The following is a 58,126-nucleotide window of genomic DNA, read 5'->3' as shown; positions in this document are numbered from 1 at the left end:
TCGTGACATGAACTTTGGGGTTCCACAGGGGTCCGTCTTAGGCCCCCTGCTTTTCTCCCTTTATATAGCACCCCTTGGGCACATATTGCAGTGTTTTGGGATTACCTTTCACTGCTATGCTGATGATACTCAGTTATACATGCCGATAATTGCTATTAATCTCATTCACATAAAATCCTTAGAAGATTGCCTTGCATCAGTGAGAAGGTGGATGTCTAGAAACTTCCTATTTTTAAACTCTGATAAGACTAAAACTGGTGGTTCTTGGTCCAGTGAGACATCAGCATCAATTTGACCAGTTAAGGCTTAGCCTAGGCTCATGTGCCATACATCACACTAACAAAGTGAGGAACCTTGGGGTAATTTTTGCTCCTACATTGTCCTTTGACCTCCACATTAGAAATTTACGAGGACTACTTTCTTCCACCTGCGAAATATAGCAAAGATTTGTCCCATCTTGTCTATTCATGCGTTTGTCTCTTCTAGATTGGACTACTGCAATGTTCTATTTTCTGGTTTACCGCAGTCCAGCATTGGGGGTCTCCAATCGGTTCAAAATGCAGCTGCCAGACTTTGACACGAAGCACAAAGTTTGACCACATTACACCCATTTTAGCATCTCTTCAATGGCTTCCTGTCCCAGTGAGATCAGATGTTGAGGTTCTGCTACTAGTAGATAAATTGTTCATGGACTTGCACATCCCTGCTTAGTTGATAATTAAACCCTACGTACCAGCCCGGGCTTTGCATTATCAGGGTGCAGGACTACTTTGTGTCCCCAGGGTGAATAAGAAGTCTGTGGGTCACAGAGTTTTCTCTTATCGTGCCCGTTCTGTGGAATGATCTCCCTGTGTCAATAAAACAGTCAGATTCTGTAGAGAAAGACTTTCAAGTCCAGACTTAAGACGCACTTATTTTCCCTTTTGTATGGCTAGCATAGTGGCATAGTATGTTTCTATGCTTTTAACTCTTTTAATTCATTTTATTAGTAAACAGTGCGGGCCGTGGCCTCAACTTTAGCTAAATTCTGGGTCTTTTCATGAAGCTTAGGGCTTGTGGCCGGCAATCACCTTAATATTTCCTGTTTTTCTTGTTGTTTAAGGCTGGCAAATTACACTGTATTTCTTGTCTTTCTGATGCCTGATTCTGTTTTTTCTCTCTGTTTAATGTGCAGCTCCATCCAGAGATGGGTGTGGTGTTTGTGCTGGAGACCCTCCTGTCCTGTGCACCAACAGCATTTCCTGTATATTCATTTTGTGAATTGTTCTGTAATTTGTCTGTATCATCGCCCATGCAGAGGGTCACCCCTTTCAGTCTGGTCTGCTTGAGGTTTCTTCCTCAGAGGGAGTTTTTCCTTACCACTGCTGCTCTGGGGTTAGTAAGGTTAGACCTTACTTGTGTGAAGCGCTTGAGGCAACTCTGTTGTGATGTGGCGCTATATAAATGAAAATAAATTGAAATTATATCTGCTTCTATCTGTACTGAAAAAGGTCCTTGTTTTGTTGGTTTCTTTGTATTGGTTGGTTGGTTGCTGTTTTTTTTTTTTTGTCTTTTTTTTTTGGAGTCTTCATTACATCTCCAACTGATAATTCAGGAATCTGATGTGTGCAATCTTTACATTTTTTATTTAAAGTGATTTGTTAATTCAGGTTTTAAAACCTGTGCAGCACACACCCGACTGTGATTTTTGTCCATTTATTTGCTCTCTGTCCGATTCGTCCTCACCTTGTTGTCCTGACTCTTGATGGGTCTCAACACGACACCATGTTTGATCCGCTCCATCATCTCATTCACTGCCTTCACCTTCACGTCGTCCACAGCTTCAGCAGCTGCACACTACACAGGGTGCTTTCCAACCCACCTCCTCCAAACTGGCCATGAAAATCCAAGAAGCTTTTAATTTCTGTTCATGTGAAGACGTCTGCAGTGAAACTCACCTGGAGGTTCTTCTGTCTTCACAGAGGCTTTGGGGGTTTTGGATGACTTCCTCATGATGGCAATAAGAGCTGAGAGAGGAAGAGAAATGTCAGCCTGGTTCTTGAACTAAACTGTTTAAAGACTGAAAATGTCCACCTGTTTATGGGAGCGAGTGCTGGTGCAGCAAGATGCAGGCCCCCTGTCCTGCAGCAAATTTTCACAAACTTTCCTGTATATTCATTTTGCCTATTTGTCTATTGTTGTGTCTGTAGCATGGCCCAAGCAGAGGGTCACCCCTTTGAGTCTGGTCTGCTTGAGGCTTCTTCCTCAAATCATCAGAGGGAGTTTTTTTCTGACCACTGTTGCCTGTGTTCTTGCTCTGGGGGTTAGTAAGGTTAGACCTTACTTGTGTGAAGCACCTTGAGGCAACTTTGCTGTGATTTGGCTCTGTATATAAAAACTGAAATGAAATGAAAAGATTCCGCAGGAACCACGTGAGGAACGTGCTTTAAGTCGTGACTGGTGATCACTGTCACAAACAAGTCCATCTTTATCCACCAAAGTAAGCCATCAACCTCAACGTGGAAGCACCTGCCCTCAGCATGGTTGCAACGCTGCAGCTGAAGTTCCTTCATACAACGCTGGAGGCATAGCCTTCCAATACAGACCCGGGTATAGTCCAGCCAAGCTCAAAATATAAATGAGATCAGGACCTAGAGGCCATGCACTGGTGCCACGCATCCATCACCACCTTAGGCTCTGGATGGCAACCACTCAGGCAGACAACCAGTCCATCCCATCTCTCAGCACTAACCTTCTATTGCATCAGTCAGTTAAAAGGTGTCAGATAATTAATAAATTGATTATTTGTGCTGCTGGAGTGCCATGTGCTGCTCACCTGATGGGGTTACAGCGTGAAGGGGGAGGGGGGGGGAGGCGGAGGGGGGGGGGGAGGTGGAGGAAGAGGGGGAGGGGGTGGAGTCGGCTGTGGAGGAGGAGCTGGAGGTGGGGCCACTCCTGGCGCAGGGGGAGGGGTTCCTGTACTCGTCGCCATGGTGATCGGTTTCTGGGTATCCAGGAGTTCCAAGACTGCGGAGTGGGGGGGGAATAAACAGTCATTACATTAAAGTTACATTTCAATGATGCATACAGCCAGTAAAGAAATCAAATATCTCAGAACTGAATTGTGTCGTTTAAATATACATATCATCGTTATTTATAAAAAAAATAAAATATTTGGGAGAAATCCATATAAAGGAGCACAGCTGCAGGGTAGGAAGACGTGTTGATCTATGAAGTAATTTACTGTAATTTTGAATCTGGCAGCCTGTTACTGAAATACAGTGAGGCCTTAATTCATGGGAGTCAAAAATCAAAAGAAGAATTTTTGTTCATTTTCCTCAAGAAAAAAAAAGAAAAACAAAAAGTTCATCTCTGGCAAATTGAAATCGGGTTGCCTCAGAAGTTCCAGAGATATCAACAGCAGGTTGGTGTTCTTGTTTGTGATAGTAACGCTTTAGGTTCTGACAAACATTTCACTGGGGCCTATAAAGCAAATAAATAAATAAAAAAAAGAAAGTTATTCTTTAGAGATAAACACAAGAGTGGACATCATCAAGCACCTTTCTGTGATATTTTCAACCGCCATCTTGGGAAAGGGATTGTCAAGAGTTTGTGACCCACCTCTGTACTGACAGCCACACCACGATCCACAACTCAAACCAATAACCCTCAGATCAATTAATAATAAAACCCGCCTTGATAAATAGACAAAAGTCCAAACTACAGGTTTCATATAAATGTTCCATTTCAATTAATTTAGCTACAGCAGCATGGTGGATGAGTGGTTAGCACTGCTGCCTCACAGCAAAAAGGTCATGGGATCGATTCCCACCTGTGGAGTTTGTGTGGGTTTCCTCCGGGTGCGCCGATTTCTTCCCATGTTTGAAGACATGCAGGTTTGGTGAATTGGAAACTATAATTGTCCAGGTCTCCCTTGCAAAAGAGATCTTGATCTCAATGGGACTAACCTGGTTAAATTAAGCTTTCATCCAAAGCAACAAGTTATAGTTCAAAGGAGGCACTTTGTACATATGTGGTTGCAAAGTGTCACATACATGTTATTATTAGTTCCATTTTTGTCCACACAATGTAGTCCACACAAACTGCAGTACATGTTAGACTTTTTATGATTAATGCATTTTAGATTTCATTTAATTAATGACATTATTTTGTGCCAAACGTGATGATCTCACACAAAGTTTTTTTTTAAATTTTACATAAAGTTCTATTCCATCACCACTAAACGATACATAGAATAATTAGCAGGAAGAACATCACCAAACATTTCTGCTGCTTTTGCAGCGTAACAATGAGCATGCTGATGTTGTTACACTGTGTGACATCATTCAGTTCCTCTACCAAAATGGCAGGCCGACCTGCTCCTTACTGGCTGCTTCAGTGAAACATCATGTCTCCATTTTTTTTTCTCCATTTTTGTGCTTTTCATTTCTAATTTTCTGGTTGCTACACGGGCCTTCCATTTCCATCTCCACTTTATTTTCACTTTCACCTGAACGTAACCTTTGTAACTTGATGTAAGGTTGTGTTGTTTTTGTAATCTCATGCTTTAATGATGAGGCGCTCTCAAGAGTGCCATCCTAGTTTTCCTCCACATATGTTTGTGATCTTCTTCACCTCTGTTCTCCAGCTCTCCGTTCTTCTTTTCTGCATGCGCGAGGCGTCCCTCCACCTCCTTCTTCTCCTCCTCCAGCAGCTCCAGCTCCTTCTGCAGAGCCTCCAGCTGCTTCCTGGCACAGCTCTGCTGCAGCTGCTCCTCCAGGTTCTGCACCTGCACAATCGCACGGCACAAATTAACCTCCACCCTCCTCTGCACAGTGAAGACTAATGGCTTTATTAATGTCCAGTGGCGGCTCCAAAGGTGGTGGGGGTGGGGGTTGGGGGGGGTTGCAGAGTTGCTGACCAGAGGTGTGTTAAAATATGTGAAAGGTCACATAAACAAGGCTGATTAATGAAAGCTGCTACATGCAAAAGTTAGACGATTTCCTGTCTTTAAAATAGACTGTGTGTCTTTTTTAAAAAACTTGAAAAAGGCAGTAGATTTTGTGTTGTGGACCCCCCCCCCACTCAGACTACACTCCAACACACAATCCCCCCTTCACCTGAAGCTAAATCTGTGTCTGATGTCCAGTTATTTTTGAACCAATGTGGACATTTTTGCTTTTTAAAGTCTGGAACCTGATCCTGATCTCAGGGTTTTCCTCAGTACCACACTGATGCTGGCTGTTTGTTTTCCAATCTAATCATGTGTCATCCCTCCTGCCATGTGATATTGAATTTTCCTGGATCCAGACCAGCAAATCGCTGGCATTGAACCTGCTTTTTGTTTTTCCTGGCTAAGCACCAATTTTTGTTTTTGCTGCAGATACCCTGGTAACAGATCATCACAGCTGTCAGCCGTGGTGGAGGAAAAGGATCTGCCTCCTTCAGGTGCACCTTCTGCTGATGCTGCAGACGCTCCCCCTCCAAGGTCTTGGTGATGGCAGCGATGTCTTCCAGGGCTTTGAGCAGCTGGACGCTGGGCTCGGTGCTCTGCAGCAGCAGCATGCTCTGCCTGTTGGCCTCTTTCTGTTTCACCAGCATCTGCAGGAGAAACGTGCACAAAACAGCCCAGTTGATACACCTCAGTCTGTTGGAAACCTGCAGGCTTTTCAATTTTCAGGTCACTAAACCCCAATGCAGGACATTTGATTCATCGGGCACAAGCTTATTAACCGTCACGTCGATTACCAGCACAGAGCAGCATCGTCCTGCAGAATTCATTCATTCATCACAGTGGAGGAATTCAGTTTTTAGGCAGCTGTGAGAGTCTTTTCAAAACTGAGCAGAAACTCTGAAATACAGATTATGAATGTGTTTGGAAACATGTAAAATCAATAAATTAGGGCTCCATCAGATGAATAAAAATGTATTTGAAAAAGAAAGGAGATCATAAAGGCAGAGAACTGCAAAGAATTTCATCAAGACGTAGTGTCAAGGATCAAAGATTAAGAATAACATACAGGGCCCTATCTTCACCCATGAGGAAAGCGGCGTACAGCACAATCATACGCTGTATTTATACTGTACTAGCCCTCCATGAGGCTCTTCACCCATTGTTGAAGAGCTGTGCGGCTGTGGTGAACATACAACATACTGTACATACCATCTCAAAGTTACCAAACAAGCTAAAGCTAACAGGCTACACTTGGTTTGGGTGTTTTTATTAACGCATATGTTTTCAGACTGGGTGACTGGTTTCATGACGGGTAGCTTTAATGCTAGTTTGAAAAATTATGACCGGCTTGTTGCCTTGGTAACTGTGTATTAGCAGTGGAGCTAGCATTACCAAGTTGCTAGTGCCTGCTAACTGTGCTACCATTCCCTGCAAATTAAATTACACAAAAATCAAGAGCCATTTTGTTTTTTTTGTTTGTTTGTTTTTGTTTTTTTATTTTTCTGCTAGGCTGTAAACATGCATTTTTTTAAGGTTGGAAATTTTAACATGGGCTTCTCGAGGAAGTTAGCTGTTTTTTTGGTCAACATCAAGCTATTCAAGGAACTACATGATTTGCTTCATTTCATATAACTGGAGGTTGGTGCTACTGTTCCTTCAATATCAAACCTAGTTGAATCCATTTGTGTGCACATGGGTGTGTCCATCGACAAATGGGGCATGGTTAAGTGCAAAGCTAGCGTGTTCCTGTTGTCTGTCTTGGATTGTGAGCATGCGGCACTCAGACACACCTTACATAAGTTGGTCGGTCACACGTGCACTGTGCACACAGACGACCACAGATTGTAGCTCCTCAAAGAACTTAATGACATCATCAAATGCCAAGCCCCGCCCACTTCATTAAACCACAATTATAAAGTTCACAATCTTCACGTTATTCGCACTACATTGTCTCTTTTGTTGTTCTTCACCTCGTGTGCATAAGTCTCAGCTTTGACTCTCAGGTTCTGCTCCAAGTCCAGCTGTTCCTTCATCCCTTCGTACTCTTGTGCCGCCATCATGGAGACTGCAGCAAGAACATTCCAGAACACATCAGATTAATAGGCATTTCACACTGAATGAATGATGTGCTCTGATGAGCTGCTCACAGAAAATATTTTTAAGATCGAACCAAAAACAAAAACTATTAAATTACACGTTGCATCCCTATATTTGACATATTCAGTTAAAACAATCAGTAAGAAACATAAAATGTATGATATTGTATGCTAACTCTGTCAAGAGCAGGTGAGCATGGAGGAAACGAGTGAGGGGAGCCACCAAGACACCTACATCAACTCAAAAGCAGTGACAAGTTGCACTGGCTGTGACTGTATACATCTTATGTTCTTGTATCTTGTTTGTCTTTCCGAGTGCACGCAACTCACCTCTGTTAAACCTCTTGATGGTTTTGTTTTGCTGCTCGACTGTTTGGTGAAGCTCTTTCATCTCAGCCCGATCCCTCTCTGACTGCACACAGCGACAGAAATATTCAATAAATCAACATCAAACTCGAAAAACCTTTCAAACAAAAGCCACTTTTTAATCACTGTTTCCATCAATTATTGAGAAATGAAAGCGGTGTGTGGAAAAAATGTGTGAGAAGACGAGTGAGAGAAGTCATCAAGACACAGTTCTAAATGTGTGATCAGTTTCTGTGGCTGTGATTGGAGAAACTGTGCAGAGTGAAAATTCTGAGTGTTGCATCACTGGTTATAAAAAACAGAGGAGGAATTTAATTTAAGAAAACAGATCAAATTGAGCAGGGAATATTCAGTGCCCTCTGGCAAGTATTAGCTGAAATTTCACATTTTCTGTTCCTCTCCATCATAAAAGCTGTAAAAATGAAGATGTAACACATACAAGTGACACTAAGTACAATATGTCCAATCACAGCCACAGAAGCCTATAACTCCTTCAGAACTGTCCAGGTGTCTTGGTGGCTCCCTCACCAGCCTTCTTGTGCAGTCACTCAGTTTTTTAAGGAGTCCGCTCCACACAGGTTTATCACACAGTACCACACTATTTGTAGTTTTTAATGATGGATGGAACTAAAGTCAAAGACACATTCAGCATCATAAAAAACTGTCTGTAAAGGTGATGATTTACCATAAATTTATCAAAGTAAATCATCTACATTTTATCTCTGTTTTTTTTTCAATTCATTATGTGAAATTATTTTGTGGTTGTTCATTCACTTGATATATTTTATTAATGTTCTGATAAAATAAAATTTGTTAATTTGCATTTATTTCTAATCATATTTTATATTCTGTCCATAAGTTCAGCAGTGACAAGAACTCAGAAACAGGACTGAAGCTGCAAACTTTAAAACAAAATACAATAACATAAAGACTTTTTTAATAAAATTACATGCATACACACAGTGATTTGAGATTTGGGCTGTGATCTAGTCACCTGTGCCGTCAGCTCTTCTATCCGTCTCTGCTGATCATGAATCTGACAGACAAAATCTTTCTTCTCCTCCAACACAACTGTTGACCGTCTCCCTCAGTTCTGAGCAAACACAGACATCTGCAGGCTCATCTTCAAATCAAATCAACTTTTCTCTCAAACACACAACAAATTTCAATCTGTTGAAAAACAAAATGCTAAATCATTAAAATGATCAGCATGCGACTTAAATGTCTGAGTGAACGTCACCAAAGAGGTTATGTTTTCACTTGAGTGGATGTTTTATTTGCAGGATTTTATGCAAAAATGAATGAACTGATTATTAAATTTGGTGCATGATTACATTTACCCAGAATTAGAACGCATAACATTTTGGTGTTCAGTACTGCAGCAGAAAAGTCACATTTTTATTGCTTTCATTCAAGGATTTTGAAAAATGTGGGGGAAATACCGAGCTTGGGCTGCAATAGATTCCAATATATTTTGGTCCAATACATAAAAAACAGCAGAACAAAGAACTTTTTTTTAATGATGTAAGATGCTGGTGAAGGACGCAGTCCGATATCCATGTTCACTTTGACATTGTTGCTGTTTGTGCACGTGGTACCTTTAACCTGTTGCTGGTACTGCGTGAAGGTGTCGGCGCTCCCATCAGTGGCGTTGGCATCTGCCTCCAGGGTGACGCAGTCTGAAATGCTGGGAAGCAGCTCGTCCAAACCGGGTCGAGACGGACAGGCTCAGCTATTTCAGCTTCCTGTTCTCGCTGTTCAGCTGAAGAGCAAGGTCACAATGGTCAAGGGGAGCAGAATCAACCTGCAGACTTAATCCGAGCAACGAGCCCAGGGGTAGAAAAAAACCCACTGGTCCGAGGACACGGACCAGCAAACTTTTGAACTATGTTTAGTTGATATTTTCACCTGGTAGACCAATGTCTAGTTAAAAATCTTGTCAGTCTGTCAGGATTTAAGTTCTTTCGGCTTTATTTATTTGCTTTGATTCCTTTGTTCAGTTACTTTGTGTTTTGTTTAATCTCTTGCTGGAGTTTTTCCTGTTTGGGTCTGTCTGTCTCTGTCTCTTTTGTCTGTCTCTGCTGGCTCTTGGTGGTGGGTGTTTCCCTCTCTCTGGCCACACCCTCTTTCTGGAGCATTCCACGCACACCTGCTTTCAATCTGCAACTCATCACCTGGGTGTATATTAGCTCCTCTTTTTGCCTTGCTCCCTCATCAGACTGATGCGCCTAGTGCCTTCTCTCCAGCTCTGTTTTTGTATTCTTGACCTGCTTGCCTCACGTGTGTTACAATTACCTGCCTGTATCCTCGACCACGCTTTTGCCTGATGTTTTTGGTTTTGTTGCTCTTGTTGGACTGCCTCACTGTGTACTGGATCCCGTTTACTGCTTCAGTAAACTGCTTTTACTTACAGAGCTTGTTGTCAGAGTCCTGCATTTGCGTCCAGCCTAACCTGTCAACCAGACCTGATACAGTCTAGTGATTAAAAGTTTTTGACAAGACCAACAATTTTTTTTTCAATCTTGCGCCTTAAATAACTGAGCCGCTGTTCTCAGGTTACAATGACCCACACTGTGCCACTCAGTCACACCGCTGACTTCAGGAAGGAAGCTCAGTCAACTAAGGAGAATCGTGTAAAAGTATGTGGTGTCCACATGCTACTTCCAGCTTAAATGGAACATCTTTAATTTAACAGGTGCAGCACAGAGGAAGAGCAGCAGAGCAGAGCAGGTCCACAGACAGAATCAGTGAGTTACCATAGCAACACTGCATGCCCATATATGGCACACATAAAAAGGTAACTTACAACTGTTGTTTTTTTGCTACAAAATCTGAATGTGACGTGAAACTTTAACATGATTTTCTTCAAAATCATAAAATTTTGATCAAGCCAGTCTGAGAAGCAATAGATATAATTGTTGCCCAAAAACATCAGAGATATTCTAGACCTTACACAGCTGTTTGGGCTTCATAAGAAAAGACCTCATGGACTGGCTCATGGACTATATGTGTCTTTCTGTGAAAACAGCATGTCTCAAACAGTGATGGATGGATTTAGGAGATGTTCCTCGGGTCAGTGAAGATGTCACTTTTGATGGTTATTGGAGCTGCATCAGAATTTTCCCATTACCTCTTCCTTTAATGTTCTTGGTTTATGATGTCACAAAGACATGATGGGCAGATAAAGCATTAAAGTGCGCCCTCTGTCTGTCTGCGGCAATGACAGCTGCCATTCAAGTTGTTCTTCTGTAATAAGAATATTATAGTAGCTATAACACCTTATAACATTTCCTTTAATTGCCATATTTGCCATCAACCATTTGTTTCATGCATCTGGAGGACCACGTTGGAAAATAAACTTCTTGTGGCTCTTTGTCATCCTCTTCAATTTTTTGTAAAATAAAATTCAGTGTGACCTTATATCCTTCCAGAACCAAGACTGAAAAGATCCCAACATGATGAAATGTTAATGTAAGTACAGTTTCTGCTGTGGTGGCAGAATCGCTCAGTGGTAACAGTGTTAAATCAGCTCTGTGCAGAGTCATCCTGACTCAACTTGGGTCACGGCCCAGCTGGACCCTGAGCTAATCTTGGTTATTGACATTGTGTCGGCAGCTGACCTTTGCGGCCAGGGCTTCTGCATTCTCACGGCACAACTTCTCGACCTCCAGCTGAGTCTGCAGAACGCTCACCTCCTCGATCACCATCTGAGACACTGCGGGACACAAAGCGACACGGTTAGCGCTGCAAGACACAGCAACTGCCTTCAAATAAAACACGTGTGTGTGTGTGTGTGTGTGTGTGTGTGTGTGTGTGTGTGTGTGTGTGTGTGTGTGTGGTGTGTGTTGTGTGTGTGTGTGTGTGTGTGTGTGTGTGTGTTTTACCTCACTTAATGATCAAAGGAGATGCCCAAAGTCAAGGGTGGATCAGGGACTTGGACTACAGTTTACTATTTTTTATCTTGTATTAACATGAATTTATGGATCAAGGTGACATCATAATAAAATAATTTTAAAAAAGCAAAGTTTAACCATGCTGATTATAAAAATAAATAAAGCATTGTTACACCACAGATCATTTTTACCACACATGTTCATATGTAATATGGATATTGAAAATCTGTATATTTTATGCATAAAAACCCCAAAATAGAACCCAGACCTTTAGTGAAATATATATACTTTTATATTGCATCATATAAAATTAAATATAACATACCCCTGTTAATATAGCTTATATACAATTTTCATGTACTGATGAAAATGTTGGATTTTTGGAACATAAACTATATTATTATTATTATTATTATTTATATTCTGTAGTAGGCCTGGAAGCAGAAGTGAAACCACAAAATCTAAAAGACCTCGATATTGTTTTGATGAGCCATGTGATAAATAAAGCCATTTTCTGAAAATAGCAAAAAGGTTCATTCTAGTATGAAAGCATGTTACATTTTAGACAACATGCAAAGAATAATTCAAGATGTTTGTTTTGTTTGTTTGGGGTTTTTCTTTACAGAAATAAGCACTTCAGTGAGTGCTATTTTAGTTTATTATAGCTTATAAAAAGTTACTAGTTAATCGGACATGAAAATGTAATTTCCCAAAATGAGATTAACCCAATTTTTTTAAATATAAAATTACTACCAGCAGCATATCATACATTGATGGTGTTACACATGTTGTTAATTTTGTAATTCAAAACCAGATACAACCTGTTGCTTTTCGTTTGCTTCGAATTTTAGTTTGATTCCAAAATGAGATACATATCAGTTCTGTTTCCCTACAAAAAAAAGTTTTATCCATCTCAGCTGGATACAAAGCACTTTGGAAAGAAATGCAAATAAATAAATAAATAAAATATCATGTTTGGCCATTAAAATCACCAAACATTAAGCAGGATTTAAATTTGTTATCTACTATGGGTTAAAAAATGCTAAAGTACATTTCTATATCTAAATTGTATGTCCTATATAGACCCACAGGCCCATTGGTGCCTGTGCTTATCTTCGAATTCCATAGCATCAAGCAGATGAGAGTTTATGACTCCCCCTGAAAGGGGGACGCCAGTCCAACACAGGTTACTTCTCCAGCTGAGATCAGTACCCCTTTACAGCTGGGTGGACTGAGACAAATGTAGATTAAGGGTCTTGTTCAAGGACAAAAACGGGCATATATATATAGATATCTATATAGATATATAGATATAGATAGATCAGTAAGATCATCTTCCCACTTTAATTACTTTCAGAATTCATAAGCCAAGAATGACAAAGAACAAGAGCAAAGGAAAAAGAATTCTGCAAAAATAAAGAAAAAAATTGTGAATTTGATTCAAATTAACACATTTTTTCCAAAACGGTTGATCTTTCCACTACATTTCATCATAAACCTGAAACTTTTTGTCTATCCAAAGACAATCACACAAACAAAACACAATGAACTATTATTATGATTATCATTATTTATTTATTTATTTATTGTCAAGGTTAACAGCCTTTATGTTTCTCTTTATGTCTCTCAGTCAGGTCTTTCTGAGAGTGAGAATGTCTCATGTTCACAGTTCAGTCACAGTGACACAGTTGGACTGGGCTGCTTCAGCTGATCATATTAGAGCCAGCAGGAAGCTTCTGCCACAGTCTCTGGTCCTTCAACCTCCTTCCACAGGTCTCAAATATGATTATAGTGAGCACAGCTAAGGACTGATGGTGAAACAGGCTCCTGACAGGCTGTCGCTCTGATGGACATGCTGATCCAAGTGCATGAGAGAAACAGATGAGGGAAGCCAACAAAATGGTAACTGGACTGCATTTATATAGTGCTTTTCCATCTGCATCAGACGCTCGAAGCTCTTTACAGTAATGCCTCGCATTCACACAAACACACTCTCACACTGATGTCAGGGTCACTCACTACACACCGGGAGCAACTTGGGGATTAAGGGCCTTGCCCAAGGGCCCTTAGTGGTTTTCCAGTCTGGCTGGGTTTTGAACTGAGGATCCTCTGGTCTGAAGCCCAACGCTTAACCACTAGACCATCACCTCCCCAAGACACACATAGAAAGCTAAAGTGATTGTGACTTTAGCAAATATGCCCTTGAGCTTCACTAGCATCCTAATCTGTCCAAAGACAGATGGACAGATCCAAATTAATACCCATCACAAGTTTACACGTAATCTGTATTAGACTGATTTATTATCAGTGAACTGTCTCATTGTCACATGACAGTGAGAGACTCATTAACTCAGATTGGATCTGAGTTTAAGGATCGGATCAGGATGAGCGTTACTGAAGAAAATAACCCCGATTCAAATGAAAAGCTTCACTCAGTGACCTTTGAGGAAAGATAAACATAAAGATAAAGATAAACTTTATTGATCTCACAGAGGAGAAATTCACATGTTACGTCAGCTCTTAAAAAACACACAAAGTGGGTGCAAGTAGAGGAAAATGTTCATCGAACAGCGTGTGCAAGGATAAGCAATAATAATACTTGTAACAGTACAAGACATAAGAAATAGAATATAGAAGATAGAAGGTAGAAATAGAATATGTATGTATATATACACACACATGTGCATATGTATATATAGTGTATATACACATACATACACACCCACGTACATACTTTTATATATATATATATATATATATATATATATATATACACATATATACACCCACACATACATACACCCATACACGCATACACACATGCACACACATACCTGTACACATACACATATACATATGCATATATATAACATGATTGGGATTGAAAAAGAGATAGGAGCATCTTCTTTACAATATGTGAAATGGACTTTAGGTGTGATAAGGTGACATTAGTGCTGGGATTTGTAAACGAGTTGTTATTGCACATGATATGTGGACATATTAATATTGCACGTGATTTGTGGACATATTATTGCATTCCATGATGGATTTCAACTTGGCTAACATCCTCCTCTCAGCCACCTCCTCCAGAGAGTCCAGAGGACAGCCCAGGACAGAGCTGGACTTCCTGACCAGCTTGTTCAGTCTCTTTCTCTCCCGCTCTGTGCTGCCCGGGGCCCAACAGACGACAGCATAGAGGAGAGCAGAGGCTACAACACAGTCATAGAAGGTCTTAAGCAGAGGCCTGCTCACTCCAAAGGATCTCAGTCTCCTCAGGAGGTGGAGGCGACTCTGGCCTTTTTTGTACAGGGCGTTGGTGTTGTGAGTCCAGTCCAGTTTGCTGTTGAGGTGAACACCCAGGCATTTGAAACTGTCCACAGTCTTTATGTCTTCCCCCTGGATGTTCACCGGTGGGTGAGATGGTGGTTTCCTCCTGAAGTCGATCACCATCTCCTTCGTCTTACAAGTGGTTGCGCTCACACCAGTCCATGAAGTCTGTGATGACCGACCGGTACGCCAGCTTGTTCCCCTCAGACACGCAACCCACAATGGCGGAGTCATCAGAGAACTTCTGGAGGTGGCAGCTGTCTGTGTTGTAGGTGAAGTCCGAGGTGTAAAGGGTGAAAAGGAAAGGCAAGAGGACGGTGCCTTGGGGGGCCCTGGTGCTGCACCTTACCACCTCAGACTGACAGCCGCGCAGCCGCATGTACTGAGGGCAGTCAGCGAGGTAGTCGATGGTCCAGGCGGCGAGATGTCCATCCACACCTGCATCCTCCAGCTTCCCCCGCAGCAGTGCCGGTCTGATGGTGTTGAAAGCACTGGAGAAATCAAAGAACATGACTCTCACAGCACTCCCGCCGGTCTCCAGGTGGGTGAGCACTCGCTGCAGTAGGGAGATGACAGCGTCATCTACCCCGATGTTGGGCCTGTAGGCAAACTGCAGCAGGTCCAGGGTGTCGCTCACCATGGTGCGGAGATGAGACAGGACGAGCCATTCCATGGTCTTCATGAGGTGGGAGGTCAGGGCAACTGGTCTGTAGTGGGCCAGTTCCTTGGCGTGCGGTGTTTTGGGAACTGGGACCACACAGGAGGTATTCCACAGGGTGGGGACCACCCTCAGGCTGAGGTTCATGTTGAAGATGTGGCTGAGGACCTCACAGAGCTCATCTGCATAGGTCCTCAGCAGCCTCAGGGAGATCGCATTAAGTCCTGCTGCTTTCCTCTGCTTCAGCCGCAGGAGCTGGCCTCTCACCTCGGTTGGAGTTACAGTGAGGGGGGGAGGGAGGGGGAGCTGAGGTGTGGGCTGAGGTGGGCTGATGCTGAATACAGTTGCAGGGGAGGAGGAACAAGGTCCATGGTGCAGTGGAGGTGACCAGGGGGTGGAAGGTGGGGGTCAGAGGGACTGGAGGGCTGGCTGCTGGAGACATGTGGAGAGCCGGGAGCAGGAAGGGGGGCAGGCGTGGAAGAGCCAAAACGGTTAAAGTAACTGTTTAGCTCTTCTGCAAACCAAGAATCCCCATCTGCAGTCCTGCTGGCACCCTGCCCAAATCCAGAGGCGGTCTTGAGGCATCTCCACATGTCTCTGATGTTGTTCCGGGCCAGCTGCTCCTCCATCCAGAAAGTGAGGATGACAGACGGACACCGTCTTGGTCTATTTTTAATCTTTCTTTCAATGTTTAATGCAGACTTTAGAAGAGACAGAGACTCCTTTAAACCTTCAGCTCATCATCATGCTTACAGTCAATTTGAACACTGTTTCAAAACGTACATCAAAGCTGATCAGCCTCTGATCAGCCTGGTTCTCTCCCTCAGCCCCAACCAGTCCCAGCAGAAAGACTGCCCCTCCCTGAGCCTGGTTCTGCTGGAGGTTTCTTCCTGTTAAAAGGGAGTTTTTCCTTCCCACTGTAGCCAAGTGCTTGCTCACAGGGGGTCGTTTTGAACCGTTGGGGTTTTACATAATTATTGTATGGCCTTGCCTTACAATATAAAGCGCCTTGGGGCAACTGTTTTGTTGTGATTTGGCGCTATATAAAAAATTGATTGATTGATTGATTGATTGATGCCAGCTGCAGCCCCAATGGTCACTGCAGGACAGGAGACGGACCTGTTTCTGTTCTGGGTCACGTTGTCTGTCTGTGTTCTTGGAAACGACACTTCATCTGCTTTGTCTGAGTCCATCTAACTGTAAATGTGTACAGATATGTTTCCTCACCAGAAACCTCTCACTTCTGTGGTCGTCATTTAAATAGCACACGCCAAATGTCTTAAATGATTGACAGGTGAGACAATGTGATGACTAAATGCAAGACTCAGCACAACCTTTTCTGCACAATGTGGAGTCACACATGTGGCAAATGCCCTTGTGCTACTCACTTTAGACCACGTGCAATAGATTGTAAAGATCCACCCGTCGGTGTTAGGACAATGAATTCTCTGACTGCAGATCACACATAAAGCGTCATATTCACAAAGAATTCAATAAGAAAGTCTGTCCCACAGTTCAATAATTCTTTGCAACATTCATGCACTATTGTTTAAAGGTTTCAGCACATTTGACAGTCATTTAAATGCACAGTAAACTGGATGTCTGATCAGCACCACGGACAGTTCACTTTACCAAGCTCTTAACAGAATGTGCCTGTTTTTACTTAGCTGTTTTAAGAAATGTGTTGAAATAAAAATTAAGATATTCATAGACGTTATTGTAGAATTGGGTATTAACTCCTTTCAGGAGCTGCAGACCTGATCCTGCTCACTGTTTCAAACCTCTTATGCCTGAATACACGGCACACGTCATGTGCACATTACATCAGACATGCATGTCATACTCAACAAAAATATAAACGCAACACTTTTGGTTTTGCTCCCATTTTGTATGAGATGAACTCAAAGATCTAAAACTTTTTCCACATACACAATATCACCATTTCCCTCAATATTGTTCACAAACCAGTCGAAATCTGTGATAGTGAGCACTTCTCCTTTGCTGAGATAATCCATCCCACGTCACAGGTGTGCCATACCAAGATGCTGATTAGACACCATGATTAGTGCACAGGTATGCCTTAGACTGCCCACAATAAAAGGCCACTCTGAAAGGTGCAGTTTTATCACACAGCACAATGTCACAGATGTCGCAAGATTTGAGGGAGCGTGCAATTGGCATGCTGACAGCAGGAATGTCAACCAGAGCTGTTGCTCGTGTATTGAATGTTCATTTCTCTAACCATAAGCCGTCTCCAAAGGCGTTCAGAGAATTTGGCAGTACATCCAACCAGCCTCACAACCGCAGACCACGTGTAACCACACCAGCCCAGGACCTCCACATCCAGCATGTTCACCTCCAAGATCGTCTGAGACCAGCCACTCGGACAGCTGCTGAAACAATCGGTTTGCATAACCAAAGAATTTCTGCACAAACTGTCAGAAACCGTCTCAGGGAAGCTCATCTGCATGCTCGTGGTCCTCATCGGGGTCTCGACCTGACTCCAGTTCATCGTCGTAACCGACTTGAGTGGGCAAATGCTCACATTTGCTGGCGTTTGGCACGTTGGAGAGGTGTTCTCTTCACGGATGATGCAAAGAGATGTGTTGCACTGCATGAGGCATATGGTGGTCACACCAGATACTGACTGGTATCCCCCCCCCCCAATAAAACAAAACTGCACCTTTCAGAGTGACCTTTTATTGTGGGCAGTCTAAGGCACACCTGTGCACTAATCATGGTGTCTAATCAGCATATTGGTATGGCACACCTGTGACGTGGGATGGATTATCTCAGCAAAGGAGAAGTGCTCACTATCACAGATTTCGACTGGTTTGTGAACAATATTTGAGGGAAATGGTGATATTGTGTATGTGGAAAACGTTTTAGATCTTTGAGTTCATCTCATACAAAATGGGAGCATATGTAGCAATTGTGCATATGTGTATTTACGTCACTGTTTATGTTGCATCACTGCTCAATCTTTTGACATTACTTGTAGAATGACTTTTATTCCATAGTCTGTATCATTTGTGACTCTTTCTGGACGTGATTATTACATTGCATGTTCAGTTTGGGCTTGTGTGTGTGTGTGTGTGTGTGTGTGTGTGTGTGTGTGTGTGTGTGTGTGTGTGTGTGTGTGTGTGTGTGTGTGTGTGTGTGTGTGTGTGTGTGTGTGTGTGTGTGTGTGGATGCAGTTTTTTGTTTGTTTTTTACTGGCTCATTTAGCTGACACAGTCATAATCATGAAAGCACACCTCATCTCAAATGTTTTATAATATATCAACTTAAAAATAAATAAATATGTCAATACATATAGGCTCATCATCACGTTTTGCTTTAGATTACTTTTATAATCTAGATCTTGTGAGTCACAAAGGTCTGTGTGTGTTTAGTTAAGCCATGGTCAAAAAAATGAAGAGCACAAAGTGATTTCTTGTAACCGGACAGCAGTCATATGACTTTTTCAATCACTGAAATTAAATGGTTTCTTTTAAAAAAAAATTGGTATTGATGTTTTTGATGGCTGTGGCATCTTTCCCACTCATAGAAACTTCAGTAAAATGTGTTAATGATTTAATGTTGCCAATATGATGTTAAAATGTCATGCTGGTCACATCACACATGAAAAGGTGAGCACTGGGTCTGTTCATTCATGTAGCGCCGTACATGCAACGTAACGCCCACGCCTTGGACACTTCGCACACACTGGCAGTGGGCGAGGATTGATTTGTTAACACACTGAAATGAAAATCAACACTCAATGAAAAACTCAATGAAAACTTCAAACACTTGCAGTGTTTGAAGTTTTCATTGCACTGATCCACAATATTTTAACCAGACTTCACAGGCTGAATCCACCTTGATCACATTCAGTCGTGATCCTGGTCCTCTGGTTTGTCTCCCCAACTCCCTCCTGCCACGAGCATGACGAGAAACTGGATAATGGAATCACTGTCTGTGGCGCACGAGCAGTTCGCACTGTGCCACAGCTGTACATCACTTGCCCTCTCTCCAGACAGCAGAAAGCCACGCCCCTTCCCCAAAGACCAACTGAGGGGGTGTGTCTCAGAAAAAAGCAGGAGCTTTAACCATGGACGTCTGTGACATCTTCACATTTCCAGTCCCTGCTGTGACCACAGCATTATGGATTAAACTCGCTCCCATTGTGAACACGTTGGTGATGATCCATCATCACGGGAACAGCATCATCTCACATGTCAGGTCACGGTTTCATCAAACCCGCTCGACTCCCTCATCGCCTTTTCAGATTCAAATGAGCCTGAAATCAAGTACCTGCCTGCAAGCCAAGACTAAAATGCTGCCATTAAATATAGAGGAGTAGGTAGGCGGGCCTTTTGAAGGGCCACAATAGAATGAGCAAGGTCGTCGTGGTTACACCCCCCCCCCCCCCATACATTTCCACCATTTCTGATGTTGAATAATTCACCACAGAGTGATTTTAATAATTCACCAGAATAATGTGACAGAAATGATGGCTGTCCTCCCCAAGGAGATACAGTCTGAATGAATGAATGAATCGGTGACAGTTTTGCTGACTAAAGATTTTCAGTCCCGTTTTGCTGTTGCAGGTTTTGGAGATCTGAGGTGGTTATGTCACAACTGATCTTCCGCTTTGTTCTTTTATTCTTCATCTTCTTTCTCATTTGACAGGTGAGGTCACCACATCCACCAAACCAAGAAACCGCTTTGAGCCCTGGATGGCAACCAGCCAACTGACAACCGGTCCATCGCCACGTCTCCAAAGTAGCCTTCTATCTTCTGCAGTCAGGTGAAGCGTGGGCGTATCCTTGACTTTATCCATGTGCTGGAATTATGTCCAAAGAGATCCACCACATGGCTAAAATGTCAGGTGATGTTCTCTGAGCCAATCCCAGTAACTGTTCGTTTGTCACAAAGTCATTCCAGTGGTTCCTGATGATCCTCTGAAGATCTTCTGGTGCCAATGACATTCTGTGAATTGCAATGCACGTTTCATAACTAACTGTATAAAACACTGAACCAGACTCTAATCCGCTGCAAGGTTTGACCCCGAGGATTGGACACGACAGTAACTGTATATAGAATTTCACATTCGATATTTGTTGTCTTACCCTGTGTGACAGTAGCAACAGAATCTGGCGCTGGAGCTTCGCTCCTAGCAGCTAATGATGGACCTTCAGCTTCTCTCCGGATCACACGCCTCTAAATATCAAAACCTGGTATCAGCTGGCCACTAGCTGACACAGTGGTTGCCATAGAAACAAGGACAGCCTTTCCATTCAGAGAAAGGTGTCAGTGATGTCACATGATAGATGTAAAGGATGATGAGGGGCAGCAGCGTTCAGCAATCAGCCTTTATTTATGCAAGACGTTTCACATATTTTATTACAACTTTTGGTCAGTGGCTCGGAGGTGGTGGTGGTGGGTTAAATCCCCATCAGCCCCCTTCTAGATCCACCACTGATATTTTGCCTCCTTCAGCAAATCTGCACATTGCTATGAATTACATTGAAATTAATCCTGTAAACGTGCAGCCAAATAGATTTTTGTTACATTAGTGTATTTGCAAACATGAACAATAATGAATATCTGCAACTGAAATAAAGGTCACACCCACCAAATAACACTGATTTTTTTTTTCTCACATTTTAATTTCATTCTTTCTGATTTTTGCAGATATCACAGTCACATTTTCTGGGCCTGATAAGTTCTGAGTATTTTAAAATGCAGTATTTGCTTTTAAAATACTTTTAAAATGCTGTTTAAATGTTTATTTTTCCTGTCTTGCACAACTTACTCAAAAGCATCCACTAAACCAACAGCAGAGTGGAGTCAAATTAAAAGAAGGCTTTCTTTATGATTTCCTCAGCCTTTACTGGAGATTTGTTTGAGTCACATCTTAAACAGATTATTGATTATTAAAGTGGCTGTTGCCACTTTTTAATCAGATTCGTCTGAACTCATCAACCTGCTTTTTGTTCAACAATGCCAATGTGGTGTCTTCACTTTGTTTAAATCGTATTGTCTGTCATCAGTTGCGGTGATGTTGCTCAGACTTGCTGCAGGGATGCAATTAACCAGAAAGGTCCACGAAGATTCCTGGTCTACCTGGGAAGAGATACTGTATCTACACGTTTACAGAAAATGGACAATTTCTTTGTCTTTTTTCCATTTATCTGAGTAAAAGCTCGAAAACTGAAGAAACTGTCTGGATGAGTGTTAGAAAGTCTTGAAGACCAACAAGAAGTTCAGTTTCTTTTGAGTAAACTTTGAGATATTAAACCACAAATTGGGCAAAATAAGTTTTTTTTTTCTGATGATATAGTTCATGAGCCAGTAGACAATTTTGACCTACTCGGAATCACTTAAGAGGACTAAACAACAGTTGAAATTCAGTGTACCATGACCTACACAAAAGTATGGTGGCCATTCCATGGTGGTAGCTGTTGCCAGGTGGGAGTTGAAACCTAAACATGCTCCAATTATTTTGAAAACTATACCACATGCTTTGTCTGATCATAAAGATTCCAAAAAGGTTTGGACTATCTATGACGGAATGTTCTGGAGTTATGGAGTAAAACAGTCAAAAAAAAAATGTTGAGAAAGGTCAATTTCAGGTTGTACAGGTTACAAGTTAAAACTGCTCCAATATAGAAAAAAGTGATGAAAATTATTGTTTGAGTTAACAGGATTCATAAATGGAATAGGTTTGACCATGATGAATGATTGATCTCCAAAGAAGAGGTCAAACAAGGTCGATGTCCATTGGATTCTATGACATGTGACATATGTTACGCCATAACCTGATAACTAAGCATGACAGATGATGAAAACTATTCCTTTTTAAAACCATATTAGTTCAACCAATAATTTGCATCACTTTTTACCAACAATACAGCAAGTTTAACTTTTGAACCTTGTAGAAGCTGAAATTGACCTTAGTCACCCTGGATGGCCACCATACAATGTATAGGCCATGATACACAACGAGGCTGGATTGTAAGTGTTTATTCCCCTTAAATAGAACCAAAAACCTGCTTGGCACATGGACTAGATACCCAGGCCTCCATAAAATCCGAGAATCATCCCTGATACAAGTGCTCATATGAGCATCAGTTCACCTCAAACACTCTGAATACTTTTATTTTGGAACCATAGTTCTGTTAGAGTTAGAGGAAGCGGGCAAACTCACCTCTCTTGATGTGTTTGAGTTGCCTCTCGGCCTCGTCTCGCTCCTCCGTCAGTCTGGTGCACTGTAGGTGCAGACAGCAGGGTCACCGTTAGCATTAGCTCATATTCCATTGTAATACAGGACACTGATACCAGACCAGTATCAGTTACACTCTAATACGACATAAAGGCACAACCACTGACTGCGTCGCTGCTGCAAACACAAAAGCAAGAGACAAAATGCTAATAAAGGACCCCGGATGAACAGCAAAGGCTTCAATACTTGACGCTCATGAATTTAACATTAACATTGTTCATATCATCTGATTAATAATTAATTTGTGCCTACTAGTCTTTCCCTCAAATTAATAATTTGTAATCAGGGTCTTCAAATGCTTCATGGGATTAGTTTGTATAACTTGTATTAAAAGAGCCTTTTCACCATAAAAAACAAAAATGTTTTTACATGTTCACATTTTAGTAATTTGATAGTTGATATTGGAACAAAAGTGGTTACAGTTTAAAAAACTGTTAGATGTATATTGACATTTGTTTTCAAATAAACTGTGTGAGCATAAAACTGGAATTGCAACATGTAATTTATTCTGTCTTAAGTGAAATAAGTAAAAAAAAAAAAAAAAGTTAAAATAAAAGAAAACTCAAGGCAACAATCTGCATGGATATTTCTGAGTAGAATGGAGGTGAAATAAAAAAAGTTACAATAACTTAATTGAAATGATTTGGCTACCAAATAGCACCAAAACCTTTTAATTAAGTTGGTCCAACTTAATTAACTTTCTAGAAGACAAAGCAAATCAAGTGTACTAAACTAAGAAATAAAAAGCTCTGCTAAATCCGTTAGTTTTTTTTTTAAGTGAACAAGATTCTCTTTCTGCATGTATATAGATGTACACAAGTTCCATTCAGATCCACTGGGTGGCAGTGTCAATGTGTGATGTAATGCAGTCATAATAATAATGATAATAATAATAAATCATAATAAAGCACTTTCCAATCATATACAGTGAGGAAAATAAGTATTTGAACACCCTGCAATTTTGCAAGTTCTCCCACTTAGAAATCATGGAGGGGTCTGAAATTTTCATCTTAGGTGCATATCCACTGTGAGACACATAATCTAAAATAAAAAAATAAATAAAAAAATCCAGCAATCACAATGTATGATTTTTTTAATAATTTATTTGTATGTTACTGCTGCAAATAAGTATTTGAACACCTGTCAAAATCAATGTTAATATTTGGTACAGTAGCCTTTGTTTGCATTTACAGAGGTCAAACGTTTCCTGTAGTTTTTCACCAAGTTTGCAGCAGGGATTTTGGTCCACTCCTCCATACAGATCTTCTCTAGATCTTTAAGGTTTGGAGTTTCAGCTCCCTCCAAAGATTTTCTATTGTGTTCAGGTTTGGAGACTGGCCAGGTTACTCCAGGACCTTGAAATGCTTCTTACAGAGCCCCTCCTTAGTTGCCCTGGCTGTGTGTTTGGGGTCATTGTCATGCTGGAAGACCCAGCCATGACCCAGCCAGGAGGTTGTTTGCCAAAATCTCGCAATACATGACCCCATCCATCCTCCCTTCAATGCGGTGCAGTCGTCCTGTCCCCTTTGCAGAAGAGCACCCCCAGAGTATGATGTTTCCACCCCCATGCTTCACAGTTGGGATGGTTTTCTTGGGGTTGTTCTCATCCTCTAAACATGGTAAGTGGAGTTGATTCCAAAAAGCTCTATTTTGGTCTCATCTGACCACATGACCTTCTCCCATGCCTCCTCTGGATCATCCAGATGGTCACTGGTAAACTTCAAACAGGCCTGGACATGTGCTTACCCCACAATGTGATATCTTGCAAGGAATCCCAGACTGAGGGAGATTGACAGTCATCTTGTGTTTCTTCAACTTTCTAATAAATAATCATAACAGTTGTCTTCTACCAAGCTGCTTGCCTGTTGTCCTGTCGTCCATCCCAGCCTTGTGCAGGTCTACAGTTTTGTCCCTGGTGTCCTTAGACAGCTCTTTGGTCTTGGCTATGGTGGACAGGTTGGAGTGTGATTGATTGAGTGTGTGAACAGGTGTCTTTTATACAGGTAACAAGTTCAAACAGGTGCAAAAAAATACAGGTAGAGAGTGCAGAATAAGAGGGCTTCTTAAAGAAAAATTAAGAGGTCTGCGTGAGCCAGAATTCTTGCTGGATGGTTGGTGTTCAAATACTTATTTGCAGCAGTAACATACAAATAAATTATTAAAAAATCGTACATTGTGATTTCCGGATTTTTTTTTTTTTTTTTTTTTTTTTTTAGATTATGTCTCTCACAGTGGACATGATTTCTAAGTGGGAGAACTTGCAAAATCGCAGGGTGTTCAAATACTTATTTTCCTCACTGTATACAAAGTGCTTCCCAAATCAAAATGCAATAGAAGAACATACACATAAAACATAGTAATTTGAAATTTGCAGAAAATAAGAAAAAAAACATAAAACATAAAATTAAACCAGGCCCTGCAACAGACTGGCCTTGTGTCCAGGGTGAACCCCGCCTCACACCCTATGGCTGCTGGGATAGGCTCCAGCCCCCCGTGACCCTTAATTGGAGTAAGAGGTTGAAGATGAGTGAGTGATGAAATTAAAACAAAACAAAAAAAAGAAATTCAGAATTTTTTTTCAAAAAATGTTGAAATTCACCAACCAACACTAACTGTAAAGACCTGAGACCAGAAAACTATCCTAGCCTGTAAAGTGAACTCCAATTTAGCCTACATTTAAATAAATAACTAGTAAGCAAATATGCATATATATTTGTAAAAAAAAAAAAATTACCTGAAATAAAATCCTTTTTTTTCTACTATAATATAATTTTCTCTATGTCTCTAATCATCTGCTCCAGGCCACGGAGGAGGTGATTAGAGACCCTGCAAGGCTTATGACAAATGTGGGTGTGGAATCCATTAGCTTAGCAGGGAAATTAGTGCAGAAAATCCACTATGGTGATAGTGCAGTTTATCTGCCAACAACAACAAGTTGAGACTGTGGCCTGCTTCCATAGACATGTCCATAAAAATCATAGGGGGATATGCTTTGCAAACTTAATACCCATTACTACATTGGATGATGCCGAAATTGAAGATGACCCAATGGTTGTTCCAGCAATATCAAAGATTTTGTGTCTGCTACCTACAACTCGTGTGGAATGTGTCAAACCTAAACCTACTTCAAGGCATCTTATATATGCTACTCTGGAACCACCCCTACGCTCAACAGTTCAACTGTCAACCCCACTAACATATTAACTCATTAACATAACATCACTATCCTCAAAATCATTGTTGATTAATGATCTAATTATTGATCATCACTTAGATATGATTGGGTTGTGTGAAACCTGAGTTAAAACTACAGCTGTCCTCCCATTAAATGAAGCCTGCCCACCAGCGTATACATTTAGTCACGTCCCTCAAGATGTGAAGCAAGGCGGGGGTGTTCCTCTTATTTATAAATCTAGGTTTAGCTTATTAGCTGCTGGGGGCAGTGTTGTATAAAGTACCAGAAAATCACACTTAAGTAAAAGTACAGATACCCATTAAAAAAATGACTTTGGTAGAAGTTCAAGTCACTGATTGAAATGCTACTCAAGTAAAAGTCTTAAAGTATCTAGTATTTATTGTACTTAAGTATGACAAGTAATGTACAACTAAATGTACTCAAGTATTGAAAGTAAAAGTACAAGTAAATGTTAATAATCAAAAGTTTATCTAGGCTTGTAAATGACTGGTAGTATTAGTCAAAGTACTGAAAATTGTGCACATCACACAAAACACTTCAGAAACAAGGTTCCAAAACCTAAACGAGAGTAGGCTACTCACTAGGTGTTCACAGGAAACAGTTATTTATTTCTATATGTATTTATTTTCATTGGTACATGGTTTTATCTTTTCTGTTGTGTTTTGTTTCAATAGGTTCTTTTTGTCTCTTTCTCTAAAATTGTATTGTAACATTATTAGTCTATTATTATTGACTATTATTGTCTATTATGTAGACTATTATTGTTGTTGCTATATGAATAAAAATACATTTAAAAAATTACAATTTGACTCTTTTACGACAACAAACGCTGAGCCATTAATTATACAGAAAACAAATCAACACAAACGTGCTGATGCGAACAGCTTAACGCTAACTTTAACATTGAAAACGCCATAGACATGCTAACGCATTAGCATCGGTCTTGTTTTTTAAGTTATAAAATACATCTATCAACTGTTTCAGAAGACCATAACAGGTTAGTTTAACATAAAAATATTAAATATTACTCACAGACATATGCTCTTCAGGGTTTTAGCGGGGAAAAATTAGGATAAAGTGAAATAAAGCAATCAATCCACGAATCGTAGATCGAAACACTGCTTCGACCTGCAAATCACTGCTTCGATTGGTTCAAGGTTCAAAGCAAAGCCGCACTGCGGAAAAGTTAATTACAGACCCGCTGCAGGTCTGTAATCAATGTAGAGAAATGATCATTTTCCTGACAAACACCCCCCAAGTGCGCAACTGCAAAAAAGCCTACTGGACATGCCTCATGACAAATCGGCTTTACTTTGTTGCAGTCACTAGTAATCAGTGGTGTCTCTGGGTGAAAACACGACTTTTTTCATGTGTGTGTGTGTTTTATAATGAGTAACGGCATGGCGAATAGAAAATGTATCGAATAGAAGTATGCAATTACGGTCGGAAATGTAGTGAAGTAAAAGTGGAAGTAAGCTGAATTTAAAAAACTCAAGTAAAGTACAAAGTCTCCAAAAACGTACTTAAGTAAGTAGTGAAGTATTTTTACTTCGTTACTATACAACATTGGTTGAGGGTCACAAATATAACTCATTTGAGCATTTGATTCTCTGCTCTGCTCAGGATATTACGCATTGCCAAGGTCAGAAGAATAAAAATCAGCCATATTACTTTGTCACTGTATATAGGCCTCCTGGCCCATATTCTGAATTCTTAGATGAATTTGGTGCATTCATCTCAAACTTGTCAACTAGTGCAGATAACATTCTGATTATTGGTGACTTTAATGTTCATAGAAATAAGACTTCTGGTCCCCTCTGCAAATCATTTGTTGAAATTGTGGATGCATTAGGATTTTGGCAATGCATTAGGGACTCGACGCACATTAGTGGAAATACCCTGGATCTGGTTCTCGCACGTGGTCTTGCTGTCACAAATATTGACATCATGCCTCTTACAGCAGTGGTCTCTTATCACTCACTTATTAAGTTTACAGTTTCACTGCTGTGTTAGTGGAACAACAACCTTATATATCACTACGGCGATGCATCAACTCCTCAACTAAGACTGAACTCGAAGCTAGACTGCCTGATATCTTAGCTTCACATTTGGCAAATACCCAATCAGTAGACAGATTTGTGGATAGTTTAAACTCAGTGCTCAAAACTGCACTCAACATGACTGCGCCACCTGTGTTAAAACCGCGCTCCCCCAAAACAAAGTCACCTTGGTTCAATGATTACCTGCGTGACCTCAAGCATAAGGCTAGAGCTCTAGAACAGAAATGGCATAGTTCAAAATTAGAAGTATTCCACCTTGCGTGGCATGATGCTATCTTAGACTATAAGCATGCATTACTGGCTACAAAGCGGACCTATTACTCTTATTTGATCAACAAAAACAAGCATAACTCAAAGTTCTTGTTCAACACGGTGGCAGCACTTGGACAACCACCTGTAGTTCGCTCTCATTTTACAGCACAAGATTTCCTGGATTACTTTGAGAAGAAAATAGAAGACATTAGGTTAAACATATCCCAGCATGCCTCAACCCAGCCACTACACCCTGCTATTGAGGTGGGCACCATTACTGAGGTATTACCTAGATTTACAGAATTTGAGAGTATCTCTCTAGGCGTGCTGACAAAACTTGTAACGTCTACAAAAAGCACCACCTGTTTATTTGATCCTATATCAACAAAACTGTTTAAGAATCTGTAGCCCACTCTTGGGCTGACTGTGCTGGAAATTATTCATCTTTCTTTAACTTCTGGATCCTAAATGTTTCATATCTGCAGTGATTAAACCATAACTTAAGAAATCTAATCTTGACCCTACTGTATTGAAAAACTATCGGCCAATATCAAATCTATCATTTTGCTCTAAAATTCTGGAAAAAGTGGTTTCACAACAGCTCGTGGACTATCTTACTGAGAATAATCTCTTTGAGCCACTGCAGTCTGCTTTTAGAAAATATAATTCCGCAGAGACAGCTATCACTAAAGTGGTGAATAATCTTCTGCTTGCAATGGATTCGGACACCACTACGGTGCTGGTGCTGTTAGATCTCAGTGCTACATTTGATACCGTAGATCATCGTATTCTACTTGAAAGGCTGGAAAATCATCTTGAGACTACTGGGAGTGCCCTTGCATGGTTGATGTCATATTTGACCAGTCATTCTCACTGTGTTTTGAACAGTAACACTACCTCTAACCTCAGTGACATGAACTTTGGGGTTCCACAGGGGTCCGTCTTAGGCCCCCTGCTTTTCTCCCTTTATATAGCACCCCTTGGGCACATATTGCAGTGTTTTGGGATTACCTTTCACTGCTATGCTGATGATACTCAGTTATACATGCCGATAATTGCTATTAATCTCATTCACATAAAATCCTTAGAAGATTGCCTTGCATCAGTGAGAAGGTGGATGTCTAGAAACTTCCTATTTTTAAACTCTGATAAGACTAAAAGACTGGTGGTTCTTGGTCCAGTGAGACATCAGCATCAATTTGACCAGTTAAGGCTTAGCCTAGGCTCATGTGCCATACATCACACTAACAAAGTGAGGAACCTTGGGGTAATTTTTGCTCCTACATTGTCCTTTGACCTCCACATTAGAAATATTACGAGGACTACTTTCTTCCACCTGCGAAATATAGCAAAGATTTGTCCCATCTTGTCTATTCATGCGTTTGTCTCTTCTAGATTGGACTACTGCAATGTTCTATTTTCTGGTTTACCGCAGTCCAGCATTGGGGGTCTCCAATCGGTTCAAAATGCAGCTGCCAGACTTTTGACACGAAGCACAAAGTTTGACCACATTACACCCATTTTAGCATCTCTTCAATGGCTTCCTGTCCCAGTGAGATCAGATGTTGAGGTTCTGCTACTAGTAGAGAAAATTGTTCATGGACTTGCACATCCCTGCTTAGTTGACGTAATTAAACCCTACGTACCAGCCCGGGCTTTGCATTATCAGGGTGCAGGACTACTTTGTGTCCCCAGGGTGAATAAGAAGTCTGTGGGTCACAGAGTTTTCTCTTATCGTGCCCGTTCTGTGGAATGATCTCCCTGTGTCAATAAAACAGTCAGATTCTGTAGAGAAAGACTTTCAAGTCCAGACTTAAGACGCACTTATTTTCCCTTTTGTATGGCTAGCATAGTGGCATAGTATGTTTCTATGCTTTTAACTCTTTTAATTCATTTTATTAGTAAACAGTGCGGGCCGTGGCCTCAACTTTAGCTAAATTCTGGGTCTTTTCATGAAGCTTAGGGCTTGTGGCCGGCAATCACCTTAATATTTCCTGTTTTTCTTGTTGTTTAAGGCTGGCAAATTACACTGTATTTCTTGTCTTTCTGATGCCTGATTCTGTTTTTTCTCTCTGTTTAATGTGCAGCTCCATCCAGAGATGGGTGTGGTGTTTGTGCTGGAGACCCTCCTGTCCTGTGCACCAACAGCATTTCCTGTATATTCATTTTGTGAATTGTTCTGTAATTTGTGTCTGTATCATCGCCCATGCAGAGGGTCACCCCTTTCAGTCTGGTCTGCTTGAGGTTTCTTCCTCAGAGGGAGTTTTTCCTTACCACTGCTGCTCTGGGGGTTAGTAAGGTTAGACCTTACTTGTGTGAAGCGCCTTGAGGCAACTCTGTTGTGATGTGGCGCTATATAAATGAAAATAAATTGAAATTATATCTGCTTCTATCTGTACTGAAAAAGGTCCTTGTTTTGTTGGTTTCTTTGTATTGGTTGGTTGGTTGCTGTTTTTTTTTTTTTTGTCTTTTTTTTTTTGGAGTCTTCCGGGTTTTTCAGTGCAAGGATCAGGTATAAAGTGACATGTCAATTGTAAAAGAAATATTCATTTTGTTTAACAGCGTAAGAATGGAATATGTTGGACAATTCAGATGGTGATCTTGTCTGAACACTCCGTCCTGATCTGAGGCGTCTCTATGTCAGCATGTCGAGACGCCACGGCATGTAATAGATACATCAACCTTAATAACTTCCTGGTACGTGCAGCTATTCCACTTGAACATCATAAAGAACAGTCAACAACTCAATCCAACTGTTGTGTGGGCCGCTGAAGAGGAAGTACTGCTGGCCCACCACCACCAGAGGGCGCCCTGCCTGGAGTGCGGGCTCCAGGCACCAGAGGGCGCTACCGCATCATGGGAGTAATCTGGGTGACAGCTGTCACCCATCTCCAAACACAGCTGTTTCTACTCAGCACCGAGGTATATCAGGAGGACGGCGTCGCCACCTCAGTGCCGAGATATCGCCTTAAGACTGAGGTAACATTCTCTGCCTTCATATTCTGAATAACCAGCTAAGATTTGTAAACCGTTTCAGGACTGCTGACTACTAACAGCTAAATTGCTTGAATAAGTACTCACCTTCCTGCTGTATATTGTCAAGAGGTGGAGGCGGCTTCTCCCCTCTCCGTGGCTGGGTGCTGTCGCATCCACATCTGTGTGTTGTTGCTCTCTCCTGCCAGCAGTACCGGATCCGACGAGCGGAGGCAGTGGCCACCTGGGAATTCGGGACTTGGCGGTTCCAGTATTTCCGGGGGTCGGTGGCAGAGGAGATCTGGGTGGTTCCGGTTCGACTGAGACGGACGTCTCCTACCTTCGAGCCTGCCCACACGACACCAGTGGAATTCGGTGTAAACCCAAAGTGTCAATTGTTGTATTGGTTGTGCATTTTCACAACAGTAAAAATTGTTATTTACTTTCTCCATTGTCCGTTCATTGCGCCCCCTGTTGTGGGTCCGTGTTCCTACACTTTCACAACAGGATATCTCGGCCAGCGTCATGGACCCCGAGGGGCGTCAACCGGCTGTTGAACGGCCAATGGAAGACCAAGGCGCGGCGGAGGCTCCGGGAGGGGTACTCGGTGAGTTGCAGCGGATCCTCACCGCCTTCACCTCTCGGATCGATTTAATGACCGAGCAGTACGTTCTCCTAAACCGCAGGGTGGAGGCTCTCGCCGCACAAGTGGAGGCGCGCCCTTCGGGCGCCGCTGCGGCTCTCCCTCCCGAGGACCCTGCGCGCGAAAGTGACGTTCCACTGGTCGTTCAACGGTCCCTTCCTCCGTCCCCAGAAGCATACATAAGCCCTCCAGAGCCGTACGGAGGCTGTGTGGAGACGTGCGCGGACTTTCTGATGCAGTGTTCGCTCGTCTTCGCACAGCGTCCCGTGATGTACGCGACTGATGCTAGCAAAGTAGCTTATGTAATAAATCTGCTTCGCGGGGAGGCACGCGCTTGGGCTACAGCGCTCTGGGAGCAGCACTCGCGGCTCCTTCATACCTACGATGGGTTTGTACGGGAGCTCAGAACAGTGTTCGACCATCCCAACAGAGGAGAGTCCGCTTCAACCGCACTACTGTCAATAAGACAGGGGCGTCGGAGCGCAGCTGCCTATGCAGTCGCCTTCCGCATCGCGGCGGCGAGATCCGGCTGGAATAGCACTGCCCTCCGCGCTGCCTTTGTAAACGGACTGTCACTGGTCCTAAAAGAGCACCTGGTGGCTAAGGACGAACCGCGGGATTTAGATGGGCTCATCGATCTAGTCATACGACTCGACAACCGGTTAGAAGAACGCCGCCGGGAACGAGGCGAAGGGCGTGGCCAGGCACGCGTCGTCCCTCTCCCTTCCGGGTCCGGTCGGGCTCCGCCCTCCCCACGCTCCTCTGTTCCTGCGCTCCGTGGGGTCACAGCTCCCCCTACTGACGAAGCTAGGGACACGAGTAGGGCAACATTTAGGGCACCAGATGCACAGAGGAGATGGACCCACGGAGCGTGTCTTGTTTGTGGTTCAATAGAGCACCATGTGAGAGACTGCCCCGAGCGGTCAAACGCCAAACGCCCGCCCCTAGAGACTGGGCCAGGGGTGGGTCAAAACATTCACGTGGGACACACCCACATTGCTACACGACTCCCAGTCACGATCCTGTTTGAGGATTCAACCCTGAAGGCCCCAGCACTGGTGGACACGGGCTCTGAGGGGAATCTGCTTGACAGTAGATGGGCCAGGGAGATAGGGCTCCCTCTGGTGGCTCTTACCTCGCCTGTGCAGGTTCGGGCGCTAGATGGCTCCCTACTCCCACCAATCACGCATAAGACACCCCCAGTAACTCTGGTGGTGTCAGGTAACCACCGGGAGGTGATCGAGTTCTTTGTGACTCAGGCCACCTCCCGTGTGGTTTTGGGTTTTCCCTGGATGCTAAAGCACAATCCCCGGATCGATTGGCCGTCCGGGGTAGTGGTTCAGTGGAGCGAAACCTGCCATCGGGAGTGTCTAGGTTCCTCGGTTCCTCCCGGCTCCCAAGCTAAGGAGGAGGTCCGAGTCCCGCCCAATCTGAAGGCGGTGCCGGCGGAGTACCATGACCTCGCTGACGTGTTCAGCAAGGATCTGGCTCTCACGCTTCCTCCCCACCGCCCGTATGATTGTGCCATTGATTTGGTTCCAGGCAGTGAGTTCCCGTCCAGTAGGCTGTACAACCTCTCACGGCCGGAGCGTGAATCAATGGAGACCTACATCCGGGACTCATTAGCTGCCGGGTTGATCCGGAATTCCACCTCACCGATGGGTGCAGGTTTCTTTTTTGTGGGTAAAAAAGATGGCGGGCTTCGTCCATGCATTGATTACAGGGGGTTGAACGAAATCACGGTTCGCAACCGATACCCGTTGCCCTTGTTGGATTCAGTGTTCACCCCCTTGCATGGAGCCAAAATCTTCACCAAGCTGGATCTTAGGAATGCGTATCATTTGGTTCGGATCCGGAAGGGAGACGAATGGAAGACGGCATTTAACACCCCGTTGGGCCATTTTGAGTACCTGGTCATGCCGTTCGGTCTCACTAACGCTCCCGCGACCTTCCAAGCATTGGTAAACGATGTCCTGCGGGACTTCCTGCACCGGTTCGTCTTCGTGTATCTGGACGATATACTCATCTTTTCCCCGGATCCTGAGACTCATGTCCGGCATGTCCGTCAGGTTCTGCAGCGGTTGTTGGAGAACCGTCTGTTTGTGAAGGGCGAGAAGTGTGAGTTCCACCGTACTTCTTTGTCCTTCCTGGGGTTTATCATCTCCTCCAACTCCGTCGCCCCGGACCCGGCCAAGGTTGCGGCGGTGAGAGATTGGCCCCAACCAACAAGCCGTAGGAAGCTGCAACAGTTCCTCGGTTTTGCTAATTTCTATAGGAGGTTCATTAAGGGCTACAGTCAGGTAGTTAGCCCCCTGACAGCCCTGACCTCTCCAAAAGTTCCCTTCACCTGGTCGGACCGGTGCGAGGCCGCGTTCAAGGAGTTGAAACGGCGCTTCTCGTCTGCACCAGTTCTGGTGCAGCCCGATCCTAGCCGCCAGTTAGTGGTTGAAGTGGATGCCTCGGACTCAGGGATAGGAGCGGTGCTCTCCCAGAGCGGGAAGACCGATAAGGTCCTTCACCCGTGTGCCTATTTTTCTCGCAGGTTGACCCCCGCTGAACGGAATTATGACGTCGGCAATCGGGAACTCCTTGCTGTGAAAGAGGCCCTCGAAGAGTGGAGACATCTGTTGGAGGGAACAGCCGTGCCATTCACGGTTTTCACTGACCATCGGAACCTGGAGTACATCAGAACCGCCAAGCGTCTGAACCCCAGGCAAGCCCGCTGGTCACTGTTCTTTGGCCGTTTTGACTTCCGGATTACCTACCGCCCCGGGACCAAGAATCAGAGATCGGATGCATTGTCCCGGGTGCACGAAGATGAGGTCAAAACGGAACCGTCGGATCCCCCGGATCCCATCATCCCGGAGTCCGCTATCGTGGCCGCCCTCACCTGGGACGTGGAGAAGACCGTCAGGGAGGCCCTGACCCGTGTCCCGGACCCCGGAAACGGACCAAAGAACAGACTGTACGTCCCACCAGAAGCTAGGGCCGCAGTCCTGGACTTCTGTCACGGTTCTAAGCTCTCCTGTCACCCAGGGGTGCGAAGGACCGTGGCAGTCGTCCGGCAACGCTTCTGGTGGGCATCCCTGGAGACCGACGTCCGGGACTACGTCCAGGCCTGTACCACCTGCGCCAGGGGCAAGGCCGATCATAGAAAGACCTCAGGGCAACTACAGCCATTGCCTGTGCCTCATCGCCCCTGGTCCCACATCGGCCTGGATTTCGTCACGGGTCTCCCGCCGTCCCAGGGACACACTGTTATCTTCACGATAGTGGACCGTTTCTCCAAGGCGGCCCACTTCGTGGCCCTCCCGAAGCTCCCTACGGCCCAGGAGACAGCGGACCTCCTGGTCCACCACGTCGTCCGTCTGCATGGCATACCATCAGACATCGTCTCCGATCGCGGTCCCCAGTTCACCTCGCATGTCTGGAGGAGCTTCTGCCGGGAACTGGGGGCCACGGTCAGCCTCTCGTCTGGGTACCATCCCCAGACCAACGGGCAGGCAGAGCGGGCGAATCAAGAACTGGAGCAGACACTTCGCTGTGTGACAGCCGCGCACCCGACGGCCTGGAGTACCCACCTGGCCTGGATCGAGTACGCCCACAACAGTCAAGTGTCATCAGCCACCGGCCTCTCCCCGTTTGAGGTGTGCTTGGGGTATCAGCCCCCCTTGTTTCCGGTGGTTGAGGGAGAGGTCGGTGTGCCCTCGGTCCAGGCCCACCTACGGAAGTGCCGTCGGGTGTGGCGGGCCGCCCGCTCTGCCTTGTTGCAGGCCCGGACGAGGGCGAAGAAACATGCAGACCGGCGACGAGCCCCGGCCCCCAAGTATCGTCCTGGGCAGGAGGTCTGGTTATCCACCAAGGACATTCCCCTACAGGTTGACTCACCTAAACTGCAAGAACGATACATCGGACCGTATAAAATCCTCAAGGTCATCAACCCCGCCGCAGTGAGGCTCCAGCTTCCGGCCTCACTGCGGATCCATCCAGTTTTCCATGTTTCCCGGATCAAGCCTCTCCACACCTCACCCCTCTGCACCCCGGGTCCGGCACCGCCTCCTGCCCGGATCATCGACGGAGCACCGGCTTGGACTGTCCGCCGGCTCCTTGACGTCCGTCGGATGGGCCGGGGTTTTCAGTATCTGGTGGACTGGGAGGGGTACGGCCCCGAGGAGCGCTCCTGGGTGAAGAAGGGCTTCATCCTGGACCCGGCCCTCCTGGCCGACTTCTACCGACGCCATCCGGACAAGCCCGGTCGTGCGCCAGGAGGCGCCCGTTGAGGGGGGGGTCCTGTTGTGTGGGCCGCTGAAGAGGAGGTACTGCTGGCCCACCACCACCAGAGGGCGCCCTGCCTGGAGTGCGGGCTCCAGGCACCAGAGGGCGCTACCGCATCATGGGAGTAATCTGGGTGACAGCTGTCACCCATCTCCAAACACAGCTGTTTCTACTCAGCACCGAGGTATATCAGGAGGACGGCGTCGCCACCTCAGTGCCGAGATATCGCCTTAAGACTGAGGTAACATTCTCTGCCTTCATATTCTGAATAACCAGCTAAGATTTGTAAACCGTTTCAGGACTGCTGACTACTAACAGCTAAATTGCTTGAATAAGTACTCACCTTCCTGCTGTATATTGTCAAGAGGTGGAGGCGGCTTCTCCCCTCTCCGTGGCTGGGTGCTGTCGCATCCACATCTGTGTGTTGTTGCTCTCTCCTGCCAGCAGTACCGGATCCGACGAGCGGAGGCAGTGGCCACCTGGGAATTCGGGACTTGGCGGTTCCAGTATTTCCGGGGGTCGGTGGCAGAGGAGATCTGGGTGGTTCCGGTTCGACTGAGACGGACGTCTCCTACCTTCGAGCCTGCCCACACGACACCAGTGGAATTCGGTGTAAACCCAAAGTGTCAATTGTTGTATTGGTTGTGCATTTTCACAACAGTAAAAATTGTTATTTACTTTCTCCATTGTCCGTTCATTGCGCCCCCTGTTGTGGGTCCGTGTTCCTACACTTTCACAACACCAACACTCATTTCATTCCACATTAATGTGGTTCGGCAACCATTCATCATAAATTTTTACTCATGATTCAACTCAAGTAAATCTGTTAAACAAGCATGCAAAGCTCTCCAAGTATGTAAGAATGAAGTATAAAAGTGAAAAAGTATAAGTATAAAAGTAACAGTGACAAACATGCCTTGACCCATTTATTTTAAGTCTCACTGGGCCTCATGTATCAACGTTGCGCACTTGTGGCGTAAATTTACGGTGTAAATTTGAAGTACACCAAATTTGCCGTGACATGTATCAAGCAGTGCGCACCTGCCCATATCCAGCATACGCCTGACATGACCTTGATAAATGCGGCGGGTGAAAACAATCGTAATTATAATAAACACGCCCATAAATATTCAGACTCCGCTTCAGACACACCCTCATTTTACGACATGGAAGCCAGGAAGACGGCAATGAAAAAGAACTCCACCAATCACGACACGTGCCAATAGAGCATCAAAAGTGGCCGTCGTATTAATTGTTTTGTAGTATAATCGAAAAAGTGTTACAGTGGTCCCTCGTTTATCGCGGGAGTTACGTTCTAAAAATAGCCCGTAATACGCGAAACCGCAACGTAGTCAGCGTTATTTTTTACAATTATTATAGATGTTTTAAAGCTGTAAAACCACTTTATACACTTTCTCAATCAGGCATGAACATTTTCTCACTTTTCTCTCGTGTGTAAACACTCTCAAAGTTCAAACCTTAGTAGAAAAATAAGACCAAACTGTTTTCAGGCCCAAACATTTGTTTGAGAAATAAAAATAGAACGTTTTCCTATAAATAATTATGATGGCTTTTAGAACTAACGAATTTAATTTTAACGATCAACGTACAGGCTTGGACACATAAGAAATGATTAATAGTGACTGACCAGTATTTCACAGATCGGGCCTCTGCGTCCTGACGCTGCGCCTTTTTCCACTGAGTCACACCTGGCTGCAGGTGTCTGTTTCCGAGTGACAAACACAGTTATGAGTAGTTGTTGGCGCTCTTTTTTCTTCTGGGTGAGAAGATTCTTATAAACAGACACGCAGAACACAGAACACTGTAAAAAAAAAAGAGCATGCAAAATTGGACTAAAAACTCTGCGAAATGGCGAGGCCACGAAAGGTGAACCGCGTTATAGCGAGGGACCACTGTATTCTCTTTTCACATGTCAATAATTCTTGACATGTGGATATTTGCTCGCTCAATTAATAAGACATGCCTAATTTTTCAGATTTCTTTATTTTTAAAATGTATTTCTTTATTTATTTTATTGTAACAAACGAATGGAGAAAACAAAACCTGACTGCAGCACGGGCGAAGGGAATGACAACAATACAGTTGTAATTATCAATTTCATTGTCTAAAAGGATCACACCACATAAAGTTAAGCTCAGTGCTGCTCTGGCTCCAGGCTCTGGAGAAAAAGGCGAGCAGCGCTTTCTTTGCAGTCAGCGCTGTGGCCACGGATCGTGCTCGATAGACCAGCAATCCCGCAAAAGCAGGATTTATATTGATTATTATGTAGTATAATCAGTAAAGTGTTATTTATGTAACATATGCATTGATTTGTATAATGGCACTGTTTATCATGTTGATCATTTTCATTTTTATGTGGATTCCAGCGCTGGTTCATTTTGGCGTATAATTTACGCCACCTGAAAATATACACCAGGTCGAGACCTGGTGTATATTTTCAGCGCAGCGTACGCCAACGACCACATTGATAAATGCCAAGTAGCACAGCCATTTTGGTGTACACCCCATATACGCTCAAATATCGCCGTACGCACGTTGATACATGAGGCCCACTGTGTGTATAGACAGTCTGTCATGCTTTGTACCTGTGCTCTGTGCTGTTTAGTTTAGGTTTTTATGGTTTTCTCGGTGCTGGGTTTTTCCTGCCTGCTCTTTTTCTGTCCCTATCTCTCTTGTCTGTGTCTCTTGGTGCTTGGTGGTGGGCGTTGCACTCGGTTTGGGCCACACCCAATTCTGGATCTTTCCATACACCTGTTTCTAATCTGCATCTCATCACCTGGGTGTATTTATGTCCCACTGGTGGCACTACTCCTTCGCCAGATCGTTGCGCCTTGTGCCTTCACTTCCAGCCTTGTGTTCCATGTCTCCAAGTCCTGCTACCACGTTGTGTTTCGACCACCTGCCTGTTTGTATTGACCACGCCTTAAGCCTGATGTTTTTGATCTGTTTGCTTGTTTTGGACTGCCTTGCTGTGTACCGGACCCCACTGAATCCTTCAGTAAACGCCTTTACGAACCAAAGCTACGTTGTCAAGTCCTGCAATTGTGCCCAGATGTTTCTGTCCACCATTCCTGATAGAACGAGCTGGCCAACAATGGACACAGTGGACTCAAACACATTCCAGCTAGCGGTTCGTTATCATAGCTGCCACCTAGCAGAACAAGAAGATCGCCTCAGAGACCTGAGTACTGGCATCAGTGACCTTGCTAAACGGCAAGACGCTTTCATGACCTCTGTAAGCTCACAGATTGATCAGCTTGTAGCTGCTGTGACACATCAGGCCTCTTCTGACTCGTTCCCCACCATTAACAACCAACCACTTCCGGGAGCAAGTGCTGCCCCGCCGATACCTACAGCTGCTCCAATTTTTTGTAATCAGTTGTCAAGACCTGAACGTTTCTCCGGAGAATCCGGAGATGCTACACCTTTTCTCACCCAATGTGAACTTCACTTTGAGTTAATGTCAGCAATGTTTCCATCCAATCCGACGAAGATAGCATTCATCATTACTCACCTGACTGGCCGGGCAGCAGCATGGGTCTTGGCAGAGTGGGGCAGGCAGTCACCGGCGTGCGACTCCCTCCAGGCTTTCAAGACTGCTTTTCTAAAAGTTTTCCAGCACACATCACCGGGGCGTGAGACGGCCCATTTCCTCATGCGGCTCCGGCAGGGAAGCAGACGAGTTGCTGACTATGCCATTGACTTCCGTATCCTGGCAGCAAAGAGTGAATGGAACCCGGCGGCGCTCCAGGACGCGTTTTTCTGGGGGCTCTCTGACCAGATCCAGAACAAACTTGTTGCCATTAATCTTCCGGAAAATTTGGACGAACTCATCGCACTCACCATCCACACCGACCGCCGGCTGGCGGACCAGTCTTAATGCGACGCACGCCTCCCGGCTCAGCGCAGCGAGACAACTCCAGCTCGCCACACTGGGTCTCCTCCCCCTGGCTGCAGCCCTCCTCGTCCTTCCACGGAAGAGCCCATGCAGTTGGATTGCACCCGGCTAACTGCTAAGGAACAGCAGCGACATGAAGACCTGGGCCCTTGTTTTTACTGGTGGCGGGGTGGACATGTGGTCACTGTCAATCCAGGGATGTCCTCGCGCGGTCACAACTGGTACTGTGGGTGAGTCAGAATTCCATTTCTCTCATTAACTCCTCAAAATGTAATCACAGCCAGGTTTATCTCAGAGCATTCATCCTGTATGGTGCCGGTGTTTACTGACTCTGGCTCAGACGCTAATTTGATGCAATCTTCTTTCGCCAGGTCCCTACATCTTAAATTAAACCGTCTCCCACATCCTCTGGTGATGCATGCTGTGGACGGCCGTCAGCTCGGTCGTATCACTCACTGCACTGAGTCAGTCCGGCTGATTATTGCAGAAAATCACTCTGAGATGACAAGTTTTCACGTATTTGATGAAATTACTCATTCGGCTATTTTGGGGCACCCCTGGTTAAAAATGCACTGTCCACAGTTAAATTGGTCCGCAGGACAAATTAGTTCCTGGGGACCTGACTGCGCAGGTCGGTACCTAATCAGTTCCGCTAAAACAGTCTTAACATCTACTTCCGATCTCACTGGGGTTCCTTTGTGTTATCATGACCTTGCAGAGGTTTTTAGTAAAACCAAGGCTAAATCGCTACCTCCACATCGTCCTTACGATTGTGCGATTGAGCTACTTCCCGGTACCAGTCCTCCATGAGGAAAACTGTTTTCTCTGTCTGCCCCTGAACGCATCGCCATGAATGAGTATATCCAGGAATCATTACAGGCAGGTTTGATTCAACCCTCGTCTTCACCCGCAGGGGCGGGGTTCTTCTTCGTGGAAAAGAAAGCCAAGTCACTCCATCCATGCATAGATTATCGCGGCCTTAATGATGTTACTGTCAAGAACCGTTCTCCCCTGCCTCTCATCACCACTGCGTTTGAACTACTAGAGGGCGCCACAATCTTTACCAAGCTTGACTTACAATGAATGGATGAATGGAAAATGGCATTCAATACTCCCACTGGCCACTATGAGTATCTTGTCATGCCCTTCGGGTTAACTAACGCACCTGCAGTGTTTCAGAATTTGGTTAATGATGTCTTGCGTGGGTATCAGAATAAATGTGTATTTGTTTATCTGGATGATATTCTGATTTTTTCCCCAGATGAAGAAACTCACATGCGGGATGTTCGCTCAGTTCTGGAGACCCTGTTACGCAATCACCTATTTGTAAAAGCTGAAAAATGTGAATTTCATAGATCCACAGTGTCGTTTTTAGGGTTCGTGATCTCAAAGGGGGAGATTCGGATGGATCCAGGGAAGGTGGCAGCAGTTCACGATTGGGCTACCCCTAAGAACCAAAAGGAGGTACAGAGATTTCTTGGATTCTCTAATTTTTACTGTAAATTTATCCGTAATTTCAGTTCCATAGCCGCACCACTGCACAATGTCACCTCATCCCTCCGGGCCTTTAATTGGACTCCTGAGTGTGATGAGGTCTTTCAGGTCCTAAAGAATCGCTTTACAGCAACCCCCGTACTACTCCTTCCTGACCCCGCCCGACAGTTTGTGGTTGAGGTTGACGCTTCCGACATAGGTGTTGGAGCGATCCTGTCTCAATATGACCCAACTGACAATAAATTACACCCATGCGCTTATTTGTCTAGAAAATTATCTCCTGCAGAACGTAATTATAGCATAGGTGACCGAGAACTGCTGGCGGTTAAAGTGGCCCTGGAGGAGTGGCGCCATTGGCTTGAGAGGGCACAAGTGCCATTCATGGTATGGACGGATCACAAAAATTTAGAGTATTTGTGCTCAGCTAAACGGTTAAATTCCAGGCAGGCTTGTTGGGCTATTTTCTTTAGCCGTTTTAATTTTGTGCTGTCATAACACCTTGGATCCAAAAACGACAAACCGGATGCACTGTCCCGGCAAGGGGATCCTTCTATTGCTCCGTCTGAACCTAGTACAGTCCTTCCGGAATCTTGTTTTGTTTCTGCCATCACCTGGGATATTGAGTCTAAGGTTCGTTCTGCTGTATGTGACGTACCCGTTCCTCCAGGGTGCCCTAAGGGGAAACTATTTGTGCCTGCATCTCTAAGAGGGGAAGTTATACACTGGGGACACGATAGCCAGTTTTTTTAAATTACTGCCTTTGTCCATTCCACCGAGACCTTGGCCTCACATTATTGTTGACTTTGTCACAGACCTTCCGCCCTCTAAAGGGTACACAGTAATATTAACGGTTGTTGATCTTCTCTCTAAAATGGCCCATTTCGTACCCTTGCCAAGACTACCTACTGCCAAAGAGACTGCTGAAGTTTTGTTGACTAACGTTTTCAGACTGCATGGTATCCCACAGGACATAGTCTCTGATCGAGGGCCTCAATTTATCTCTCGATTCTGCAAAGAGTTCTGTCGCCTGCTGGGGGTCACCTCCAGCCTAACCTCAGGACACCACCCACAAGCTAACGGACAAACTGAAAGAGTTAATCAAGAGTTGGAGAAGGGCCTGTGTATCCTGGCTTCTCAGCATCCGTCCACCTGGGCCTCACAGTTAGTGTGGCCTAAGCTAGCACATAACTGCTTACCATCTGCATCCACTGGCTACTCCGTATTTCATATGTCACATGGATTTCAGCCATCTTAGTTTCCTCCCACAGACTTGAACTCCCGGGTGCCCTCTGCCTTGTCCCTCATCCTTCGCTGCCGACGAACCTGGGAGTGGGCTCGTCGGGCTCTGTGACGTTTGTCAATGGCCTATAAAACCGCAGCCGATAAGAAGAGGTCTTCGGCACCAACCTACACCCCAGGTCAGAAAGTCTGGCTCTCCACTCACCACCTGCCCATCCGTGGTCTCCCTAGGAAGCTCACTCCCAGGTTCGTTGGTCCATTCCCCATCTCTATAGTGATTAACCCTGTTTCAGTCTGTCTGCTTTTGCCCAGGTCCATGAAGGTGCACCCCACCTTCCACGTCAGCCATGTGAAGCAGGTCCACACTAACCCTTTGTGCCCTCCGGCCGTCCCCCCTCCTCCCACCCAGTTTGTGGGTGATGGGCTGGTCTTCTCTGTTCGGCGCCTCCTGGGATCTCAGCGGCATGGGAGGGGGTGCAGTACCTGGTGGACTGGGAGGGGTATGGCCCTGAGGAATGATCCTGGATCCCCTCCCGCTTTATTCTGGACCCGGACCTTATCACGGACTTTCACGCTCGGCACCCTGGTTCCCCTGGGCCGTCAGGGGTCGGGGGGGGGGGTCCTGCCATGCTTTGTACCTGCGCTCCGTGTTGTTTAGTTTAGGTTTTCATGGTTTTCTTGGGGCTGGGTTTTTCCTGCCTGCTCTTTTTCTGTCCCTATCTTGCTTGTCTGTGTCTCTTGGATTGCACTTGGTTTGGGCCACACCCAGTTCTGGATCTTTCCATACACCTGTTTCTAATCTGCATCTCATCACCTGGGTGTATTTATGTCCCACTGGTGGCACTACTCCTTCGCCAGATCGTTGTGCCTTGTGCCTTCGCTTCCAGCCTTGTGTTCCATGTCTCCAAGTCCTGCTACCACATTGTGGTTCGACCACCTGCCTGTTTGTATTGACCACGCCTTAAGCCAGATGTTTTTGATCTGTTTGCTTGTTTTTGACTGCCTTGCAGTGTACCGGACCCCACTGAATCCTTCAGTAAACGCCTTTACAAACCAAAGCTACGTTGTCGAGTCCTGCAATTGTGTCCAGACGTTTCTGTCCACCATTCCTGATACAGTCGGACAAAATTCAACAACACATGTAAAATAAAAGGCATAAGAAGGCTAATGCGTACCCTACACACCACAATTTAAATGTATAAGGAAACACGTGTCTGTAATGGTCGTATGACTCCATCATATGAATTCTGTGTGGCTTCATCCTGAAAACCAGTCAATCACCAGTATTTGCTGATCAATATATTATAGGCTTCAGCCCCTGAATGACCCTTCAATGAAGTAAACAAGTATAGAAAATGAATGAATATAGGCTTCTAGTTTATGGAAATATACAAAAAGAGTGTTTTTCTGACCATATGTGCCTTGACCTTTGACCTTTAACCATGCTATTGTATAATATAATCACCTCTAGATATCTATCCAAATAATATTTCCACCAGATTTGAATGAAATCCATCCAGCCGTTTTTGAGTTACCTTGTCCACAGTCACTCCAGTGAAAACAACATCCTGCTTTGTAATGAATCCAGTTTTAAACCCAGTTTGATAAACTGCACATATTGTGATGGTTATGAGGAAACAGTGGATGCCCCAGTGGTGATGTAAAATCTGAGTGTGTGTCTGTGATATGCAGAGACATAAAAGCAGGCTGAGAATCCAGCAGCTGCAGAACACGTGGCCCACTTTCTCCACCTGCAGCCTCGCACACTGTCAGCTTTGATTTTCCTGAGGAGCACAGTGAGGTCAGCAGCTTTACCAGCAGATAGCAAGGCACTGACGCTGCAGGGTGAGCGGTTCAGTTCCCTACCCTGCTCAGGAAGTGCTCGACAACTATAATTTTTCAATAAATGCATAAAAAAACTGCTGCAGCAACTATAACAGAGTTTTTTATTTAATGGAATTTAACTGCGCAGTGAATTACTTGCTATGTATTATTATTATTAATGTTTTTTTTTATTTATTGTAAATAAGGATGCACCATCTGCCTGAAAAGGTGGAAAATAAAAATTTGTGAGAAAAGAAGCATTAAATCCAATATAGGCCCTGAGGCTCATCAGGCAAGAGCTTATCTCTGGATTCCACAGCTTGAAGCAAATGAGTCTACGACTCTGCATGGAAGGGATCCCAGTCCATCACAGGTTACTTTTTCCTGTTACCCATCTTCGGCTGAGTGGACTGAGGTGATGCAGATGAACTCTTACTGTTGTCTGGTCTCTGTGCAGCTCATCTTCATACCAACAAAAATCATTGAATACCACATGTGTGACTATAACAAAATCACAAACTCAGCAGACCGGTTCAAGCCCATGTTAGGATTGATGCCTGATGTTTCTTACTAGATCTGCCCCTGCAGCAAAGCATGTTTAATTTAAGATGATCTCATCTGACTTACAATAGGAAATTACTTTCAAAGGATTTTGAGGAACACGTTCTTGGTGGATTCAAATAAGACTGTATTTCTTTCACGTCGGTCTCAAGCACACAGCTTCAGATCTTTTCTTATTATTTCTTGGCATTAAAACCAGTGGGCCATAAAATCCTGAAGCAGGTGTGACTGTAGAGCTGACGTCTGCAACTGCGATGCGTTCGGGGTTCAGTTCACACCTGAGACCCTTTATGAGGTCACAGATCAGACTTCATCCCTCCTTTTTCATTCTGCACATTTTTGCATAAAACCCCGACTGTGGCATGTTTTCATGAACCTTCCAAAAATGATGATTGTTTCCGATCAAAAGCTTGAAAGCTTTTTTTTTCCGCCTAAAAAGGGCGGGGCCTTTGATCTCCTGCAGGAGAACCCGCACCGACACACCTTTAATCCAAAGAAGCAAACTGACTCTGAAATACGCAGGAACACATCTACATTCAAAGCTTAAATCAATGCTACAGCCATAAACTCGTCGTGATTTTTTTTAACGGGTTTTAACCGGTTTACCTCAGTTTGCATGTGCGCGTGCGTGTCCTCCTCCTCGTATCCCTCCATAGGCGCAGACGAGGAGCTGGGAAGCATTTTGCTCAAATAATTTAATAATAAGGATTTTTTTAAAGCAGAATTACACCTGCAGACTGGTTCTAGCACCACGTGTCGGGATCCGAACCCATTTTTATTTTTTCTTCTTCCAGCCACATGGATGGAGAGGAGCTGCTGCCGGCCGACAGGATCCTCCTCCTCTTCCTGCTCACAGCATCATCTGGCTCCCCTGGACCCCTCCTCCTCCTCCTCCTCCTCTTCACCTCCCTCCCCCTCCTTCTCTTCACCTCCCTCCTCCTCCTTTTTCCACCTCCTTTCTTCATGCTGGAACTCAATCCAAAAACTCCCAAAAAAAACTCTAACATCTTTATTTAGCGGTACTTTATTTCCTCTTCTCTTTTGTTATATCATTTATTTCTTCTTATCAAATTTATTATCTAACTTTATCCTCTTCTCGTCTCTTTTTCTATTTAATCTCTTTTCTGTCATGTTATCTCTTATCAGTTTTGCAGTTTCGTTTCTCTTGTTCTGACGATATTCTGACGTCTTATTTTACACATGATTTTAAGAACCCAGTCTCTTCGGCTGCCCCCTTTGTGCCACTGCAGATCTACATGGATCTGCATGTTGATTTGCCACAGGTTTCACACCGGATGCCCTTCCTGACACAACTCCACATTACATAGAGAAATATGACAGGGATGGGGTTCGAACCGGGATCCTTCCACACTGAAACCAAGCGCACTAACCACTTGTCCTCTTTGCTATAATACTTGATTTTAAGAACCTGATATATCAATTTATGTAATCTCTTTTCTGTGATTATTTTCAGCTTTTTTTTTCTTATATGTAAATTTTTTTTTCTTGGACGACTTTGGCAAAAATAAAGTGACAAATCATAAATCACACGAAGAGAAACTGTCCATCGACATCTACAGGCGCTACGGTGCAATTGCAGGTTCCCCCCTCCCCACCCTTTTTATTTTCTGCGTAGTCACGTGAATCCGCAGCCGTCACGTGACCGTCTGGTCTTCGTCCTTTCCGCGATTAAATGCGGAAGAAGAACAGCTGTTCGCTCGCAGCGCGTTTTCTCGGCTCTTGTTTGTCTTTTTTTTATCGGTTTGCTGCTGTGAGAAGACGATGAACAGATACTTTATGTTCACGGTCACCGTGAGCCTGACTGCGGCTCTTTTAACGCAGATAAACTGCAGCAGAATGAAGAAAGTGACGAACGCCAAGGTGACAACAAATACAGCAGATTTTATGCTTAATTTATAGTAAAATTGAAAATGCACGTTGCCTTTTTATCTATTTCTGATTTCTCTTTATCTCATTCTTAATTATAATCTGTTTTTTTTTCTGTTTGCTCTTTGATGTATAAAACAGACCACGTGCAAGTATGAATGTTGCATGTACGCGTGCGTGACCTTTCTGATGATATTCGGGGGTAATAACTAAATGTCGACAAACATTGTCCTTATACATGCACAATATGTACTAATATTATGTACTAAAACTAATACGTACTAAATAATGTGTACTAAAAAATAACTGACAGAATAATTATAATTATTTTTTGTGATTAATTGTGCATCATTTGGGTAAGAAACATTGTTCAATTCCGTTTCCTACAGGTGATTTTTAGTTTAGTTTATTTATTGTTTTAAATATTCAGTTTTATTTGTATCTACATGTTACAATGCAGAACAACTCTTTGAAATTTAAAGCAGCAGGATTTTTTTTATGAAAATCAGATTATTATCTCAGAGAAAAATCTGAAACCTGCTGACGTTTTCACCCTGTGAATGCAAACCAGGTTTACGTTTCATAAAGTGATGCACAGGAAGCTACAAGAAGGTTTTATGAGATCTGGCAGATAAAGGTCAGTGTATATGTTATATGTTAAAAAAAAACACCTGAAATCATGTTTACAGGAAGGAAGTGATGACAGATTAAGACTAGAATGTGCACATCATCATCCTGCTTTGACTCTTGCAGCAGAATGTTGAACCGTGTGAAGGCTTTTTAACAGGAGCATGTGACCAGCCAGAGAATATACATTGCCATAATCAATACGGGATCAATAGAAAACATGAGTCTCAGTATCAGCTGTGTGATAGGTTTTATCTTTGTTATTGCATAAGTGGGGAAAAAGCCTTTGTGATCGTTCCTCCAATATCCAGCTCAAAGGACTTTGAAGATTTGAAACAATTATCCTGTGAAACTGTGAAGCAATGATGCTGAAGTCTGTCAGAGAAACACCAGGAAGTAAGACGATGTCCAGTTTTTGGCTGCAGACAGACAGCTCCACATTACTCATATCAGAACCACTTCTGTTTCCAGCGTGAGCAAAATAAAAAAAACAACCTAAAAATCAAGTCTTCTAAAATCAAAAATTCCACTTATTTTTGATGTTTTTCCCTTTATAGGTGACTAAAAAAAACATGGTGATATGGTGAGCAAAAAAAAAAAAACAAAAACTCAAACATGATTTAGATTTTCAGTCATGTCAAATAGTGTTCAGAACCACAAAATAAGTACAGGTCATAAAAATTACAAACGCCCCCTGAAAAAACTCAATGAGTTGACCTTTACTTTCTCTTGTGTCTGTTGCACAGATTTTGGGTTTTGACTGGAAGAACTGTGGGCAGCCTGATGATCCATCTGTGCTGAAATCTCTCAGTTTGTCACCAGATCCCATCAACATTCCAGGCAGCCTGACGGCGTCTGCCTCCGGATCCACGTCCGTGGCGCTGACCGCTCCGCTGGCTGTGAGTAAACAGAACCCATCTGTGTGGCGGTCAGTAGCAATTGATTGTAATGGAGTTATGATAATTATTTGCTTTAAAAAAAATATGTGCTGCAGCTGCACATTTGATCCAGTCAGATCTCAGAGAGACCACATCAGGACACCAGGAGCAGTGAGCTGGTTTCTCCATGTTGGGACTGGAGGTGCATTAGGAAGGATGTCCAGCATAAAACTTGCACCAAATCCCAGTACGTGTCTGTACTGGATCCATTGTGGGGACCCAGAGCAACCCGGGCCCACCAAAATACATGTTTGGGAGGAAAAAACTCCTGATACACATTTAAATAAAAACTGAAGCGTTACGTCCAGGAATAATTGGGAGATTTTTTTTTTCAATTATATTTTCTGGAGTATGGCAACTTCCCTCAAATCACACATTATTATTACTATTATCGTTATTATTGTTGTTGCTATTAGTCACAAGTAAGTTGGTGTAAGGTCAGGGACACGACTAAGTTGTTTTTGTCTTTCAGTCCGTCTTATTTTCGCAAAAAGTTAATAATAAGAATAAACACCTTTACTAAAAATATACTACAACAGTGCACACAAATCCCAAATTAAACGGCTGATCAGATGGGAAAATGGTGCAGCTTTTATATGTCGTTTTCTTTTCAAGAGGCAGTTTAACAGGTGTGACATTTTTTCACTTTCAAACTGCATATTATATTTTCACTGATATTTATTTGTTTTCCAGCGCAAAGGCTGGAAGTAGATTTCAGCAAAAAATATTGGGCTGTAGGGTGCCTATAACGGTGAAGGTGAAGCGGGTTGTCCATTGACAGAAGAGTTACTGGGTTTGAATCCTGATTGCTGCTCAGTGTTAAAGTGACATTACCTTCATGTATTTATCGAAATGAGGATTTAACTTTTCAGCTTTGGTTTCATCAGACTTTAGAAAAAAATAGTTTCTACAATGAACAGGATTTATTCATTATTTATTTTGGGGTTAAAAAGGAAGATACCCAGACAGGCATCAGCCATGACAAAATTTTGATAAAGCGTTATAAAATTTCCAGATCCACCCTAAAATTTAAATGTGCTCTACATTAAGTCAGGCTCAACTTCATTGTGTGAAAATGAGTTCATTAGATTTGGATAATTGGGGGTATGTGCAGAAATTGAATATTCTGTGTTCAAATCTTGAAAAAGTTTTAAAATGCCTGCAGCGCCACATTTAGTGCTGTTTTGTAAAAGTAATGACAGCAGCGAGTTTATGAAGCTGTTTGCCCGTAAAGCTGCAGTCACGCGTGCAGCTGTCAGCGGTTTAAAAAAATAAACTCATCACTTTGCACATTTCAAACATACAAAACTTATACTTTGGTCACATGCAGCAATAAAATCTAAAGTAGAAAACATTATTAAAGAAAAAAAAAACAGACTACACTTTGTTCTGTTGGTAAAGACATTTATTCAAAGCTCTGCACAGCTTTAGCTAACCTAGCTCCTAGCGCCTTAGCTCCAGGTGCTAATGCTAAGGCTATCCACAAGTTGTTTGCTAAGTAATTATACTGTATGTTCCTTTTGACATGTGTAGAAATATGGTACTTTCAGATTATCTCCCTACAAAATTTGACAAACTACCTGCATGAAAGTATAGCACTAAAATGACATTTACAAACATTCAGGGAGCATGTTTTATAAAAGTGTGTACTCTTGTGTCTTGTTTTGTCCATGCTAAAATGTAATCCAGCTTTCAGTAGTTGTTAGATTTTTAGGAACACTTTGTATTGAGGTCCTTTTAATAAGCATTAGTTAATTAGTAATAAAGCCCTTTTAAGTTCTTAGAAAATGCTTAATGTTGCTGTGTTTTCACAAGACTCATTTCTCAAATATTTCTCCTATCAACTTTCACTTTTCACAGCGTTCACCCTTGACTCAAAATATATAAGCATACCAAAGAGCAAATGTCAGCTCTTCCCAGTTTATCCATGATTGAAGCATACACATGCATGCACGCGTGCGCGCGCACACACACACACACGCATGCACGCACGCACGCACGCCACTCGGGTATTAATTATTGATTGATTTTAGGATGGATCGTTCAGTCGGTGACACAGAATGGCCTTTCTGATTTACGTATTGAGCTTAATGCAGAAGTAATTTAACAGTAGTTAGCTGTGCATTTAACAACACTTTATGCATTTAACAACACTTAACTCTGCATTTCGCAGCTACCAGGTCTAAAGAGAACAGTCATAATCTAACAATAAATTTGTTTATGATGCGTATTTAAATGTACCGTGACCTTATTTTAATATATAATAATGATATTATTGCTTACCTATTGCTCCCGGTGTATAGTGAGCGCCTTGTATGGCAGCACCCTGACATCGGGGTGAATGTGAGGCATAATTGTAAAGCACTTTGAGCATCTGATGCAGATGGAAAAGCGTTATATAAATGCAGTCCATTTAATAAGTGCTATATAAGGACTTATCAAGGCTTTATTACATTTTAATTAACACTTATTACAAAGACCTTAATATAAAGTGTTAATATTTTTATATGGCTTGAATATTTACAATTCTATATGTATAAACTATAGAGATCCACAAAAGAAAAGAAAATGAATTGATGGTTTGTGTTGTGTGTAAATGTCAGCTGTCACCTGTGGGTCACGTGTCTGTTACCAGGATTTTATATCAGCCCCTGTGAATTTACAAGCAGTTTTGTTTCCTTATTTCATTCTCAGCATCGTGATCTGAGGTTCAACAGGTTATTGGTCTCATATGACTTCCTTGTTTATAACATGTTTGGCCAACAGTCACATTCAGTCACATCCAACCTGCTTTTAAAAACCTCTTGTCGATTCCTGTTTTCAGCGCACCTCACTGTTTTTGACATTTATGTCTGTAGGCTTTATGGTCACTCATGTCTTCAGTAATAATAATAGTAGTAGTAGCAGATGTGACTCCGGAAAATATGGTATGTATTTATTTATTTGGTCATTTAATAAAGAAAATGCCCAGAATTTTCAGTTGTTAGTAGTAGAGGTAGTTTTAATGGTGGTAGTTTTTTTTTTTTTTTAAGATGTGACTTATGCCTTGTATATGTTTTATTTTTTCCCGCCATCTTCGAGATGCATTTGTGCATCTTGTGCTCGGGTTTGATTTGTACTCCTGAAAACAGATGTTTGGCGTTCCGAGTCACATTTCTTGGCTCCAACTGAGTTTGTATTTTTTGTGTTGCAGCTGAACGTGACGATGGAGAAGGAGCTGGCAGGTATTTGGGTGAAGATCCCCTGTGTGGAGCAGGTTGGCAGCTGCCACTATCCAGATGTTTGTGATCTCCTTAACTTGGTCATCCCACCGGGTCAGGACTGTCCAGAACCGATGCACACCTATGGCCTGCCCTGCCACTGCCCCTTCAAAGCCGTGAGTCTGGTTGATCAATTGATTTTAGAACAACAGTATTATTTAAAATATCATTACATAAATTTTTGCAAATTAAAATTGTTAAGACAAAGTACATCTCTATATTGTTTATCAACATCATTCATTCAGAATATTTAATCTGTTTTCTCACTTGCCCCACAAGGGGGCAGTGTTTCAACATGGGAAAAATTACCTGTTTTTAACATTTTAAAATGAGATGTGGTTTTTATAACAATTGGGCAAATATATTCTTAGGGTTTTTTTCAGTTTAAAATGCTTTTTGTGGTTGATGCTGACTTTGATTTGTTAGTTTAATTTCATTCTGATATGCTGATAAAATCATAGTGTTCATGTTTTGAGATAAAAACAGACAACAGGCTTTGCTCTTAATCTGCGTTGTAATCTTGTATGAAATCATCAAAACCATGAAATGAAATCAGTGTTTTTAATTTCTCTGATTCAGTTTATTTAATATTCTATATAAAATGATTGACTGTGGTATTGTTTCCAGTAACATAACACCATTCTGGTTTGGCATTTTGGGTTTAAACATAAAAAGTCTGCTTTTTTTTGTTTTTGTTTTTTAGGGCATCATACTTTCTTTTAGCTTTGAGACTGACATCAAAAGTGTGATGTCACAAGTATGTTTGTGCATGTCCTCCAAAATGAAAATTTACACACGCTACAGCCTTAAGCTGCAATACCCACACCCACCACAGGGGCAGTGTAACAGTAAGACCAGCACAACAACAGAAGAAAATAACTGGAACAACATCAAAATAAAAATGGTGTCAAGTTGACCAAGAAACAGGGCATGTCCCTGATGATGTCTTCGCATGAGAATAACAAATCTGTGCAAAGAGTTGCAGCGAGGTCACCAAGGAGACGCTGAAGATACTTTTGATTGTGCACTCTTCTGCCCCCCAGTGAATGAACATCATCAATTTTATGCAAGAACTTGAAGAGTTGTAGCGTGTATTTTTGTGTTTGTGCTTTCAGTGTGTATCAGATTGTGTGGGTTTAAACATGTGGGACTGAACTCTACAGCGCCCCCTGTGTCTCCTCAGGGCTCCTACTCTCTGCCGCAGTCCGACTTCTACCTTCCCTTCATGGATCTGCCCTACTGGTTGACCAACGGGAACTACCGGCTGCAGGGCATGCTGGGTAGCCAGACCAGAGAACTGGGCTGCATCCAGGTCTCACTCGCCATCCAGTCCTACTGAACCAGGGAGAAATTCACACATTAAAAAAAAAAAACATTCATTTAAAAGAAAAGCAACTCTAAACAAAGCTGTTAGGATTTATAAATGAGGCAAAGTGTGAACGATAAATCGGATTTTTTCTTATGTTACTAATGTAGCCTTTGATTTCTGCCATACAGTGTTTGCATATCAGTACAAAAACGTGATTATACTGTATTTTTTTGGACTAAAAGTTGCAGGTTTGGAAGCTGCTGTGATTTATATTCTGAAGCAATTTACATGTTTTTTAAAAAAAGGCATAGAGACAAAATTCGGGTTTTGGTGTATTTTCAGTACAATGGAAAGAAAGAATCACAGCATTAAAGATATTTTGTTTGTGTTCTTCAGGTTTGTGTGTAACTGAAGGGGTTTTCCTCATTTGAATTTTTATCAAATATGTTTAAAACAAATGCAGTTGATATTTCAGTGTGATTTATAAGTCCAGAAAATGCAGGATTATGTATTTAAAAATACATTAAGTTGACCATCTCTGCTCTAAATCACATTTCAGATATGTTCGCCAGATATGTATCTGATGAAAAACGGTGAGTTGTGTTGTATGATGAATCTGCTGTGAGCTTTTAATCCGCGGTTTTTTGCAGCTGCTCGACTCGTCCTCACCTCTTAAAGCGCGGTGATCAGCACACCTGCACTGAGCTTTACAAAGACATTTTTATACTTTTTTTTTCCTCCTTTATTTAGAATTCTGAGCTGAGCTGCTCTGTATCTGGTCATTAAAAACAGCTGATCCTCCGCGACGCGTCAACAACTAACACTATTTTCCACTCAAATGCACCTAAACTCTCTTTCTGAGGACCACATGATGTGAAAACGCAATAAACTCTTACCTGTAAATCTGGTCCTGTTTTCTGCATACATAAATGTTATCCATTCTTTGTGCTCAAACACCAAAGCAGGGGCGAATCTAGATGTAATGGGGGCGTGGGGCAGGGATGTGCCCCCTCCCCCACAACACCCCTAGATTAAAGGTGCAATTTTGAAGCCGTTTTTTACTACAACTAATATTGCTTAAAATAATAATTTCGACAAAATGTTTAGAGAGAATTTAAATGTTAGAAAAATGTTAGAATTTAATAGTTACCTTTATAAACAATGTAGGTTAGAAATTGCAAGTTTTACTGTTACAGTGCTGTCAACAGTTAAATATGAGGTCAAGAAAGACGTCTTTATTTTACTTTTTATAAAACAAGTATTTATTTTCATTGAAGTCAAGAAAGGGTGACTATAAAGTGAGTTTTGGCAAAACAGGTATTGTCATGTTGAGGTGGCAGAGGGTTGTTGTCGGCAGCTGGCAAAAGTAACTAAAAAAGTAACTAGTAATCTAAGTTACTTTTACAATTGAGTAATCAGTAAAGTAACTAAGTTACTTTTTCAAAGTAACTGTGGCAACACTGGTAGAAACAGACTATAAATGTTCAGGTTATTTTAAGACGTATTTACATGAGACACTTCATATTTTCTCATCACATTTATTAGATTCTTTAGTTTTTAAGAATTGCATAAAAATGTTTTTTTTTTTTTAACTCTTAAATGCCTGAGTTGTTTGGTTCAAAAAGCATGAATGAAACTCTGCAGCTCAGAAGAGAGGCTAAGCATTTTTTTTTAAATTGCTTGGATAAAGTTTATAAAATGTTGATTGTATCCACTCACCCTTGTTTAATACAGTTTTTAATAAATACAGACACCAATGTTGTTTTTTTCTGCAAAGAAAGTTTGCACTCATTATTAAATGTACCTGTCTGATCATGCATCATAAAGGTATGCAGGTGGTGGAGGGGCAGAGTTTAACCCTGCACACATTTAAGTGACCAGAATTAACAGACAGTTAATTCTACTACAGTAGTGTTCAGAATAATAGTAGTGCTATGTGACTAAAAAGATTAATCCAGGTTTTGAGTATATTTCTTATTGTTACATGGGAAACAAGGCACCAGTAGATTCTCACACATCGAACAAGACCAAGCATTCATGATATGCACACTCTTAAAGTCCCTTCGGCTGCTCCCTTGTTTGCACTCAGGATCGCCACAGCAAATCCGAGGTGGATCTGCATGTTGAATTGGCACAGGCTTTACGCCGGATGCCCTTCCTGACGCAACTCCACATTACATGGAGAAATGTGGCAGGGGTGGGATTTGAACCCGGAACCTTCTGCACTGAAACCAAGCACATTAACCACTTGGCCACCACTCTTAAAGCTATGAAATTGGGCTATTATAAAAAAAAAAAAAAAAAAGTAGAAAAGGGGGTGTTCACAATAGTAGTGTGGCATTCAGTCAGTGAGTTTGTCAATTTTGTGGAACAAACGGGTGTAAATCAGGTGTCCCCTATTCAAGGATGAAGCCAGCACCTGTTGAACATGCTTTTCTCTTTGAAAGCCTGAGGAAAATGGGACGTTCAAGACATTGTTCAGAAGAACAGCATAGTTTGATTAAAAAGTTGATTGGAGAGGGGAAAACTTATACACAGGTGCAAAAAATTATAGGCTGTTCATCTACAATGATCTCCAATGCTTTAAAATGGACCAAAAAAAAAAAAAAAAGACGCATGGAAGAAAACGGAAAACAACCATCAAAGTGGATAGAAGAATAACCAGAATGGTAACGGTTCACCCATTGATCAGCTCCAGGATGATCAAAGACAGTCTGGAGTTACCTGTAAGTGCTGTGACAGTTACAACCCCTGGCAAAAATTATGGAATCACCGCCTCGGAGGATGTTCATTCAGTTGTTAATTTTGTAGAAAAAAAAGCAGATCACAGACATGACACAAACTAAAGTCATTTCAATGGCAACTTTCTAGCGTTAAGAAACACTATAAGAAATAGGGAAAAATAATTGTGGCAGTCAATAACGGTTACTTTTTTAGACCAAGCAGAGGGAAAAAAAATGGAATCACTCAATTCTGAGGAATAAATTATGGAATAATGAAAAACAAAAGAACGCTCCAACACATCACTAGTATTTTGTTGCACCACCTCTGGCTTTTATAACAGCTTGTAGTCTCTGAGGCATGGACTTAATGAGTGACAAACAGTACTCTTCATCAGTCTGTCTCCAACTTTCTCTGATTGCTGTTGCCAGATCACCTTTGCAGGTTGGAGCCTTGTCATGGACCATTTTCTTCAACTTCCACCAAAGATTTTCAATTGGATTAAGATCCGGACTATTTGCAGGCCATGACATTGACCCTATGTGTCTTTTTGCAAGGAATGTTTTCACAGTTTTTGCTCTATGGCAAGATGCATTATCATCTTGAAAAATGATATCATCCCCAAACATCCTTTCAATTGATGGGATAAGAAAAGTGTCCAAAATATCAACGTAAACTTGTGCATTTATTGATGATGTAATGACAGCCATCTCCCCAGTGCCTTTACCTGACATGCAGCCCCATATCATCAATGACTGTGGAAATTTACATGTTCTCTTCAGGCAGTCATCTTTATAAATCTCATTGGAACAGCACCAAACAAAAGTTCCAGCATCATCACCTTGCCCAATGCAGATTCGAGATTCATCACTGAATATGACTTTCATCCAGTCATCCACAGTCCACGATTGCTTTTCCTTAGCCCATTGTAACCTTGTTTTTTTTCTGTTTAGGTGTTAATGATGGCTTTCGTTTAGCTTTTCTGTATGTAAATCCCATTTCCTTAGGCGGTTTCTTACAGTTCGGTCACAGACGTGGACTCCAGTTTCCTCCCATTCGTTCCTCATTTGTTTTGTTGTGCATTTTTGATTTTTGAGACATATTGCTTTAAGTTTTCTGTCTTGACGCTTTATGTCTTCCTTGGTCTACCAGTATGTTTGCCTTTAACAACCTTCCCAGTTTGTATTTGGTCCAGAGTTTAGACACAGCTGACTGTGAACAACCAACATCTTTTGCAACATTGCGTGACGATTTAACCCTCTTAAGAGTTTGATAATCCTCTCCTTTGTTTCAATTGACATCTCTCGTGTTGGAGCCATGATTCATGTCAGTCCCACTTGGTGCAACAGCTCTCCAAGGTGTGATCACTCCTTTTAGATGCAGACTAACGAGCAGATCTGATTTGATGCAGGTGTTAGTTCGGGGATGAAATATACAGGGTAATTCCATAATTTATTCCTCAGAATTGAGTGAAGTCCATATTTTTTTTTCCCTCTGCTTGGTCTAAAAAAGTAACTGTTACTGACTGCCACAATTATTTTCCTGATTTGTTATAGTGTTTCTTAAAGCCAGAAAGTTGCCATTTGAAATGACTTTAGGTTTTTAGGTCATGTCTGTGATCTGCTTTTTTTCTACAAAATTAAACAACTGAATGAACATCCTCCGAGTCCGGTGATTCCATAATTATTGCCAGGGGTTGTAGAAGACCCCTGTGTGAAGCTAATTTATTTGCAAGAATCCCCCGCAAAGTCCCTCTGTTAAATAAAAGACGTGTAGAAGAGATTACAATTTGCTAAAGAACACATTAACTGGCCTAACCAACCAACCAACCAACTTGTTTCTATATAGCGCCAAATCACAACAAACAGTTGCCCCAAGGCGCTCCACATTGCAAGGCAAGGCCATACAATAATTATGAAAAACCCCAACGGTCAAAACGACCCCCTATGAGCAAGCACTTGGCCACAGTGGGAAGGAAAAAACTCCCTTTTAACAGAAGAAACCTCCAGCAGAACCAGGCTCAGGGAGGGGCAGTCTTCTGCTGAGACTGGTTGGGGCTGAGGGAAAGAACCAGGAAAAAGAGATCGATCACTAATGATTAAATGCAGAGTGATGCATACGGAGCAAAAAAGAGAAAGAAACAGTGCATCATGGGAACCCCCCCACAGTCCTACGTCTAAAGCACATAACCAAGGGATGGTCCAGGGTCACCCGATCCAGCCCTAACTATAAGCCTTAGCGAAAAGGAAAGTTTTAAGCCTAATCTTAAAAGTAAGAGGGTATCTGTCTCCCTGATCTGAATTGGGAGCTGGTTCCACAGGAGAGGAGCCTGAAAAGCTGAAGGCTCTGCCTCCCATTCTACTCTTACAAACCCTAGGAACTACAAGTAAGCCCGCAGGTCTGAG

The 58,126-nt window shown here is 42.9% G+C and overlaps 2 protein-coding genes across 3 annotated transcripts; one reads left to right on the top strand and one right to left on the bottom strand.

Moving 5' to 3' along the window:
* Positions 1-2,824: 2,824 nt before the first annotated feature.
* On the bottom strand, positions 2,825-45,839 carry LOC117519706 (shootin-1-like). The gene is given in 12 exon segments (XM_034180963.1): positions 2,825-3,006; positions 4,615-4,768; positions 5,434-5,580; positions 6,904-6,998; positions 7,360-7,441; positions 8,390-8,464; positions 8,466-8,488; positions 8,994-9,114; positions 9,116-9,157; positions 11,016-11,110; positions 22,469-22,529; positions 45,586-45,839. Coding segments are annotated over 12 exon segments (1,152 nt in total). The 5' UTR covers positions 45,661-45,839.
* LOC117520963 (ganglioside GM2 activator-like) lies at positions 33,925-53,293 on the top strand. Of its 2 annotated transcripts, XM_034182301.1 has the most exons (6): positions 33,925-33,936; positions 37,226-37,231; positions 46,742-46,860; positions 48,240-48,392; positions 51,625-51,807; positions 52,875-53,293. In XM_034182301.1, exons 3-6 carry the CDS (start codon positions 46,762-46,764, stop codon positions 53,028-53,030), a joined length of 591 nt encoding a protein of 196 aa, XP_034038192.1. In that variant the 5' UTR covers positions 33,925-33,936; positions 37,226-37,231; positions 46,742-46,761; the 3' UTR covers positions 53,031-53,293. The 2 variants fall into 2 exon arrangements, with proteins under 2 accessions (XP_034038192.1, XP_034038191.1); XM_034182300.1 differs by lacking the exons at positions 33,925-33,936; positions 37,226-37,231 and having other exon boundaries at positions 46,672-46,860; positions 52,875-53,125.
* The last annotated feature ends 4,833 nt before the right edge of the window (positions 53,294-58,126 follow it).

Source organism: Thalassophryne amazonica, chromosome 11 (genome assembly GCF_902500255.1).
Source record: "Thalassophryne amazonica chromosome 11, fThaAma1.1, whole genome shotgun sequence".
NCBI classification, from domain to species: domain Eukaryota; kingdom Metazoa; phylum Chordata; class Actinopteri; order Batrachoidiformes; family Batrachoididae; genus Thalassophryne; species Thalassophryne amazonica.
The sequence above is the reverse complement of the archived record's forward strand: the minus strand, read 5'-3'. Positions and strand labels throughout refer to the sequence as shown.

Bases quoted from the DNA above. Each gene is read 5' to 3' on its own strand.
- LOC117520963 (XM_034182301.1), top strand. From the start codon at position 46,762: ATGAACAGATACTTTATGTTCACGGTCACCGTGAGCCTGACTGCGGCT. The intron at 46,861-48,239 runs GTGACAACAAAT...TCTGTTGCACAG, and splicing joins AGAAAGTGACGAACGCCAAG to ATTTTGGGTTTTGACTGGAA. The intron at 48,393-51,624 runs GTGAGTAAACAG...TTTGTGTTGCAG, and splicing joins CGCTGACCGCTCCGCTGGCT to CTGAACGTGACGATGGAGAA.